Source organism: Thermobia domestica, chromosome 12 (genome assembly GCF_964235325.1).
Source record: "Thermobia domestica chromosome 12, izTheDome1.hap1.1, whole genome shotgun sequence".
NCBI classification, from domain to species: domain Eukaryota; kingdom Metazoa; phylum Arthropoda; class Insecta; order Zygentoma; family Lepismatidae; genus Thermobia; species Thermobia domestica.
The window spans coordinates 101,834,517-101,906,605 of record NC_137465.1 but is presented as its reverse complement, the minus strand read 5'-3'; the positions used below and the strand labels follow the sequence as shown (position 1 = coordinate 101,906,605).

General features: G+C 35.7%; 2 protein-coding genes across 9 annotated transcripts; one reads left to right on the top strand and one right to left on the bottom strand.

Moving 5' to 3' along the window:
- Positions 1 to 8,048: 8,048 nt before the first annotated feature.
- On the top strand, positions 8,049 to 8,831 carry LOC145666057 (uncharacterized). Its single transcript, XM_081733156.1, has one exon. The coding sequence runs from the start codon at positions 8,049 to 8,051 to the stop codon at positions 8,829 to 8,831; it is 783 nt and encodes a 260-aa protein (XP_081589282.1).
- Positions 8,832 to 23,209: 14,378 nt separating this feature from the next.
- Vps33B (vacuolar protein sorting 33B) lies at positions 23,210 to 49,301 on the bottom strand. Of its 8 annotated transcripts, XM_081733885.1 has the most exons (5): positions 45,553 to 45,642; positions 44,794 to 45,011; positions 41,656 to 41,811; positions 37,442 to 37,635; positions 23,210 to 28,330 (listed from the first exon to the last, which is right to left on the bottom strand). In XM_081733885.1, exons 4-5 carry the CDS (start codon positions 37,597 to 37,599, stop codon positions 26,683 to 26,685), a joined length of 1,806 nt encoding a protein of 601 aa, XP_081590011.1. In that variant the 5' UTR covers positions 37,600 to 37,635; positions 41,656 to 41,811; positions 44,794 to 45,011; positions 45,553 to 45,642; the 3' UTR covers positions 23,210 to 26,682. The 8 variants fall into 8 exon arrangements, with proteins under 8 accessions (XP_081590011.1, XP_081590014.1, XP_081590016.1 ...); XM_081733888.1 differs by lacking the exons at positions 44,794 to 45,011; positions 45,553 to 45,642 and adding an exon at positions 49,232 to 49,301; XM_081733890.1 differs by lacking the exon at positions 44,794 to 45,011 and having other exon boundaries at positions 45,553 to 45,573.
- Between the last annotated feature and the right edge of the window lie 22,788 nt (positions 49,302 to 72,089).

Sequence of the window (72,089 nt, the reverse complement as noted above, 5' to 3'; positions counted from 1 at the left end):
TGTTGTTATTTACTAATACAGGATGCTTCTTTTGCCCTGTATCAACAATACAAATTACAGTGTACTTTCCGCGAAGATTTGCTAAATATTTATATAGTAAATGGAAAATAATTTGCAAAATCTGAAATTTAAGGCCCCTTGCGCCCCGGCTAAAAATTATTTTAGAGAATTGAAATTTTCTATGGTAAAGTACTACGATATGATGCAACTTTTGCCCCCTATCCAAATTCGAATTTCGAAAAAAAAATTTTTCGCTCCACCCTAACGTATTGCGCCTTATTTATAACCTAAAACTTGACCATGAAAATATCTTATAACTTTTCTAATACATAATATTTATTGCCGTCTGGCGTCTTTTGTCGTGTAAGTCACAAATGGAATTAGCCATTTATGAAGCTCTGGGAAGATTGTGTGGCTTTCCTTTAATTTAGGCTCTTAAAAATATTTCAGAACAAACGAATGGAAAAGACTGTTTTAAAGCTATAACGTTGTAAACTTGATTCCTGTTTCTTTTTCAGCTGAATGGAAAGAGTGTACTACGTCACACACACTGCTTTAGACAAGGAGAGGTGGAGGACGGGGAGGAGTTGGAATAAATACTAGAAGCACCTAATCGATTGATACATGTATTGCGGGAATGCATAAGAAAACTGGGCAAGAGTTTGTTATTAATTTGGACTTATATTTTTGTAACAAATTTTATACCGCGGACTGTACAATCAGTGTGTGGGTGCTCCAGCAATCTAGAATTGTCTTACGTGCTTCTTAGAACGAACTTATCGACGACATTCACACCAGTTCACACTGTCATATATTTTGTTTCCGGACTTAGGTTATTTCGAACAGACTAAACACCAAGCTGTTCTTTTTTTGTGGCGTGAACAAATATCTATGTCCATCGTCATGTGCCTTTGCTGGATGCTCCTACTTGAAAATTTTAAAGTGTACTCGCCGAAAGCTGTTTCCCCATCCACCCACCCCGAGTTGGACATGCAGTATTTCAGTCGATTTTTATAAGTGGTGTTGCAGTAAGCTCCTTCTTTCTCGTAATTATGAAAAAAATAATAACATGAGATCAGCTACCATTTATGTATGTTTATGCTTTCGCTTTTTACTTTAATTTTGGCTATTATTGTTGTCAATTTCGGTTATTTTTATTGTATGTAACAACTATTGTATTGTACTAAACCAGAAGTAAGTTCGTTTCTTGTGCACCTATTTATATAAAGACAAGCACATGTACATTAAAATAAGTAACTAGATAAGTGGTTAGCGCATTGAACCTCTATTCGGCAGACCCGGGTTCAAATTCGGGCCAGGTTCAACCTTTTTATGTTTCAATTTCAATAGACAGTGTGACAAGCAAGATCTCTCCAGAATGAAAAAATGTTAGAATGAGGATTGGAGAAGTTCTGTCAATGGAGGCAATGATTTACAAACTTATTTCCAGCAGTTGTTCTAGATTTGATGTTTTCACCTACTTTCAAGCATTTTCTGTTTCATGCGTGGTCAGTAGTTTTATTTCTCTAAACATACAGTATATAATGAAATAATACATTACATACACAGCAATATTGAGAATAATATATGGTGTTCTTTGGCAAACACGATCCGAACCACAGATATTCATCTTAGAATGGAGAACTGTTCCGTTAGTCAATTACTTTGCAATATTAACTACATAAACATCTGGATTAGGGTTACCAATTGCTGTCAGTGCAGACAAAACTTTCGTGTAAGTTGGGTTGCATCTGTCCAGACGTTCTCATAACTACAAATTATCTGGACTCCAAGTAATGGAATTAGAACACTTAGGGGGAAGATACTTTTGCTGGTTGCTGTACATGTGTTGGCCTTCCGGTACGTGGTGCGTCTTCGAGGGTTTCGTCACCGTCCTTAAACTTTTTAAACCACCGCTGCACTGTCCGCGTAGTCACGACACCTTCACCAAAGGCCTGGCATGTCTCCCGTCCCGCTGCAGCGGTGTTTGACCCCAGTTTGAACTTGTACAGCATACACACTTTATGATGCTCTGTGAAGGTCCCATGTTCACTCTGACTTTACTCAAGTTCACAGTGTGACTGAACTGCCACAACCAGGTAGTGTATTGGATATACTCACACCAACAACTGACCTTTACCTTATCTCCATTCGCATCCAACTCACGGTGTGAGTGCAAATGGAACACATACCTCTACAAAAAGCGACAGAAATTCCTTGGTTACCTGATGTAAAGGAAATTTAGGTTTTCTCCATGTCTCTTGTAATGATATTAAATCTGGATGAAAACAACTGATGAGGTGTTGAAAAATACGTGTTAATATATACTTTGGCAATTCCATTGGATAATACTCAAAGATTTCTAAACCACAACCATTATACAGGGTTTGTCCGGGAAGTAATAGGACTGATTTTATTCCGCCATGACTGTACTTCGGAGCGTGCGCGCACCGACTGGATCCGGTAGAGGGCGTTCCTAGCTAACGAACGAGCGGCTGGTCAGTTGTCTCCGAGCACACGGAGAGTCAGGGCAGGCTTCTTCGCGCAACGTGTTTCTGTGAGTGGTGCAAGCCGAAAATACAGCGTTCGTTAGAGCAGAGGTACGTGATTAAATTCTGTGTTAAATTTGGTAAATCTGCGACAGAGACGTTTGATATGATCAAGCAGGCTTACCCAGATGATACTTTAGCAAGAAGTGATGTGTTTCGGTGGCACAAGGCCTTTTCGGAGGGCCGGGAAGAGGTCGCCGATGAAGACCGTGCTGGAAGACCTTCGACTTCGACAAACACCGACAATGTGACTCGTGTGCGCGAAGTTTTGAACTCAGACCGTCGACTAAGTATTCATTTAATTGCCCAGATGTTAAATTTACCAAAACTGTGGTTCATGAAATTGTGACGGAGCATTTGAACATGCGCAAGGTGTGCGCGAAGATTGTCCCAAAAGTGCTCACTGACGACCAGAAATTGCGGCGAGTGGAATTGTGCCAAGAAAAATTGAACAAGTGTGAAAGTGACCCCCAATTTCTGAATAACGTAATCACAGGTGACGAATCATGGATCTTTGAGTATGATCCCGAGACAAACAGGCAATCTTCCGAGTGGCACACGCCGGCGTCTGCTCGCCCAAAAAAAGGGAAGAAAGAGCAAATCCAAAGTGAAAACGATGCTTATTGTCTCTTTTGACATCAAAGGCATCGTCCACCATGAATTTGTTCCTCCTGGACAAACCGTCAACGCCAATTTTCTCGGACTTCTTGGCTTCTTCCTTTTTTATTAGTATCGAATCAATTACAGTGCGTGGAAGTGCTCAAGAGACTCAAACGAAGGGTCAATTGGGTCCGACCAGACATCGGAGCCGACTGGAAGCTGCACCACGACAACGCCCCGGCTCACACCACCTTTCTTGTGAACAACTACCTGACCAAGGCCGGCATCCCAACGCTTCCGCAGCCGCCCTACAGCCCAGATGTGGCCCTCCCGGACTTTTTTTTGTTTCCTCGCCTGAAACGCCCGATGAAAGGCAAGCATTTTGAGACGACAGAGGGGATCCAAGCATCTTGCACCGCGGCCCTCAAGGCTATTCCGGAGAATGACTTCCGTGACGCCTTCAATGCTTGGAAATCGCGCTGGCAGCGCTGCATCGACGCAGAAGGAGCCTATTTTGAAAGTTTTAAAGAATTGTAACGATTGACTGAATACATTTTTTTTTAAATCGACTCAGTCCTATTACTTTCCGGACAAACCCTGTAATTTGAAGATCAACTGATTATATATATATATATATATATATATATATATATATATATATATATATATATATATATATAGATAGATAGATAGATAGATAGATAGATAGATAGATAGATAGATAGATATATCGGATGTTGCAAAATAAGTGTTAAAACTCTTGGGAGGTGACTCCTGCCATTCAGACAAGAAAAAAAGTTCTCTGAAACTTTCGGCTATCGGACATAGTTTCGGATCTACAAGGTGCCGAAAGCGTGGGAAAATGACTTTCGGACGCCAATAGTTCGGAAACTATCCAACGTAAAGAGAGCGGGTAAAAAATTCACAGAAGTAGTTATACCTGCTGTATTGAATTTTACATGTTTCACAATCCTAGCATGCACGCGCAAGGGATTCCCCAAAGGAATGTAGGGAGTTTTGGATAATCTGCCAAATGGGAATTGGTCTAAATGGATATGATTTGATGTGATACAGTGATCCTCCTGAAATACTCCTGAAATACACTGATAATACTCCTGAAATATCAGTAGTATTCAAATTAGTAATATCTCAACGAAAAATATTGATTAAAATACTAAAATACTAGGAATGAAGAAATGGCAACAGAAATAATTAAATTACTTCGTGTTGTTGGAAAGTTTACATCATCGACATTGTCCATGAGGTGATATTGAATATCATTATCTGAACCAATTTCAAAATTCTGCCTGCCTATAAAAGCAGAATAAAAGTACAGATCTGGATTGCTCAACCAATTTTATCCAAAATGAGGCGTGAGAAGTTTCCGGACGTTCTCGGCTTCTTCCTTTTTTATTAGTATCGAATCAATTGCAGTGCGACATTTGTGCTGCCCATACTCTTCATAAATATTTTTTCGAGTCATATTAGCATCAGCGTTATAGGGATGTTGATCCCTTACTGCAATGGGTGAAGTTGGTACTGTTGCAAGAACATAAGTTTTCTTTTAACAGTTGTGGAATTTGAAGTGCCATCATTTGGATTCTTCATATTTTCTTACGATACTTACTTCCAGTCGTACAAGGCACTTTCGTCAAACATCTCGATTACTGTTTATGATTACGGAACACTTTAGCATCCTTTAGGCTGTATCATTATATCAGGACCCTTAAGCTCAAGCTCAATCCTATCATAAAACACGATGAGGAGTGAGATAGGAGTGTCTGGGAATGGGAAATATTAAATGAATTTCCTTGAAGTTAGATATAGTGCATTCATTCAGCCAATGGAACAAGATGCAAATCATAGCAGAGTTCTTATTCTGCCCTGCATATCCATCTACAAAGTGTCGAATTTCTGATACGCCTTCACATGACGTGTTTTGCAGACGATGAAACACTACCGATGCAATTTCCGATGATCCTTTGGCTACGTGTGCTTCTGTCCAATAATATACTGTATAAAAAATTTGTTCTTTGTTTGCCTATCGGTTGACGTTCCTTCGTAAATCGTAAAATTAAACAACTAAAATTGTGCTGCTGTAATAGGCGGCTTGATCTGGAACTCGAGGAAGAACATGATTCTTTTGAGAGTCGAATAATAAAGTGATTGCGTCATTTATTCTATTTTTCAATAAGGAATGAAAGGCTTCACCTTCTCTTATGTATTAAAAATTCAGTTTCAAAAGAGATATCCCCTGATTGAAGTCTCAACTCAAACTGCATACATTTCGAACATTTATTTACAGCAGGACTTCCGAAACTTATATTGTATTCAGTTACAAATAAGAATATGGAACCCAAAGATCGTTTTCCACATCATTATTGTACAGTTGGTGAAGTTTTGCTACAGACAAATAATTTGGCAGGTAATGTTTCTTTCCATTTTCTCGTCTGCAATAATGTTTCTGTACAGGAATTAGTCTTTCAGAGGCCGTATTTATAATATTGTGCGTCTATGTGCCCTTTTGCCGCCTCCCCGCACAATTTTGCCGCCCCCTCAAAAACGACCAATATTATTAGAGTTGAATTCAGTTTTTTTTGGGGGGGGGGGTCGCTGAGATGTATAACGACAGCTTTAATACATTTCAACTTCAAGGTCATATTCCACTCCCCAGGAAGGGGGGCGAGATTTTAAAAGTAATCGAAAACGACAGATAATAGTGTTGAATTCATAGTTTTCGACGTCGCTGAGTTCAACGGTATCATTTTTCGTGATGTTTAAGTTCATTCTCACCGCTTGGAATGGGGGTGGGAGAGGATGACTTTTCTAACACTCGCCCTTGCGCGGGACTCTGCAGATTGCTAGTTTTAAATATTACTTTATTGTGAATCTTAGAAAAATTCAAAAATTTTGCCGCCCAATAAATTCTGCCGCCCTGTGCTCGAGCATAGAATAGCACTTACCTATACGCTATCTCAGACTAGTTGATAGGAAAACAAGAAAACTCCCCTACTCTCCTCCTCTTTCTCGCCGCAACAGGGGAAAGCAGGTATACCACCCCTGACAGGGAAGGAAACGTTTGAGACATTCATATCGGTATTGTTTAAAATCTAAATTTTCCACTCCAGTACGCGCGCGCTTTTTGTCAATGTGAGGGAGTTTGCTGTTCCTTTTAGCTACTCTTAACCCACCCATCATTCACAACTTCAATTAATATGGTTATTTTAAGAAAAGGATATAGCAGTGGTGTCCAATTATAATGAGCCTGAGGGCCATAACCGTCTTTGCTAGCAAGGTGGAGGGCCGCAGCTAATAATAATAATAATAATAATAATAATAATAATAATAATAATAATAATAATAATAATAATAATTATTATTATTATTATTATTATTATTATTATTATTATTATTATTATTATTATTAGTATTATTAGTATTAGTATTATACAAAAGAAAAATATAAAAATGTATTTGAAATATTACATTCAATGTGATAAATGAGGGTGACTAGGAGAGTTTACAAGGGCTGGGATATCTACATCCAATCCTGTTGTTGCGAGCCGCAGAAGATGTAAAAGCCCATCTCCAAGGCAGCTTCTGAAGCGATTCTTTACAATTTTCATGATTAATTGGTTTGGTTTGGTTAATTGAAGAAATCGTTCCTTTCAGCAACGATGCCTTGCCTATAGCTACATTACCGACTCCAGTGTTGCCTTGGATGTCTGGGCCTTTTTGTTGTACAGAAGCGCTAAATGGATGCCTTATTTCGAAAGAAGAGTGGAAACATTAAAAGAATGAATATAAATGAAAATATTATCAGTAATAATAATCGTATGTCGTGAGAGCTTTGTGGGCCGCAGAAAATAGTTTGGCGGGCCGCATGCGGCCCGCGGGCCGCCATTTGGACAGCTCTGGGATATAGCATTGTTTATGTATTTTATAGGACTAATAAATATTGATTTGACCATTTAAAAGAAAGCATAACAACAGTTATTTATAAACCAAATTTATGCTGATTCTTTTATTTGATGTTAGAAGGGGGAGGGGAGAGTTGTGAGGAATAGTTGACATATGCTCTTACTGTAAAGAAAGAAACAAAAATAGTTGTATATTCGATTGGACATCGAATACGTGGAATATAGCTGTGAAGATTGTATGAATTTAGCGTGTGTAAACTCTGTAGTGTGTGAAAATACTGTAGTGCTTTATATAGTAGGGAGTGTATTAGTGGATGTATGTGTAATACATACACAAATATATTTATTTATTTATTTGTAACGTGTTCTTAGTGTGTGTGTTAAGCAAGATTCTAGAATGTCTTCCAGTTCCGTGATAAAACATAAACGCGGAAAAGCTTTGAGAAGTGGTGAAAGGCGCTGCGTTTTGAATGTGTTTAATTCTTTGAGAGAACATCATCCTCATTTAAATGTAGAACAATTGGCTGACATGACTGCAAAACAGACAGGGGTGGGACAAGCAACTGTATACAGAATCCGACGGGAGGCCAAATTTAATGAAAATAAACTGAAAAGTCCAAAAAAGACGCGCAAAAGCACTTCCCTACTTGAAAAATACGACGATTTTACGAAATCGGCTATTCGATCGAAGGTACATCAGTTCTTTTTCCGAAATGAGTTGCCAACGTTAGATAAAATTCTGTCAGCAATAAACACCGATGATGACCTTCCATTTTTCTCTCGTGCAACTTTGCACAGACTATTAAAAGTTATGAAATTTAAATACGTGTTGCGCAACAGGAAAGGTTTCATAGTTGATAGGGATGATATTGTGATCTGCGCTTATCCGCTTAATTAAAAAAAGTTTAGAGAGGAGGGTAGACATATTTATTACCTTGACGAGACGTGGGTAAATGCTTGTCACACCGTGACAAAAGTAATGGTAGATGAAACTGTGAAGTCTAAGAAAGATGCCTTTCTCGCTGGACTTTCCACTGGACTTAAGAATCCTTCAGGTAAAGGTAAAAGGCTAATTATTGTGCATATAGGAAGTGATAAAGGCTTTGTTACCCAAGGGAAGTACATATTCGAATCAAAGTCCACAAAAGACTATCACGAAGAAATGGATGGCACAAAATTTGAAAGCTGGTTTCAAAACATACTTCCACATCTGGAACCTAATTCTGTAATAGTAATGGACAATGCGCCTTATCACAGCATGAAGATAGACCGTATTTCCTCTATGTCTTGGACGAAGGAGAGAATAAAAAATTGGTTGCAAAGTAAAAATATCGCGTATGACGATTCTTTTATCAAAATGGAATTAATTAACCTCATACCTTCTGCACTGAAGAATAAATGTAACAAGTACAAAGTGGACGAAATGGCAGCTAATTCAGGAAGGGAAGTTCTAAGATTACCTCCGTACCATTGTACGCTTAATCCAATTGAACTTATTTGGAGCCAAGTGAAGGGACATGTGGCACGCAATAACAAAAGTTTCACATTGAGCGAGGTGAAAAAACTGTTAGAGGAAGGACTAGAGATAACTCCTGAAAAGTGGAGAGATTGCGTCCAACATGTAATAGACAAGGAGGAAACGAAATATTGGGAACTTGACAGGCTCGCTGACGAAACGGTCGAAAAATTCATCATCAACCTTGATGAAAGTGAAGAAAGTGACGATAGTATGGACGTGGAGTCTCTGGATTTGAGCGACTGAAAGGGTAAGTACTCAACATTATTTCTTTTGCGTTGTCTTGTTACATAATCCAATCAATTGTTCTTTCTTGTGTCCTTTTTTCTCTTTTCGATATGCTATTTCAAATCTTGTACTTTTCGTATGGTCCTACTGCATCAATGTCTGTTTCACCGGTCATATAACATGTTTCACTGTAATTACTCATAGCTACATTTCACGGAAAGCGGTACTGTTTCTGAATATTAACTTATGCATTTCCCATTCCTCCTCAGAAAAGCAAGAAAGGAATAAATATTTTTTTAAAGAACATTGTTCTATTCAACTCACTTCGTTACATAATGTTACAGATTGACAATACTTTCACTTAATATAAAAATGATAAGTGATAAAGGACCGTGTAAGTATCGTTTTATATAAAGTTTGCCGTACCCGTTAACATTTTAAGCAGCAAGTAATTGTAATATGAAAAATAACTAGTAAATAGCCAGTTTGACAAGCAAAAATAACTAATAGGAAAATAGTATTAAACATTGTTTTCAGTTGCTTTAACTGGGATCCCTATTAGGTTATTTGTAATTGACTCACATTCTTTTTTTTCTTTTCTTGTATACAGTATGATAACCGTTTTCATGAAAAATTGCAGGCCAGTCCAAAAATGTAAAGGAGATCCGGTAGAATTTAGGGGAGGGGGCGATCCAATCACATTATAGTTCATCAACATATTATTGTTCATTTTCAAGTCTACCGTGAAAAGTTTAGGAAAGCCAGTAAAAATTTAGGGGGGCCCGACCCCTAGACCCCCCTTGGATAAGGGCCTGAAAAGGAGTCGACACACTTTTTAGTTTTCTTGTCATATGTTGTTATATTTTTGTTGCCATATGTTACGGAGGAATGGGTGCTCAGTGGTAAATTACTTACTTCCGGTTCTGTCCTTAGTCATGTAAATTCGTGGCTAATGACATCGTGTCAGTGAGTTTTCTCGGGGTTCTTCCTTTGCTGCCACTTTCCACTTTCATCAATACTTCCTTATCATTCATTTTCAATAATCATAGTCTCCTTTAATCTATATGGCATACGTGCGTGACGTTAACTAAATGTGTCCTTTCATTTTTTTCATGCATATGTTGGTGTATTAACAAAAAAGAAACCTAATTAAATCATGGTGCCGACACAATAAATTGAGTACAAGATCCAACCCTGCCATCAGTTGAAACGCGCACTCGAGTAGCAGACATAGTCCGCTATTCCAACGCTTCTACACACCCCCCGCTTTTTGAATTAATGAGCATACTTAAATTGAGTAGACAGTTACTTGTTAACCCGTTTTGGTTACTCTGTTTAATGTGTTAAGAAGCAAGAATTACGTACACGATTATCTGAGAGTTTCAATTCCGTTGTTTACACTGTTTTTTTTTTTTTAAATATCTACATAGCAGCGAATGGGGGCTTGTATTGCTAAAGAGAACAGCAACACAACCCCCGTCTCAACCAGCTGGCACCTAGCAGGTGGACGCATTTTCTTCCTGCCGTTTCCAGGTGGACTTTGTGTAACAATAACATCCTCCTCTTTCAAATCTTTTAATCCTTCCATCTCCGTGGACGCCGGCAAGCTTCTTTTTAATAGGACAGAGTGATTTCATTACACTCTTCAAGCTACTTTAGCTACTCCAACAATAGCGTCGTAGTAAATAAAACCAACCTTATCGTTAAAAAATTATCAAATTTTCAGTGATAACCGGTGATAACACAATATTCTTTCTTGAAGGAGAAATGAATGTAAATCCAATGAAATTTAATTGTTTATCACTATTATCTTGCTTGCTGTTGCGATGCATAGCATTGGGACAAAAGACAATTTGAACCGAAAATGGCAACTAGCCATTCAATGGTTATAGAAAAAAAAGCCGTTTTGGAATTAAAAAATCCTTTCCTTCTCAGCGCGCCATGATGTTGTGGATAATATCACTTATGAACAAAAACCTACTTTTCAAATTACTTTTTTAAAATGTTTTAGACAGTTTTGGCAAGAAACCAATTCATAAACAGAAAGATACGACCTCAATGATTTCAAAGCTACTAATATCTCAATTTAAAAAAGAAAAAAAATGAACAAGATCCGTTTTGAAAATAAACTCCACAATTAAAACTACTTTTAGCTTTACCCAGGATCAACGACGTGTACGTAGTAGTAATTTGTTCCCTTCGGGGTGCTTTTTTAATGTGAGTCCCCTTGCCTCTCACCATCGGGGTGCTAGTTTCAGGTGAGTCCCCTTGCCAAGCACCATCGGGGAGCTTGTTTTAGGTGAGTCCCCTTGCCTCTCACTATCGAAGAGCTTGTTTCAGGTGAGTCCCTTGCCTCTCACCATCGGGGTGCTTGTCTCAGGTGAGTCCCCTTGCCTCTCACCATCGGGGAGGTTGTTTCAGGTGAGTCCCCTTGCTTCTCACCATCGGGGTGTTTGTTTTAGGTGAGTCCCCTTGTCTCTCACCATCGGGGTGCTTCCTTCAGGTGAGTCCCCTTTAGTGATGGGCAGTGGGAATATACCCGGTGGGAAGGAATTTAAAAATGGGAATATTCCCGGGTTTTTTCCCTGGCCTATAAATTCCCGGGAAGAAATTTATTTCCATTTCTTTACTTTATCTTGCAAATTATAAGAACCATATGACTAATTACTTTATTTTAATATATTATGATTTACTTCTAGGTTTTAAAGAATTCGGAGGTTAAAAAATTTAAAATTATTTGACGGTACTTTATATAACAAATAATATTATTTTTTAAGTTCCATTTCCATTTGCACTTAAAAGTAGGGTAATTGTTTAGTATTGGAGGCCAAAACTAGCAAAAAGTAGGATGATTTACGGAAGAAATGAGTTGATAGTGATGTTGAAGTTGTCAAGAAAATATCGAACATATTTTTTTAAAGGCAGTAGGGGATTTATACAAAACGGAAAGGTAAGTGGAAGGGATTTATGTGAGAAAAGAAAATATATTGTTGGTAACGACGATAGAAAACAACGTGCCATACGGGGCTCTAACCCGCCTCTAATCGCTAACGCTCGCTCTGCAATGCTGTCTGAATTTAATGTTGGTAACGTACTTTAACCTATGAAACCATAAAAGAACCGCATCGGAATAGAATATCGCAAAAAAAAAAAAAAAAAAAAAAAGAGTAGGTGCAAAAGCTAGCCTCCAATGCTAAAGAACAGCCAAAATTAGCAAAGTACTAACTTACAAATAATGAAGAGGAACCATTTTGTAAAGTAATTTAGAATTATGTAGAAACAGAGATGAAGTACTATTAATAAACCCTGAACCATCATTAGTAATAGATGTCGGTCTGTCTCCTCTCTCTGACTCGAATTTCTAAAGAGGTACTCGGACTTCTTCTACATGTGAATTAACGTATTGAATTTCGAGAAATAGGTAGAATGAAAGGTCGTGTATGGCAATGTTACGTGCTAAAATATAAAGATACGTAAGTAAGTATCTTTCAAATTTTGTGAACATAAATACACCCTCCATTCCAAAAGAAACCGAACTTTTAAAAACAAATAGTACCACTAGTGCCATCTGTTGTAATATTTTACCGGTAGATGGCGTAGTCCCTCATTGACAACTGGTATAAATGTCATGACATTTGGATGCACGGCAACAAAGTTATTGCGTTTCAACTGTCAGTGTGTTGTGTACATCGGTCGGAAAATGAGTTTCAAACAACGAGCTGCAATTGAGTTTTGTGTTAAAATGGGTAAAACTTTTAGTGAAACGCACCAAATGCTACAAACTGCATATGGTGATGGGTGTCTATCCCGTACGCAAGTTTACGAGTGGTTCAGGCGATTCAAATCGGGTAGAGAGACGCTGGATGATGACGAAAGATCAGGCCGTCCCAGAACCGGATTATCTGAAGAAAACGTCGAAAAAGTGCGTGAATTCATCAAACATAACAAAAAATCGTCGGTGAAAGTTATTGAAATGGAATTAGGCATTCCTCAAACAACCACATACCGCATTTTGACCGAAGTTTTGGGCCTTAATTCGCGGTTAATTCGCGGTTTGTACCACACAAACTCACCGAAGACCAAAAAGTTGATCGACTTGCGCATTGCAAAGACATCGTTAAAAGTGCTCGGCAGGATAGAAACTTCTTGAAATCGATTGTAACTGGTAACGAGACGTGGTGTTTTGAATATGAGCCCGAAACAAAGCGGCAAAGTGCTGAATGGAGAGCGCCGGATGAAGGAACACCCAAAAAAAGTCGCTTGGTGAAGTCAAAAGTTAAGGTGATGCTGATTTGTTTTTACGATTCAAAAGGAATTATCCACAAAGAATTTGTTCAGCCCGGCCAGACAGTCACTGGAGAGTTTTACTTGGGCGTCATGAAGCGTTTGCTGGCAAGAATTCGTCGTATTCGGCACGAATATCGCGAAATCGGCAGTTGGACTCTTTTGGACGATAATGCACCATCACATCGTTCGCGACTTGTAACTGAATTTTTGGTCAAAAATCACATTATTCGGTTGCATCATCCGCCCTATTCACCAGATCTCGCTCCGTGCGATTTCTATCTGTTCCCGAAACTGCATTTGGCGATGAAAGGAAAGTGGCACGCATCTATTGATGCCATTGAGAAGGCGACGACCGCCGTCCTAAAGACCATTCCAATAAAGGACATGGAGAAGTCGTTTGACAACTTGTTGGAGCGTGCAAATATGTGTATCGATGCAGAAGGGGAATACATTGATTAATAAAAATGATTTGTTCCAAAATGTACATTGCTTTTTTGTTTTTTTTTTTAAACGTTCGGTTTCTTTTGGAATGGAGGGTGTGTGTATGCGCAAATGTTGATAAATTGGTGAGACATGTATCTTCTAGCATTTACCCAATCTAATTGGTTTATAACATTTATAAATTTAATGTGTTTATAATATCAGTAATGGAGTCAAGTTGAGCAAATCCACTTACATATAAATTTAAACTGTTACTATATAATATACTATATATTTTTTCACACATATTTAATTGAGAGAACATATTGTAAATAAATATATATTTATGCGCACTCTCTAAATATAATAAATTGTTAATAAAGTAACATAGTACCGTTCAGAATATATAAATTTTAAACAATTCTCTGTGGACAACAGTAATAATATGCTGTGATATAAAAATTAATTCAACTTTGTAATCATAATATAGTAATAGAATGCAATTTTCTTTCTGATTGTACATAAATTCCCGGATAAATTCACATTTTGGGAATCTTCCCGAAAAATATCTTCACGGGAATTGACCCATCACTAGTCCCCTTGCCTCTCACCATCGAAGTGCTTGTTTCAGGTGAGTCCCCTTGCCTCTCACCACCGGGGAGCTTGTTTTAGGTAAGTCCCCTTACCTCTCACCATCGGGGTGCTTGCTTCAGACAAGTCCCCTTACCTCTCACCATCGGGGTGCTTGTTTCAGGCGAGTCCCCTTACCTCTCACCATCGGGGTGGTTGTTTCAGGCGAGAACATTTACCTCTCACCATCGGGGTCCTTGTTTCAGGTGAGCCCCTTGTCTCTCACTTTCGGGGAGCTTGTTTTAGGTGAGTCCCCTTGCCTCTCACCATCGGGGTGCTTGTTTCAGGTGAGTCCTCTTGCCTCTCACCATCGGGGTGCTTGTTTTAGGTGATTCCCCTTGCCTCTCAACATCGGGGAGCTTGTTTCAGGCGAGTCCCATTACCTCTCACCATCGGGGAGCTTGTTTTAGGTGAGTCTCCTTGCCTCTCACCATCGGGGTGCTTGCTTCAGGCGAGTCCCCTTGCCTCTCACCATCGGGGAGTTTGTTTTAGATGAGCCCATACCTCTCACAAATCTCCATATTTCTCCGAAGCAAATGTTCAAAATGGTGTCCGTTTTCTGCAATACACATTGCAACTCTATTTCTGAAGGACAATTCTACTGCTCGAAGTTTCTCTTCGCTAATGTTTGCACATGCATTGATTATGTGCTGCCGCATATTTTCTGGGGTTGTTGGTACTTCCGTGTAACATGTTGCTTTTAGCGTTCCGCACAGGAAAAATCGGAAGAAGTTAAGTCAGGGGGTCGTGCAAGCCAATTTTGAGGACCACCTCGTCCATCCCATCGGTCAGGATATTTTCTATTCAAAACCTAACGAGATATCCGTAAATAATGTGCTGGACATCCGTCTTGTTGAAAAACCAAATATTTATTCTTGTTTAAAGTGGGACATCTTCAGTAGTGTTGGCAAAATATTATCTAAAAAATCAGCATACATTTGACCATTCAAATTCCCGTCTATGAAGTATGGGCCAATTAGTCGAGTACCTAAAACACCGCACCAAACGTTCACACTCCTTGGACGTTGACGCTCGGTTTGCCTTAACCAATGGGGATTATCTACTGACCAATAATGCATATTATGCCGATTCACTTGACCAGTATTCCTGAAAGTTGCCTCATCAGAGAAAAGTATCTGTGAAATAAAATTATCATTAACTATTAGTTGCTGTTGTATCCAATTGCAAAAGTTCAAGCGGTGTTGAAAAGTCGTCCCCATGTAGTTCCTGATGCAACGAAACGTGATATGGATAGAATCTGTGATCATGCAGTATGCGCAGAACACTTCTTTGCAACATTCCTGAACCTCGTGCGATTTGCCGAGAACTAATATGAGGATTTGCAGCAACTGCAGCTAAAACATTCACTGCGGCATTTTCGTTCGTCACAGGCCGTGGTCGGACTTATTTTTATTAAAAAATGGAGGTTCTCGTTTAATATTTCAAAGTTGACCCCCTCCCGCCCCGCGGGGGTTGGGCAGGGGTCGAGTGTGATATCGTTGAATGTTCCCCTTCGAGATCAGCAACTTTTGTTACAAGTTTTTTAAAATCCGATTTTTAGTTTTCCGATATTTTTAAAAAAAGTTTTAAATGCCTCATTTTTTCGATTACAACGCTATCACGCAACGAAAAAAATGCTCAGTATAAAACTTACGTATTATTTCACGTAGAATCAGAATATGCAATAAAAAATGGCGGTTCCTATTTAAGATTTTAAAGTTGACCCCCCTCCCGCCCCAGAGGGGTGTGACAGGGGGTCGAGTTTGGTACCATTGGATGTTCCCCTTCGAGACGAACAACTTTTTCAAAATCCGATTTGTAGTTTTCCAGATATTTCCAAAAACAGTTTTAAATGCCTCATTTTTCGTTTGTGAGCCATTTTGATTTTTGGCGATTACAGCGCCATCTATGACACAACGAAAAAATGTTCAATATAAGAGTTACGTATTCTTCCACGGAGAATCAGAATATGGAATAAAAAATGGGAGTTCCTATTTAAGATTTCAAGTTTACCCCCTCCCGCCCCAGGGGGTGGGGGCAAAGGGTCGAGTGTGATATCACTGGATGTCCCCCTTCGAGACGAACAACTTTTATTACAACTTTTTCAAAATCCGATTTGTAGTTTTCCAAATATTCAGAAAAACAGTTTTAAATGCCTCATTTTTCAAATGTTTGTGAGCCATTTTGATTTTTGTCGATTACAGCACCATCTACCACGCAACGAAAACAAAATGTTCAATACTGCCAACCTGGGTTGCTCTTGACTTAAATTGAATAGAATTTGACCAGGTAGAGCACTCTGAGCTCCCCAGATTGATCTAATTAGCATTAAGCAACTCTGTGTTTACTCGCATTATGTGTGAGGTAATTTGGGGATTATCCACCACTGGTTGCATTGATTGAGGGCCAACCAGAGCCCTATTAAAATGATAACAAAACCGCCTACTTAAAACATGTGTATTTAACAGGCTTAATAAACATTTGTGTTCGAAGTGTTGTTAGTGTAATGAGGACTCAAGAGATTGTGGTTTAGTGTATGAATCATGAATAACGAATTGGATTAGCACAGAGTCTGGTTTTGACACATACCTGTTTTGGTGACGATGTTCGAGCCAAGCACTGAATGTTCGTATCCCAGAGACAACAGTTGGTTGTACTTTGACGTTGATACTCCTTTGACGATTCTCTGAACAATATCGCTAATGATACTTGATCTCGACGAATAACCCAATGACTCAATGATAGAATGATCCAAGAAGAATCCAAGAATGAATGAATGATCCAAGCATGAATGATGCCCAGTGAATAAAATAAAAGGTTTTTATACAACTCAAACTGCTGACGTTCCGGTAATACGGTTTCAGCACTCGGGCCAATTTTCATCCACGTGTGTCCCAGATCTTAAAAGATCTTATTCAACCAAATTCTTATAACCTCAATTCAATCATGATGACACGAAACAATGTCACTTTTCTGATGTTCTCATTGTCCGAAGAAAGTGTGAATGTTAACAAATTTATTACATAGCATTACAAACTCTTGTTGTTAGAATAGAATGCGTATAATCTGAAATATACACATAGTGTTTCATCTGAACATATCTTTTTAAAAACAAACAAGATTAAATTAGGTTTCCTAAAATTCAAGACAATATTTCAAATTAATCCAAACAAATTAATAAATTATCTATGGTCTTGACAATACAAAATTTACGTATTTTTTCACGGAGAATCAGAATATGGAATAAAAAATGGGAGTTCCTATTTAGGATTTCAAAGTTGACCCAATCCCGCCCCAGGGGTGGGTGGGGCAGGGGGGTCGAGTGTGATATCATTGGATGTCCCCCTTCGAGACGAACAACTTTTTCAAAATCCGATTTGTAGTTTTCCAGATATTCCCAAAAACAGTTTTAAATGCCTCATTTTTCAAATGTTCGTGAGCCATTTTGGTTTCTGTCGATTACAGCGCCATCTATCACGCAACGAAAAAATATTCAATACAAAAGTTACGTATTTTTTCATGGAGAATCAGAATATGGAATTAAAAATGGTTGTTCTATTTAAGATTTCAAAGTTAACCCCCCTCTCGCCCCCGAGGGTGGGGTAGTGGGTCGAGTGTGGTATCATTGGGTGTCCCCCTCCGAGATGAACAACTTTTATTAGAACTTTTTCAAAATCCGATTTGTAGTTTTCCAGATATTCAAAAAAAAAAAAAAAAAAAAAAAGCTTTAAATGCCTCACCCGGTATAGTTGGGATTTCATTCCCAATGCAACAGTAATAAAAATGTTTCTGATTTATAGATTACTTATTAACATCATAGAGAGAGGCATTGGAAGTAAATTTTATTTTATTTAATGGTTAAAGAAATTGTAACAATGTGATGATGTGGTGAAAATATCAGGGTTGACAAGGCTTCACTTTGGTTTTAGTTTCGGGAAGATGATTATAGGGGCGCAGACATGTTTTTCGCCTATGTATCCTAAAGTCGCCCCTGTACGTTAAACAAATATTTCATTTCATGTACATTTTCTGTATAGTGTTCCTAATTTCGATGAGTTGTAGAAATCTTGATTAACCAATGCGATTTGTATATGTAATCACATAAGTAATATTTACGAATTGTTTCGGTAAATAATCATATATTCGTCCGCTATATAAAAACAGGTAAATATGCAAGTTTCACATTGTCAAAGGTTTTCATGCTTTCTAATTGTAGATAACTTTATGACTTAATGAATCTTATATATATTTTGTATTGCTTACCAATATACTATTCCTCAATCTACGAGGCCTGTCGGAAAAGTATTTGACCTCCTTTGTTTTTAGAGAAACTAGACGCAGGTTGACCAAATTACGCATCGTGAAAGGGGAGTCCAATGAGGTCCTTAGCCTACGGATCACTTCCGTCTGCTGTTGTGGAGGAGTGGTTATGTTGGACGCTCTGTTATGATCTCGGTGCGAGTCTAAAATGATCAAGACGTGGGTGTACGGGTAGGACCCCAAAACGAAATGGACTCAATGGGTGCATCCAAGTGATGGGCAGTCCCGGTGGGAAGGAATTTAAGAATGGGAATATTACCGGGTTTTTTCCCTGGCCTATAAATTCCCGTGAAGGAATTTATTTCCATTTCTTTACTTTATCTTCCAAATTATAAGAACAATATGATTAATTACTTTATTTTAATATATTATGATCTAATTCTAGGTTTTAAAGAATTTGGAGGTTAAAAAATTTAAAATTCTTTGACTGTACTTTATATAACTAATAATATTATTTTTTTGTTCCATTTTCATTTGCACTAAAAAGTAAGGTAATTGTTTAGAATTGGAGGCCAAAACTAGCAAAAATTAGGATGATTTACGGAAGAAATGAGTTGATAGTGATGTTCAAGTAGTTAAGAAAGTATCGAACACATTTTTTTAGGGCAGTAGGGGATTTATACAAAACATAAAGGTAAGTGGAAGTGATTTATGTGAGAAAAGAAAATAAATTGTTGGTTACGAAGATAGAAAACAACGTGCCATGCGGGGCTCTAACCCCCCTTCTTCGCAAATGCTCGCTCTGCAATGCTGTCTGAATTTAATGTTGCTAACGTAATTTAACGTATGAAACCATAAAACAAACGCATCGGAATAGAATAACGCAAAACAGTAGGTGCAAATCTGGCCCCCAATGCTAAAGAACAGCCAAAATTAGCAAAGTACTAACTTACAAATAATGCAAAGGAACCATTTTGTAAAGTAATTTAGAATTATGTAGAAATAAAGACGAAGTACTATTAATAAACCCTGAACCACCATTAGTAATAGACGTCGGTCTGTCTTCTCTCTCTGACTCGAATTTCTGAAGAAGTACTCGGACTTCTTTTACATGTGAATTAACGTATGGAATTTCGAGAAATAGGTGGAATGAAAGGTCGTGTATGGCAATGTTAGTGCTAAAATATAAAGATAGGTAAGTATCTTGCAAATTTTGTGAACATAAATATGTATGCGCAAATGTTAATAAATTGGTGAGACATGTATCTTCTAGCATTTACCCAATCTAATTAGTTTATAACATTTATAAATTTAATGTGTTTATAATATCGGCAATAGAGTCAAGTTGAGCAAATCCACTTAGATCTACATATAAATTTAAACTGTTACTATATAATTTTTTCACATATTTAATTGATAGAACATATTGTAAATAAATATACATTTATGCGTACTTTCTAAATATAATAAAGTGTTAATAAAGTAACATGGTACCGTTTAGAATATACATTTTAAAGAATCCTCTGTGGACAACAGTAATAATATGCTGTGATATAAAAATTAATTCAAATTTGAAATCATAATATAGAAATAGAATGCAATTTTCTTTCTGATTGAACATAAATTCCCGGATAAATTCCCATTTTGGGAATCTTCCCGAAAAATATCTTCCCGGGAATTTACCCATCACCAGTGCATCCGACCTCACCAAGGCGTGAAAAACCTTATGAAGACCCAGAAATGTTCAACAGGTGTACAGCAAAATCAAAACACATATTAATTGTGTTCTTCGGTTTCCGCGACAATAGATGCATCATGAGTATCCAGGAAGGACGTAATGATACAAAAAAAATATCTTTAGACACTGAGTTCCTCAAGTTTTGTAATTTCCGACAAAGAGGGTCACGTAGACGACGGAAAAAGTCTGGAAGACTGCACCAGGATAATAATTCTATTCATGCGGCTCATATGATTATATTTTCCCGCACAAAACAACACTTCGATGGTTTGTCAAGCTCCCTCGTCTCCGGATATAGGTTCATGAGACTTTTGACTATTCCCAAAAATAAAAAGGTATCAGAAACTCCTTTCCGCACCCGAGAGGAGATATAGTGCAACGCGATGGCTGCTCCCATAGCACTTCCTGATGAGGGGTTCCAGGTTTCTTTCGAACATTGAAAGGACCACCAAACTGTGTGTGGAAGCAGGAAGTAATTAGCTTAAAAGAAACGCGGACGACGAAAACACCAGGAGAATATATTGTTTTTTCCGGAATCATGGTCGGATAACGTTTTCTTGACAGGTCTCGCATTTATAGTTGCGTGTTCATTTTACGATTTTATATTAAGATTATAATCTTTACTAACATTATTATTATTATTTTAAAAAAATACAACTCCAATCACTGATAAAAGCAAAACACGATACCATGAAAAATTCATGCAGTTCAATTCTAAGTTTATATCCCTTTCCTAATTAGGATCACGCTATTATGCTACATTATTCTAAAATGGAGCCTATAGACAACATGAATATTTTTTTAGTAAGTGAAATGTCTTGTGATCGTCAATAACCCTATTATATTTGATACTCTTTATAAGTAAGGTCTCAAGTAATCTTCGATATATATAGATAATATTGTTTGCTATTTTTACTTTTGTATAATATGCGAAGCAATGTAGGCTAATTTATTTAGTACTAATAAAAGTAATAACAACAAAAACAAACATTTACAAAATCCCATATGTTTATCAACTTTATATTTTGAGTTAGTTTGCCTTTCAGTTGTGTTGAAAGATAATAAATAAAGAAAGAAAAATAATTTTGAGTTTGAAAATTTAAAAGACAACAATAGGCATTACAGGGATATTCAAACTGAACGCTGTTCGATTCTTAATGCAGCGATATAGCAATCAGCTGTTGACAGTAACATTATTCATGAAAATAAAATATAAAGTTGAAAATATTTTTTCATTAATGTTTCCAATTATCATTTAGTTAATTCGTATGCATTTTCATTCATATTAGTAACCGAGACTAACAGTTAACGTAATAGCTTTAAAATAAAAAATGCATACACATTTTAATAATTATAATAAAAAATTGTTTTAAACAAGTTTTATTCAATTGTTTAAAAAAAAACAACCCTGGTTTTAGAAGGTTCGGAATGCACGTGTTGAGGATACTTGGGTTAGAATCAGAGATGGCATTAAAATTTCAGCGGAAGAAAAATTGGAGCAAGCGGAAACAGGTAGGAACAAACCATGGTTCGACCAGGGTTGCACTAAACTAGCTGAGAAGAGAAAACACGCAAAGTTGCGTTGGCTACAAAATCGGAACGAAATGACTACACAAAATTTTGTACCCATCAAAACATTTACAACAAAGAAACGCGCTTTTTTGAAAGCTAAAATTAAGAAACTTGAAGATAATAATAAAAACAAAAATTCGGGATATATATAAGGGCATCAAAAGGCTATTAACCTCGTCCTTATATATTAAAGAAATCCGACGGAACAGTTCTCACTGATGCAGATAGCATCTTAAATAGATGGAAAGATTTCTTTGACGATTTGCTTAACACGCAGCCAGAAACTAATGTTCGTGGAGAAAGGGAAACGCACACATCAGAACTGTATATTCCAGAGCATAACTGAATAGGAGTAGAAATCGCTATAAAGAAATTAAAGAAACGCAAATCTCCGGATGTAGACGAAATTACAGCTGAGTTAATTTTAGCTAGAGGGGAAAGTTGTAGAAAATACACAAACTCATTTTCCTTATCTGGAACAAGGAGGAAGAATGGAAAGAATCATTGTTCCAATTCACAAGAAAGACGACAAAACTGATTGTAATAATTATAGAGGCTTTCTCTTCTGTCAAAATCCCATAAAATCCTCTTAAACATTCTATTAGCAAGACTGACTCCATACGCAGATGAAATTATTGGAGATTATCAGTGCGGATTTACGCGAAATCAATCAACTATGGACCAAATATTTACCATTCGAAAAATACTCCAAAAGAAATAGGAATACAATACCCCGGTACATCAATTATTTATTGATTTTAGAAAAGCTTACGACTCGGTTAGGATAGAAACATTGTACAACATTTTTACTGAATTTGGAATACCCATAAAGCTAGTTAGATTAATTAAGATAATTATGTTTAAATGAATCTCAAAGTAAAATCAGAGTAGGAAAACCCTTGTCCACGAGCTTTCACCGTCGAGAATGGCCTGAAACAAGGCGTTATCGCCATTGTTAATAAATTTTGTCCTGGAGTGCGCTATAAGAAAATTCAAAGATAGCAACAAGAACCTAGAGCTGAATGGTATTCACCAGGTTATGGCGTATGCTGATAATGTAAATTTAATATAGGATGATAGGAGAACAATAGAAAGAAATGCAGAGAGCTTATTGAATGTTTACAGGAACATGGATTTAGAAGTAAATGCAGGGAAAACTAAATACATGGAAGTCACTGCGATCGTATTATTGCAAATTATGGAGAAATACTTTTGATAAATTGGATATTTTCAAATACCTAGGATCAATATCAACAGACCAAAATCGTATCCACGAAGAAATGATATGTCGACTGAAAACGTTCCTACAAAATCAACAAAGCTGTTGAAGAGCACCAAATTTTATTGATTTCTTTCTAGTAGGTCACACGAGTGGATACATTTAACATAAGAGTGCATTCGAACTGCTGAATCGCACTGTCAGTTTTGGTTTTTGACAATGTGATCTTAAACTTATTAAAATATATTTCCAATTTATAAACAGTATATATACAAATTTATTACTTTAATATATGTAGCAACAAATGTACAACAAAATAAAAAATAGTTAAATGTCATTTGCAAGAAGCAGAAGGATTCGACATCATACATATAATTACATACAATAACAACATGTTTACGCTTCAGTAAACATATAATTTAACAGCAGAATTTTATCGTAAAACGCTTCAGATTCGTATGAGACAATTGTATCAAATGCTAATAATACATCATGTAATACTGTGAAATGTATTGTACACACTTAGAAAACATACCTAAGTTCATTATGATAATTATCCATAGTTTACTTTCAGCAAAACTTCTTGTCGGAACTTAATTTGTTAAAAATGTTGAAAAATCTGTTAATAGTACACGCATACAGGGTTCACTATGAAAGTAATGAGCAAGATGCTACCCTGACTCAACAATCCATCGCAGCGCGCGCTGCCGGCGCGGAAAAAGTAGTGGGTGGTCTGTCCTTCCAAACGCGCCTGGAGTCAGTCTGCTGCAAGCAGTGACAGCGTGTGGATGTCGATCCGCGTGAAGCACGTTTTTACAAGTTGTAACATGGCGCGATGGAGGGATCGCTCGAACAACGCTACGCCATGAAATTTTGCGTCAAGTTAGTAAGAATGCTACGGAAACTTAACAGATGCTGAAAGAGGCCTACAAGCAGGAGTGTTTGTCAAGATCCCACCTCATCCTCCACCCGCCCCAAAAAGGCGCGCATGACCAAATCCCGAATCAAAACCACGCTCATTGTCTTCTTCGACGTTCGAGGAATCATCCTTTTCGAGTTTGTGCCACAAGGACAATCTGTCAACGCAGGATTTTATCTAGAAGTGCTCAAGAGACTGAAACGCACGGTCGCCCGCATTCGAAGTGACATCAAAGACTCAATGAAACTCCACCACGACAATGCACCAAGTCACACCGCCTTCACCGTCGTCGACTTCCTGGCCCGGAGCAGAACCCCAGTGGTCCCCCACCCCCCTATAGTCCTGACCTGGCTCCTAGTGACTTTTTTTTTGTTTTCCCGTTTGAAGAGACACCTCAAAGGAAAACATTGGGACTCCGTGCAGAACATTCAAGCCCATATTACAAGGTTTTTAAAAGCCATTCCAGTCGAGAAAGATCCTTTAAAGATGCTTTCCAGGCGTGGAAAACACGTCTCCAGCAGTGTATCGATGCAGAAGGAGCGTATTTTGAGGAATTTTAAAGATTTGAAACAATCGGAACAATAAAACAGTTTTTCTAAAGCTATTCTCATTACTTTCATAATGAACCCTGTATATAGTTGTGCAAGCAGTTTTCTCTCTTGTACAACAAGTTTTTTTTTTTTATTTATTTTTTATTTTATTTATCGAACAATAATTCTTTTCTTTCTATCTTTCGCAAGAACAATGAAACCTTCAATCATATGCCACCATGTGGATCACTGGCCATTAATATTTGTATTTTCTAAGCTACAGTATTATTCATGATTTCGTATCTGTCTCGACGAAAGTTGTCCAAATATTAACACTATAACGGCATGTTTCTATATTATCATATCACGTCATACTCTGTTAATTTTCATCTCATGCATTGTAACAAACACATGACAATTTACAAAACTAATACAATAGTATTTGACTTTCAGTTCCGATAATCACGTTAATATACAAGTATGCATGAATGTCTATCCAAATTCTGATTTTATGAACCTATCTAGTGATGAAACGTTAACGAAAGAAAGCGAGAAATGGGTGTTCAGTTTACCAATATCTCGAAAGAGTAATTGTGACATATGTGCTGATACTAATATTTCTATAAAAGTATTTTGTGAATTTTACAACACTAGATTTAACAGAAATCTCATACAATGTTGTTATTTCAGAATATCTGACTTTCAGAGAAGAAGTTTGACTGACAGTCTGTCTTGGTGGCACAAATTCCTTGTGGACGATCCCCGATTCGAAAAATCATCAATTTGATTTGGGATTTGCTCATCCTTACTTTCTTTGGACGAAGAGATTTTGCAGTGTGTCACTCCCTGCTTTGCCGTTTCGTCACGGATTCGTACTCAAAAATCCATGATTCATCGCGACTGAAGAATTCTAGCTCCCTCTCAAAGTGATCCAGATCAAAACACATATCCTTCAAATTAGCCTGCTCAATTCGTGATGTTCTTTGGAACGAGCTTGGCGCACACTTTTCTTATGTCCAAATACTGTGCTAAAATATGATGGATGGTAGGCACGTTCAAATTTAATTCACTGTTGATTACTCGCACCGTCAATAGATTTCGCTCTTTCCACATTGTAATCCATTTTTGAGGTTAAAGCTCTTCCTGCACGAGTTTTGTCTTTCACTTGCTCTCAGCCTTCTGAAAAGGACTTGTGTCATCCGAACACTTGTGCCCAGGATAGGGAATGTTCTTCATAAGCCCTTTGTAGCTTTGTGTAAGTCACAGTAGCGGATTCGCAAGGTTTACACAAAATTTGTTGGCACAACGTTCCTCAAAATATTGCCGATCGATTTTCTTAACGATTCTCATAAACACTTCATTTCAGACGCTCTTAACAATCGTGTAGAACCTGGAGCGAGTTCAAACTCGTACTGAGTCAGCAAAAGGGTTCACTGAACTGTCGTGCTAAGGTGGAGGCAGCACAGGTGCACAGTACTGCCAGTTTCATTACTTTTTTAACACACCACATATATATGGTGAAGACATGTACATCAACTTCAGAAAATTTTCCTAACGGCATTTTCATAGGTTTCACTCTTTACCTTGTTCATGGGTACTAATCTTTATTTACTTATTGTTGCTGTAGTTTTGATGCAGATATTTTTTTTTTTTTTTTTTTTTTAATGTGTATCACACACACTTCATCTAATTAAAGGAAGGTCATATTGAAGGCACTGGACTTATTAACACTCTAATTTAAGGATGTAATTTTCTTGAAACCTGCAGTTCACTAATTGCACGAATTCCCTTGAAAAGAAATTGTTAAGTTCTTTGAAATTATTTTAAAAATACAAAACGAATACGCTATCATACAGGAGTTTCATGTTATTATTGAAGGAGCGTCCATTGTTACTTTTAAGCAAAGTCAATGTTACTTGCTCGTATTTACTACGAAGGCAAGCACAATACGACTCTTCGAATATTGTAGAAGAATGAAAACATTACTCTTATATTATACTATCCTGAGACACTGTTGTAAGTGTATCTGATATTGATGATAATACTAATAAACAATCATAACCATTATAGATTAGCATGAGTCTTGACAAGGAACTTTAGTACAAAATATGGTTACATATTTCTATTAAGCATGTCAATAGGAATAAATAACTGAGTAATACCAAGTAATGGGTATTCTGACGCTTTACTCCTTTTGCTGTCTTATTCGTTCACAATGTGTTTTTGTCCATTAAGTTATCAATTTAGCTTGAAGAAAGTACCCTAAAAGCTTCCTCTTCTAATGTTCATTGTGACTAAAGTGCACTTCTCACTACAGAATTGCCACTAATAATTGAAGTCCCAGCAACAATAATTTGACAACCCGTGAGTTTTTCAAGCAGTTGGAAAGCAGCAATTTCTGCATACGTTACACCACCTACCATGAACACAAGAATTACTCGAGGTTTGATATCTACGGTTGTTTCTGTTTTGTTGACAGACTCCCAAATAGTAGAACCAGGAAGAAGTTTAAGAGCATCAATAATATTGATACGAGGTTCCTTTTTAATTAGCATATGAACGAACTGGCATACAAGCGGTATATATGAACCACTAAACACATACCCCATATCCTTTGGATTTTTCACGTCATAATCATCTTGAATGTCAGGAAAAAGTTTCAATTTCTGAGCTACTGTTCTAAAATTGCTCTGCCGTGGCAACGAAACGACCTGAGCCATGCGATTGGCAAGTTTACCAGCGTTGTAGCTCATGTTAATGCTAGACGGTAATGAAATAAGGGCTCCTTGTTGTGTGAATAATCCTAATTTCTCCAAATTATGGAACGTTACTAAGTGTTCATAACCGAAAGTATGAAGATAATGAGTCTTAAGAGAAATTGCTTCGTCTTGGGACAAACCATTAGAGGTTATGGACAACAAACTCGTCAGTCTCAAAGGTTTCAATTTAGAAGTCTGAGTTGCTATGGAATCTTCTATATACGAACACGTTTCTCTTTTACTTCGTCCTTCCAACATATTCTGTTCAACTCTTTGGAGGTCCTCAAATTCCTGACCTATTTTTCTGATAATATGTTCGCATGCACCAATATGATATGCTAATGACTGCTTCAAAGCTGTTGTTTTACGAAGTTCAGTGGCAACGTATTGCTTCATTTCTTGTAAAGCCATGTTCTGACTAAGGCCATATTCCGTTTGCAATTGTTTTGCTTTCTTACTCAGGAACGAAAATACATCGGAAAAATGTCTATTTTTAATCTCGTTGAACACTGTGTCGTTGCTGCTAAGCTGATAACTAATTGTACCGTTCTTTCCTGTAATAGACTTATCAAATTCTACAGTATTACTTTTAATCTCGAAAATTTCATCTAATAGGCTTGTATACGTCACTGGAGTTAATAACGGAGAAACATAATCTACATCGCGATCTAATAAAACTAAACACCCGATTTCATTATTCTTTTTACTGGAGTCGCCTAGCTTATCCAGAAAAGTGTTCGTCATATCATAGATGATTTTCGAGTACCTACCCTGGCCCACTACGAACGGAATTCGTCCGAAAACTAACTGCAACGTCCACAAGGACATCGCAACAGGCGGTAAGAAAGATTGATCTCCATTCAGGAAGAGCATTCTGAAGAACGAATGAAGTTCTAAAGACAAAACGTTGGTATCTAGTGCAATGAGCTCCCACGTTAATGTAAACATTTTCACATTTCCATAAATGCCCTCCTCTTCCAAAAGCTTGTCCACGGAGGCCAACTTCCAAGGAACCATAATAAGATAGTAATTATGTTTTAGATCTCGCTGTATTTCTGCATTAATTTGATCACACACATATTTAGCAGTGATCAGATCTGAGTATACTAAATAAACCCTGTGTGGATTAACAGATGGCACGCCAGATTTCTCCAATTTGAACATCTTATCAACACCATGTTTCCTGAAACAAGCAAACAATAGAATAAGTAAGTAAGTTTCGTTTTGCATCTCGAAACTACAGTAAACTTCCAAACTATGCAAATTCAATACTGAAACCAGAAGTAGTAAATGTTCGGTTGCAATGGAAAGAGAACCTGAGAGACTGAACCTGTTAATCGGAAGCTGAACCCACATGAAAAACAGTTTCTCGCTGTCTCTTATAATCAGAAAGGTAAGTCATAATTCTGGCAATAGTGTCACAACCCAAACAGCAGGCGCGTGTATACGCCCTGATCGACCGTAAGTACAAGCAAACTGGCCCAAGAGGTAGTGTGGCAATTGAACAACTCTTCGGATTGTAACACAGGCCGCCACTCCGTATCTTCAATCAGTTTCTAGTAGCAGTGGCGATGAGTGCTTAACGTCGATATGTGAAATCTTACTATATGAGTTCGAACTCAGGCATAACGCTCTATCACAACACAGCAACTCGTTGATTCCAGAAATTTCATGCAGGTTGTAGAAATGTCAAAGATCACCCAAAGTCCGGCCATCACAGGGTAAACAACTCAGGGGAAGATTCATACGACACACTATTGAGGAAGATCCATACACCAACACACGACGATTGTCAAATCAACTCGACATGTCACAGTCATTGTGATTCGTCACTTTCACGAGTTCGGAAAAACCATCAGGAGCTGCGGCATTGTGCCATATGAGTTGACCACAGCTCAGGGCCGGAAGATAATGGATGTATGCCTACAACTGCTGCAAAAATCCGCGTGATGTGGTTTTCTGAAACACGCAACAAAAAGTGGATTTTTTCCGAAAGTGCAAAAACAGTGGTTGAGCAGAGGCTGACTTCCACAACCGGTCGTCAAAAAGGGCCGTTTTGAGCATGAAGTCATGCTCTGTGTGTGATGGAACTACGAGGAGGCAATTCACTTCGGGTTTGTTCCTAACGCTCATGTCACCAATGCCGACGTTTATTTCGAACAGTTAGTGCGAATTTATGCTTCAATACGTCAAAAATACCCTGCATTCGTTAACTAACGTAAACCATACTTGGCTCGAAATACGTAACAAAAATTCAAGAATTTGATGGTATCAAACTGTGATAGTAGGCATATAATCCTGACTTTGCCCTTTCGGATTACTTACTATTTCGGCCCATATGTTCACGAACCCAGACGAACAAGCAGATGGAGACAGCAGTGACTGACTTCTTTTTTGCTTCTTAAGGACAAGACGTGGTGTCGATGTGGAATGAGGAACAGGTAGGTAGGTGGCTGCAGACAGTCCAACATAGGCTATTCTTAGAATGTTAAGCTGTTTTCATTGCCCTGTGATAAATACAGGTATGTTGTATACCAGAATAGAATATTGCAAGACTTATGTCTCACCTTGTATTAGTATGTATCGTCATCTGCAATAAAAAGTTCGCATATACTGTAACTTAATTCAGCTTTCTTACTATATTATCGCTTCTTTGTGCTTTCCTTAACAAAACGGTGTAATAATGAATAATTATTTATTATTTTGGAGAAAAAATAAAGCAAAATAAGAAAATTATAAGCAAAAATCCTTTATTGTTATGAAATCTTAGTCTGTCAAATAATTACGCGAAGAACATACCGAGGGAAATTACAGGGAAAAATGACTCGACACAGTGCACAGGTATTAGGAACACTCACTAACATATGAAGCTATTGAACAGAAACATGAACTGCGCAGTCAACTACGTATTTCTGCCTTGAATATGCAATTCACACTTCATGCACAGTTCCAATATGCAAAATCAGTCAATATCTTTAGGTTGAAATTACGGATATAGGGAGGAAATGACTATTTAAAACTTCAAGTGTGAACCTGCGTTTGGAGCGATATATTAGCAATATTACAACATATTCTTTCATAAGTTGTCTCGGTGGTCAAGCGTGTTTAGTAGTGCTCTTGAAATTGTGGCATCGGAGGGCGGCAGTTCGAATCGGCCTCCGGGAAGTTTTTATTTTTTTCAATATATGGAAACATTTCTTTAAATATAAAGTTCTGTTTTGAAGTACTTGAAAAAAAAAAAAAAAAAAAAAAAAATCAGATGTACTATCACCTTTCAAAGCCCAGTTACATTTATTCACCCTGTCATCATTTATATACGAAGATGCTAAAATGAGGAACGTTAACATTGCTATAATGGGAACAGATTTCTGATTTGAATACCAACCTTAAATGACACGTGCAAATCAAAATTATTCATGTTCCTGATACCTATTGTAATATACAAGTGTATATGTAGAGAAAGAAAGAAAGAGAGAGAGAGTATGTGAGAGAGATAGAAAACAATATAGGCTTGTATTTTTAATTACAACGTAAAAAGCTACTGTCATTCATAATCTGGATTTTTAGAAAGCGATTTGGACGCTTGAAGCGACTTAATGTTCATAAACCTTTTTCTTGAAGCTTTTGTAATTAATGTCGCAAATAGTCCCATGCTTTGTAATATGTGCCAAAGAAATAAATGTATGTTTTTAGCAGGATAGTATCGTCTACCTTTTGCTTCTATTGATGGTATAAAAATAATGTTGATTTTAATATCCCTTTCAGCATCAAGGCTATATGAGACGTTTACCTTGCGTGGAATCCGAACCACATGAACTCACACCGGGAATCGAACCGGCTCTCTTTTGTCAAAGGTGCGTACGCTAACAGCTTAGCTACAAAGGAACACGGTATGAAACTAGAATACCATACATTACCCCATACTACTTCACCGAAAGATTTCTGTTTTATGATCAGTTTAAATAGTATTTCTGGACACGGTAGCGAAAAATGTATTTGCTTTCACATGCACTGTACGAAAAATACAAAGAATAAACACAGTAAAAACGAAACAAGGAAAAGGATTCAAAGCAAAGTGCTTTGCCTCTCTCGAATAAATCACTCAATGTATTACAAGTGCATATCTCGAGCATTTCCAGTAGAACAATTAAAACGCGCTGGCTTTATAACTTGCCTGTGTGGTCTAGTGGCTAGTATGTGCGTCTGTGGTGTACAGGATCCTGGGCTCGATTCTCGGTGGGACAACTTTTGGAAGTTAAATGTTCTCGATGTGTCTGTGTTCGTGTCCCTATCATTCAAGGTTACTGGAAAGAACTGTAAAACGTGTATAACCGAGTAGAAAATATACACAAGTTATTGACAAGGGGAAAGCAGATTTTGGTAAGTGAACTTCAGGGCCGTCTTTCGCGACGTAACTTAAACAAGAAAACAAGTGGGATTAGCGAGGCGTTTGAAATTACAGTAATGATGATTGACGGTTCGGTTCCTAGTCCGGTTTTCTTTCAATATAAGGATATTTGATTTTTTCTAAATATAACGTTATATTTTGAACATTTGAACTGGTTATAAAAACAAAATCAGATAAACTGTCAACTTTCGAACCTCTGTCACTTGTATTCCCCATCTGTATCTATACGAAGATGACGCTATGGAAATGCTAGCACTACCAAAGTTCAAATAGATTTCTAAGTTAATATCAAATTGAAACCACACGCCCAAAATGAGAATACATGTTTCTGCTTTATATGTATAGTTTAATGATATCAAACACAACCCCCTATCTCCACCCCTTTGGCGGTAGGGGTAACTTTAAAATTTTAAAATGGGACCCCCACTTCTTATTACACATTTGGATTCTCCAAAAAAAAGTGACTGATTTCACCCAGAATTGAAAACAATTCCTTCACGGATGGCACTTTAATCGATACGGGAAAGGGAGGGGTACCAAATCGTTATGAAAATGTGGTTTGCCAGACCCATGCTCTGTGGTTATACGGTTAGCATACTGGACTGCGGAGTCAGAGATCCTGATTTCAATTCCTAATAACCGTAGGGGGAACACCAAATGGGTACGCTACAAGTAGTGACTGACTATTTTCATGAATGTATGCATCATATAAAAATTCCTTAAAGTCTGATACTTAATTATTATTATTAATTTTAATAATAATAATAATTATCATTATTATTATTATGAATGCCAATGAAAATGTATCTACGTCACTTTCACCGTTAAACAATGAAAATGAAAAAAACATAATAGCAGTGGACAAGACTCGATCGTGAAAACTTCTGTATTGTAAGCTCTAACTCATCCCCTGAGCCACGGAGTAACACATGGAAATCTTTCTTGCATAAGATATTAGTAGTTCAAAACAACACACTCTCTTTTAATAATTCCTATGCCCCTTGCTGTCATCGATGACATGAAAACAAAATGTTACACATTACCCCATATCATTTCACCAGTAGATTGCTGTTTACTGATCTGTTTAAACAGTATTCCTGGATACCTAAGCGAAAAACGTATTTCTTTTTCATGTATTCTACGAAAAGCCTAAAGAGTAAACAAAAACGAAACAAGCAAAAGGATTCAATGTAAAGAGCTTTGCCTTTCTCGAACAAACCACTCAATGTATCAGTGTCATTGCAAACAATGTCCCCCTGATGTAATGAATAACAATATGTAGTAAAGATCATGGAGTCTTTAGATCGAATCCAGCTTGTCATATGGTTTTGTTTTCTTCACCACAATAAAAGTTTTTTTTTTTTAATTATCCAGTCATGTGAGAAAAGCAAATTTTGCCGAAATATAACATTTCGTTTTGACAGGCATATTAGCACGATGAGTTTTATTTCTTGCAATCCAAACCTGAAGAATGACCTAATGAATAACGTTTATGGGTCTTTCGATAAGCACCATCTAGTGTTTTCTCGTCGGCAACGTTACCTTTTTTTTTTTTTTCTCGTTTGTGCGCATCACATTCTGTTTTTCAATGACTTCTAATGCTACATTTTAATCCGCTTTTACTTCTTTCGTCGTGTTTACTTCCATCTGCAATGTTAGATTTAGGCATAGTTGACTATTCTCTAAATTATATAGAAGTTTGTCAAGTTTCCAGTGGACGTCAGCTAATCATTTTCTTCCAAGTACTAAATGTATTCAAATATTTATTTCAAACGGTTAATTTGATTTCCTGTGATGTTCGGACAGACAATCACGATGTCACTTTTACATATTGACCGCCTTATTTGGAACTTGCCCCATTTTCCCCTCAAAAGTCTTACTTAAAAATTTTACTTTAATCATCTTCTCCCTTAGGCTAAAGTGGAAGGGTTCTAGAACACTGGTCCGTATATCAATTGAGTCGTGATAAAAGAAAGAAATCAACCTGGTTACTAACCTGCCTTCACTCACTCTCGCTAGCTCGAGAACCAAACTGGTTACTAACCCAAATTCACCTCTATGTGCGGACCAGCATTCTAGAACCTTCCCGCCTAAAGGGCGTAGTAGTTAAATATTTCATTTCATTTTCTTATTTAATTTATCTCTTCCAAATAACATTTTATCTAATATAATAAAATATTATTAAGTGCTCGCAAATATGGGAGCGAGCTCGGAATCTACCGTAATGTGCGGTAATCTTATTAAATAGGTTTTACTACCAGATCAGTTGTTGAATGTTTCATAATGCTATTACTAAATTCCATGAACATTAAAGCGAAATAAGTAAAATGATGAGATTGACAATTTTAACTGCACAGCATTGCAAAGCTGACGGTGTAGATATTTACTCCATTACGCAAATGCTGTTTCGAATACAACCATTACATACTTCATTTTCATAAATTTGTTCTCATAGAAATTATATCAATTTCCTAATTAAATTCAATTTATAGACAATTTTGTCTTATATATCAGCTGATACTCATGATAAAAACTATACAATAAGTTAACATTCGATGTAAACAAATAAGAAATGTATGATGTTACAGATTCTGGAATTGCAATTTAATTCAATTTTAAACAGTATAAATTTTCTATGTTTGTTTAAATTGCTTTATAAAAATCCAGATTATGATTTACACTAACTGTTTTAATTAAAAATACAAGCATATATACAGTATTTTATCTCTCTCTCGCACTCTCACTACATATACACCTGTGTGTTTCAATAGGTATCAAGAACATGAATAATTTTCATTTTTGATGTATGGTTTAAGGTTGGTATTCAAAATGAAATGAAATGAAATCTTTGAGTTTTACGTCCCACGGTTATGCCGGTTAGGCTAAAGGAGACGGTGGTGATGAGTAATGAATGAAATGGTGGAATGAAGAAAGTGGGAGGAAACGGGAGAACCCCGAGAAAACCCACGCACACGGTGTTTGTCCACCACAAAGTTCACTTGGCGGGGGCTGGGATCGAACCCGGGACCCCAAGCACCAGAGATGAACGCTCTACCACTGAGCCACCGCGGCCCTAGGGTTGGTATTCAGATCACAAATTTGTTTTCATTATAACGGATGCGGTATTGACGTCAATAAGGATTGTTAACGTTCCCCATTTTAGTGTCTTCCTATATAGCCTAAATCAGGGATGCAAGGGGCGAGTGGTTCATCTGTGAATGGCGAGTTTTTCATATCACTATTAAAATGCCGAAGGTAAGTAAATGATTTATATTGTGGGATGTGGTCTAGTAGCTTTTTTTCTTGGGATAGTAAAATTTTGTTACTTATTTGTATCCCTGGCCTAAATGATGATCATAGTGAATAAATGTGACTGTGTTCATCTGGTCTTGTTTTTTTCAAGCACTTCAAAGTAGACATTTATATTTTAAAAAGGATTTCACTATATTGAAGAAAGAAAGAAAAAAAAAACCTTTCCGCACTCAGGCTCAAACTGCCACCCTTTGATTCTAGAATTTCCACAGCATTGCTAAACCCGCTTGGCCATGGAGGCATGTTACGCATTAACGCGCTGTAATATTACAAATAGAATCGCTCCAAGCGCAGGTTTACACTTGGAGTTTTAAATAGCCATTTTCTCTTTTTCAGTACTTTCAACTGAAGATGTTAATTGATTTCCCATATTGGAACTTCGCGTGAAGTGTGAATTGTATGTTTATCTCAAAAATACATTATTTTCTGTTCCTTCAATTTTACGTATTTGTGAGTGCTCCTAATACGTGTGCACTGTGTGAAGTAAATTTCTCTGTAATTTTTCTCGGGATATTCTTCGCGTAATTATTTGACAGACTAAGGTTTCATAAGAATAAAGGTATTTGGCTTGTAATTTTTTCATTTTATTTTTTCTCAAAAATCATATAATTATTCATTACTACACTGCTTTGTTAAGAAAAGCATAAAGAAGCGACAACATATTAAGAAAACTGAATTATTAATGAAAATGTGGAAGTTACAGTATATGCGAACTTTTTATTGCGGATGACGATACAAATTAATATTGAAATCGAAAGCTGTTCTTAATACTCCTGGCTTTAGTAAAATAATAAGGCTAAGAAGAAATTTATTCTTGGGAGTCGGAATCCACACCTACAACCGTTTTCGCTCTACGGAAATCGACATTAGAACAGTTAAGTGTTAGTTGATTTTTACTCTTCTACTTGCAATAGAGCACGCTCCTTCAGACTTCTGCTCGCCCGAGAAAACCTCATTGAGTCGATTTGCTAGTGCACGCAGCCAGAAGTTACTATGAGCAAACCTGCCACCTACCTGTCAGTGTTTCCATTTCGATATTTGTGATATCATATAGAGTAGATTGAGTGGAGCGGAGTGCTTACGGGAAACGCAAGTCACCAATCCTAAATTCATTCACCCCTTTTTGAGAGGATTTTTTTTTTCTCGTACAAGGAAGAAATTTTATTACATGTTTAATATGTCGACAAACATTAACGGGTTGCTCAAAGAAGTTTAATGTTAAGCGACATTTTTAACTTACCGTGATAAGCTAGCGTCTCTTATAATGGGCATGGTAAGTCTGAAGGAGAGAAAAAGTCCAGGCTGGTGCAGAAATAATAATATTCGTTTTTTTTTTTTTTTTTTTTTTTTTTTAAATTTATTCTTCTAATAGTTGAAGGCTAGGCAGTAACATCTAATACGTTACACAATTTTCAAGTTTACTTTCAACGTAAAGAATTTCATTCCTCAAACAGTCGTATGTGAACCACCCGTGATCCACAGCGTGGTTTCGAGTGCATGATAATTTTGACACTGCATGATAATTTTACGATTACATCCAGAAGATGTATAAAATAAATGTACTAGTAATTTAATTTTGTTTAGTTCGAAATAGTGTTTGAATTATTCTTTGTAAAGTTAGTAACGATTTTTTTTTTTTTTGAATGAATATTTTATATGAAATAATAAAATAGTACTACGTAAAATTTGATTACTTTAGGTTTGGAAAACAACATCTGAAAAATTATTTATTTTTGTATTTACATACTCTCAAAAATTACTGATAAAATACCTATTGAAAAACTACATAAATATATAATGCGAAATCTTCAAGTTGCAGTATTGGGTATTAAATTGAAATATAAGTAGATATTCTTTCTTTTCGCTTTTTAGGTAGGCTATTGTAAAGTGAAGAGCCGCTTAGCGTAGTCGGTAAGGGTATCTGATTCGATCTGCGGTACGGAAGGGAATTTTACAGTAGTACCTACCAGAAAGAACAAAGAAAACATTTTTTTTCGTAATGGCATATAAAACAATTTCTATGTTTATATTTTGAAGAAAAAGTACTCAGTGCTTATATTTACGTAGTTGTTCGACGAAGACTAATAATGCGGAACATATAACATACATTTTTGCTTTCACAGGAACTCTGGTCATTTCTATTTCCTTTTCATAATCACAAACATTGTAATATCTTATGGCTTAATATATGCAAATGCAGCAGATTATTAAAATAGCCGCAGATGCCCGAACTCATGAGATCTGCACTCAAGAGTTCAGAATTTGTCTTGGTTTCAATACCTAGGCACATTACGATGTCACTCCTTTCAATTATATTTATGCCCTTTCCTGGTATTCAATACAGGAACGTACAAACTACGTACTTAAAATGAAACTATAACACGAAATCATGCAGTGGATAAATCAAATCAATGATTCTCAAAGCAGGTCAAAATTAAATAGGCAGATTTTCAAATAGTCAACTAGGGACTACTTAATGTTAAAACTCAACCTTGTAATTTATAAATACATATCTTTCAAACCCTAACCTTTCAATGTATTTACAATATAAAAACCAACCTTAGCAATACAAACCTTAAAACAGTAGCTCCTGTTATACATTCCAAAGGTTTCATCAAAACAGGATCAATAATCAAATCTTTCTTACTAGGAATCTGATCCAATATCTCAACGATTTTTCGTTGTGATATCTGTCGTAATGCACTTATATGCGATTCTACATTACTCTGCATCTCGAAGCTGCTTTGTAAGTAGAATTACAAATCACCCTACAACAAGAGCGAAAGTTTAGCTATCTTATTAATTCAAAACAACTGACAGCGCAATTGGAATACAGTGTTGTATATCGATTTATACATCTTAAGTTTTATCATAAATATAATGCATAATTACATAACATGCACATGAAATGGATAATTATTTCCCCAACTGTTTGACTTTGATCCATGTATTATACTTCGTATTATGTTACTACATGGACAGATATATTTTAAGGTACACTTTTATTTAAATATTTGCTCCAGTACTTGCCTTAGGTAATATGTAATCAAAACTTCCGGCCCAACAGTGAAGGAATATAGATAGGTGAATGGTAATACTAGGTAATTCGACATATTTCCTCTTCTCATCGGTCAATGGGAGTGCACTTCTTACAATAATTCTGTAACAAATTTAACCTTTAAAAGAATTCCTTTAAGTTCCTCCTGAAATCAGCTTTTCTCAGTGTCAACCACTACATTATTTTCCTGAAAACTCTTACCCTTCAAGTCTATCTTCAATTTTGGGAACAAATAATGGTTTCATGGTGGTAATGCAGGATCCCAGAAGACCAACACCATCACTTCATTAGCGGACTTCTACCGTCCAAATCTGAGTACAAGTAAACTCTGGAACCGCGAATGCAACTGCTGTTTCGCGCTTCTAGATCATAGCAGTGGATCTCGGTTTTATCCACCATTACAAGAAAACAGACGTTCGAAGAATCGGTTTTATTTTGAAGAAATATTTTGAAAATGCTTATTCACGGAATTACAAACTTAACATTATCATCTTTCCAATGTCAAAACATAAACTTAGTATTTTAGGTAACAAATTTTATATATATTTAACTAATGCAAAAACTCTAGCTTACAAAAGTTCTTAATATACTATGGAACATTTATCAAAGTCATTTAATTTTACGACACATAGAAATTTTATAAATTTACAGTAATTTCCTGAGTACTTGCAGTAATTAAATTTTAAAATATCGTACTTATTAACAATTAAATTCATAATTATCATAAACTACACGTTGTTTAATTCACTTGAATTTTCTACACTAATTTTAAAACTCTTCTTCGTGATATTACACTTTTACATGTTGTCGCCCCGCTGTATTAACAGTGAAAAAATATTAAAAAAAAAAAAAAAAAACCGTTAAGTGTACACTTCAGTACCATTTAATATTTGCGCATTTCATTATATCAATACAAAATAAAACCAATTTGATGAATGAACAAGTACTTGCTTGCACTAAACTTTTCCTTCAGTCTGGCTATACTATCATGAGATCCTGGATTCCTAGATAATGCCGCCTACCTGGACGCTCATCAGCTGGTTTTATGCTATTTACTCTTTGTCTTTTCTTTGTAACTTTGCCCCTCCCTTTTTGATGAAGTATTTAGCGAAAGTAATATTGTGTAATTCTTTAGTGATGGTTTGCTGAAAGAGGATTTTTGCTCCATACCATAGATGGGCATATGCGTGTCTGGCGAAAACTCCGTGAGGTACTGCACTTTTCGTACATATCATTAGTGCAGACCGTTGGCGATGGGTGCAAGGTGTTGAGCACGTTTATGTAACAAAAACTAGATTTTCAGATGGTTATAGACGAACTCAAGACTGATATCTGGTATCGGATTTTCTTGTAGATTAGATACATATTCCAAGATTTGGTTGGAGTATAGCGTTCCTTTTCAAACTGAAGCTATATGAGATGTGGACTTACAGTTTAACGTGGAATCCAAAACACCGTAATGTGTTTAAATTCCTAGGCTCTACCACCGGAATCGAACCCGAAACCCTATGCAACAAAGCTGCGCGTACTAATTACTAGACTAGTGGGGAGGATTGCACTTGGCTACGATTCTTCATAGAATAGCCATCATGAATGTTCTGTGTAGGAATGATTCGGAAATGAAACAAAATGAAATTTTTGAAGCGAGTGTTAGTGAAGCTTCTACTATTTGACTCGACTGACGTCTGACCCACGATAATTCCCCTTTAAAATTTATACGATTTTGATTTAATTTGGTATGTGTCTTCCTTGCACTTGCAGAAATAGCTCTACTGTTTGAGGTTGCTATCCGTCAAGTATGACGAAGGGAGGGAAGGGTGTAAAATCAACCCCATGTTGCAAGTTTACACATGTACGTAGTAGTGCACGACAATTTTTCAATATGAACCACGTAAATATTTTCAATTATGACAAAACTAATTGCATATTTTCTTTATGACTTTGTAAATATACCCACAGCTTAGGGTTAAAATCTGCAAAGAAAGAAAGTGTTACCCCCCCCCCAAAAAAAAAATTCAAACCTTGTGTTCAATTATAATTTTCCTTAAAAAATGTTCGGTTTTGGCGTACTATGTCGTACCCCCCTCCCGCAAAATTTCTTTTAAGAGTTCCAAGATACATTTTCTAAAATTCAATCGGTTTTTATACACTATAATGTGCATTTTCTTTCAATATTTTCATTATCTGTAGTGCTTGAGATTAAACCCAATCAACAATGAGCGGTGAACTCAGGCCCCTCATGTAGTATGGATTTCTGGAATTTTAGCTTGCAGTCATATCAAAATGTACCCAATTTTTCAAGCATCCCCCAGAAACATAAGTCTAGAGTGCATTAGGGTATTATTAAAAGCTAAAGTAACGATGAAAAATTTAAAAATGGTGCCCATATTATTATTCTACACGTTAAGCTGGGCATGAATAATAATAATAAATTCTTGTATATGAACAAGTAGCGACTGATTAGGTGGAACATCCGAAGTGAAGAAGGAAGATTCTAATGATGTATGAAATGTACGCGATTTCAGGAACGTCAGGAGAGAAGGCTCTTTTCACATTTTCGCGAAGGGAGCGGATATACATCTCTAAGTATGATAGTAATAGACTTATCTACAGTGGATCTAGCTTACCGTTTGATTTAAGGTTCTTTTTTATCATAATTTTTCCTTAATCGATCCTAATAATCATGACCTCTTCTATTCCACAGAACATATCTTTGTTGTAATCGACCAACGCAAGCGCAAGAGTTAATGTTACACGTGCGGAAAGCGTCGAGACTAGAATATGCCGTAACCCGTAACATTCCTCTGATGCAACGGTGAAAGACCGACTCCAGTTAGAACACAGAGCCGCACAGAGCATTGTAACATGTTTTGTTACGCTCTCACATGTACGGTGGGCCATTAAACTGCCCGCACATGTATCACTAACATGTGCTGTGTGATATTAGATTACAAATCTGGACGCACCTGGACGGTAACGTGTCAATGCAAAACTACCCATCACAGTATGGCTCTAACGTATGTTAGTACGAATTTTTTACTGAGTTATTATTGATTTTAAGATTTTAGCTTACCTCCTACGATCCTTTTTCAGAAATGTGTGTGTTTTACATATTTCTAAAAAAGGAATACAAAAGACAAAAATAAGAATATATTCTTTAAGATTGCTAACTAATTACACTGTTAATAAAGTTGAATTGAAGGTTGATCATAAGAAGTTCTGAATATTACGAACAGTAATTTTGAGACAATGGTTCTTTGCATCGGTTGTAAAATTTAAAATCAATATTAACATATAATGGGATTAATACGGAATTCACTGAGCCTATGTGGAGAAACATTCGTAATTACATGATGGCACAGGACATGACTGTGATATATATGTAACGAAACCACATTATTTAACTCCTCTAAACATATAGTTATGATTAATTAAAAAGCAGCGAGTTGGAAACAACTAACACTTCTAATGTACTACTTTTTACGCAGTAATACGTATTTAATGACAATGAGACAGAATAATAATAATAATAATAATAATAATAATAATAATAATAATAATAATAATAATAATAATAATAATAAAAAGAATCAGAAGTAAAATTGAAAGCTGAAAACCAAAAATCAAGTAGAGGTAAATCTCGGTATTATATATTAACACAACTCATCTTATACAGGAATGTAAAATTGGACGCCAGTGATTTTTTTTTCTGCAATTTGCGGAACCTTACCTATATCTCCTTCTGATATGTTTCGCTGGCAATTTTTGCAAACATCGATAAACCAGTTCTCAATCGATACCGTTACAAGACTTCAAATAACTCCACCCAGAGTACCCATGGACAAACAGATGTAAACGTATATATATGTTAAATTTAATATACCTACTGGGAGAGAAAGACAAAACTAGTAGTATAGATAGATATTTATATAGCTATTTATATACTTTTTGTTATGTACAGTTGAAATACAAAAAGAATGTGAAGACTACATAACTAACGACTTAGGCATTGTGGCTCTGACGAAAAGTGCCCGAACAGTAGATTTGAAATATTGGAGAAATAAAATACATACGGAAAGGAATGTTATAGACGTTAGAAGATAATTAATGCTATAGCATGGTTAATTAAGATAATTAAAGCGTACTATTATACCGAAATACTTTTTTTCTTTTTTGCATGGATTGGTTTCTTTTTTTGCACACATATTATCGATCTGCACATGCGTTAAAAAAGAAAAAAAACTCTAGAACGTATTACGGTATTATTTAAAGTAAGGGTCCTGGTCGAATATATGTTCACCGCATTTTGCAAACTTTAAAGGTAAAATTCAACACTCTACATGGAAATATGTTTATGAGGAAGGCTAATGTTTAGCAGAAGGAGTCCAGCAGTTGTTTCTAAAAAAGCCATAATTTCGGTAATTTCTGTTTACATTAGGTTAGCTTAGGTTACGTTAGTATAGGGGTCTAGCATAACTTTCCAAAAAATGATAGAATTTCGCTTATTTCAACTAATATTAGTTTAGATTAGTTTACGTTAGCTTAGGTTAGTTTAGATTAGATATGGTTAAGTTATGTTAAATCTAAGTACTTGATTCATTCATTTCTCCTGTAAATTTCATGTTTTTTACAGGATTCTGGACCTCTTTTGATAAACAATTTCTGCAGACGACAGAATTAAATAAGATATACAGCCACATTTTATGTTTAGAAGTATAGGGTTCTAGCGTGAAACCACCACAAGCGTTATTGGATCTCGTATAATAGCGGAAACCCAGGCGATTTCCCACCGTCGCTGACGTGCCTGCTCCCTTCGAAAACTCCTCCTGTGAGTTCACCAACTTGACACTACACTCATTTGGTTACATATCATAGTGCTTTCTAGTGGTTATCTAGCACTGTAGTTTTCGGTTAAGTGCCGTATCGCCGGACTAATTTTAGGAAATTTACCGGGACAATTGGAGAATTCATTTAAGTTTGTGAGGAGGAATGAGTGAAAGTGAGATAAGTGAAATAGTAAAAGTGAAGAAAGCAGTTCTTTTTGATGTTGCAAGCGGCACTGTATGTGGAAGCGGAAGGACTATCTCGCGGAGAGATAAATGTTTTATGATATAGTAGCGCGAAAGGCATGGCGTTGGGGAAGAAGGAAGAGCATTTCGTGGGCTAATTAGCGGAGCATTTATTTAAGGAGACTGTTGTACACGATTTTCTTCTTGAAATTTACCAGCCTCAGTTTTGAACCTGACTTCTAACTGGTCGCGAATGTATTTCAACACACGTATAGAAGCTGTATTGTATGTTAACAAATTAAGCGTTGCAAGTATGAAACCATGTCAAGCGCTATTGAAATTTTTATGACTGCCAAAACCCACATGTTGTCAGTACCCTCGCTTACGCGTAAACTCACCGTCGGTGACGCGCCTGCTCCCTTCGCACGCACCCCCTCGCTCGGCTTGGGCCCCCTCGCTGCGCTCCTGTCCTGACTACGTTGGTTTGTGTTTTTGCACTGTAGTTTATATGTAACGTAAAGTAACGTCATCTAACGTAACTTAATAACCAAATGCAGTGCATTTTGGTGCTTTTTTTCCGTTTTGAAAGTGGTCCGGCGATACGGCACTAATACCGTAGCTTTTATGGACATACCTTTGCGCTCAACTCATATGCAAATCGTGGAATAACTGTAATTTTAGAACAATTACCTCTTGTTGCCACCTTGAACAACATCTATGCTAAGGCCGGTATTGTCATTTCGCCCAGCGAAAACTTTTCGGAGAACAATATGACGGAAGTTAGTGAAAAAAAAAAATATAACTTTTCGTGGATATAGTATACATGAAGCTGCATCAGTTCCCGAAGGAGCAGGACGCTCATACTTTTAGGGATTATTCATTGAGTATATACGAACTTACAAAGGGGGTAACAAAGCGACCTTTATTTACTTATCGACTGATACGAAAATAAAAAAGAACGTACCTGTACTATATATCTGCATGTGTAGTGCCCTTGTACTTTATCTATGACTATGTGTATGGGGGGGGGGGGGTTAACGCATATCGCATGTCTTGTGCACATGGATATTTCTTACTTTTGCACTACGTAGAAAATTTATGGTACTTTATGTAGAAGTGGTAATAGAACACAGATCACGGGGTTCAAATGTACCGGTATACTATTACTTTTTTTTTTTTTTTTTTTTTAAGAAAAGAGCTGGACCCCTTCTGTTAAACATAGGCAACATTTTTGAATAATTAGGATTGAGTATAGCCCGCTCCCCCCAGTGATTTTTAACGAATCATAGTGATTCTAACGATTCATACTAGTTCATAATGAATCGGAATCGCATGTTATAAAGATTTAAGATGTAAATCTTGCGGTAAGGAAGCTTTAGTATAAGTAGTAGTAGTAGTAGTAGTAGTAGCAATAGTAGTAGTAGTAGTGGTAGTTAGTAGCAATAGTACTAGTAGTAGTAGTAGTAGGAACGGGTTAGGAGCCCCGCAGGGGTTGGTTGGATTCTGTTCTCGATATAAGTAGGGTTATAGTTAAGGAGCCGTACTTCCCATTTAGGGAAGGACGAGAAACGCCATACTTTCAGGAATTATTTATTGACTATCTAGGATGTTAAAAAGTAGGTAATAGACTGAGTTCTTGCCCTTGTACTTAGGGTGTTTAGGTAGTGCAACAGTAAGATGTATCCTCGTGCACGGGAGATGAGAAGTAGCTGTTCTTAACTATTACCATAAGTAGTAGTAGTAGTAATAGTGACTATTCTAATTCCGGTGACAAAGAACTGGGGGGAGCGAGCTATACACAAGCCAAGAATTATTCATACAAATACCCTTAAACTCAATCTATACAAAATATTCTATACCTGTTACACTAATATATAAAAATCCATACATAAGTCAATTGAATGTTTCTTTACACAAATGTGTACCACTACTTCATGTTTATACTATGACGTTGAATGGTAATCCATTTAAATGTTAATATTCAGCATAAAGCTTCATAAAACAAAATTTTTCCTGTCTTGTCTTGAGACCACTATCGGTCAAGTAGGTAGGTGCACCAGCATTAAAGGCATATGTGCTACAATTACAAATTTTCTTATGTATACCTCACACGGTGGATTTGTGATTCAGGAACAAAATTGAATAAAATACAGGACACAATTGGGAAGAAAGGACACAATAGGGAAAGGTCCATGTTCCGTTAAGGGGGTCCAAAACTACACTGGACTCCCTTAAGCTAAGCTAAGCTAACCTAACCTGACCTAAGCTAACCTAACCTCACCTACCCTGACATAACCTAACCTAATATAACGTTATATTATGTAATCAAACGAAAATCAATAGAAAGAAATGGTGTCAAAGACACTGGACCCCCTTAACGGAACATTGACCTAGGGAAAAAGGTCAAAGTCAGAAAAAGGTCATAATCGGGAAAGAACGTCAGACAGTGAAAGAGGGCTGAAAGCCAAGTTGAACAGGGCAAAAAGTTAGAGGAAAGTGGATAGTGTATAATGAAAAAAGAAGAAAAGAGTATAAAAAACAAGGAGATGTATGTACGTGTAAATGTAAAACAAAATGTAAGTGTAGTGTAGGTGTATAGGAAATCCCACTCCACTCACTTCCTCACAAAGCACCCCAACACACGACGCACTCGCCTTAACTGCCACTGTCGAAATCATTTACTTTGCAATTTCTTCTTCTTCTTCTTCTCCATAAAAAAATTACAATGCGGAAATGTTGCTACATTATTTAATAAGACCTATTGGCATTTTACTGAGGTATAGGCTGTTCACTTTCGTCGTATACAGTTGCTGTCCTATGCCGACACATCGCGGGTGATGGGGGATGTCACCAAATTCAGTATGGGGGCTTATTTATGGCTGGTCGAAAGAAAGTGGGTGAGGGTGAAAGATCTGTACTTGCCATTTTCCCTTTTTGTGTTATTACTAGAGCTCTTAAAAACAGCACAACAATAAAACATAATACATAAGAAGTTTGTATTATATACGAAGAAACGCTTGCGAAACTGCTAATAAATATAAAAGGGGTTAGCAGGGGATAATAATTATTAATAATATTATTTTAAATATTGCCTTTGTCTTACAGATTGCCTAAGTAGGTTTTAAATGAGCACATACGATTTTTTTTTTAAATAACTACTGAATCCGAAATAACCTTAAGAAACTAGGAATTGGAATTGTGCAGATCAGGATATAAACTTTTATAATTATAACAAAAACGCAATAACATGAATAGACGCAAATGTTTATTTCTAATTTATATTTCAGCCAAATGATACTGGAATTTTATTATTTTATATTTTTCTCACTAGTCCCTAGTGTTTTTCCTAGTGTTGCTTTAATTCTACGTCTTTTCTACACGGCTAATTAAGCGTAATTTATTGTTAAGATATATAGTATTAGACTAGTGTTGCTCCGAGATGATAAGTATCTTGTAAATTCGAGATAAGATTAGAAAAATAACAATTCTCATCTCATTTTCGAGACTAGAATTGAGACGAGAAGATGAATTTCACGAGTCTGGCAGGCAACTCTATACTCGCCACGACCTTATCCTGATAGCCGAGATACGCAACTTCAATTCGGGCGCCTCCGCGCATGTTACATAGTTCTTCACGTTACACACGTAAAACATTACTTAGGAGATCAATTCAAAGAGCTAATTGAGTTCAAGTATATAAAAATGTTAATACAGAAACAATATTTAAAATAAAAAGTACTAGGTTTATTAGTAACGGGTTATGAAAATGACGTCACGACTCAGAATCGGAAAGAGAGAAGGAAAGAAAAGAGTGAAAAGCTGGTAGCTAAGATGCGAGTCTCTTGCAAGTGTTGCAAGATTATAAACTTGAAAAATCTTATATCAAAAACAGAAGACCAGTAAAATTAGTTAATTGATCAATGTTAGAAATCGTCCACAATGGATAGGAAATGGCTTAATATTTTTATATGATATATAAATTAAATAGAGTTGCTACCCGTAAGAAACTTCTATGCCTGCTGATAAATGAAACAAAAGAAAGAACGGGACTCACATGTAACTTCTGCAATTTTTGTGCAGAGAGTAACACTGCTCTGCCAAATATCGTCTTCGCGCGTGTGTTAGTTTGGGTACGTGGGTGTAGTGAAACTGAAGCCATGGAGAGTGTTAAGCGCGAAATTGAAATCATGAATGAATCCGAATTATCTTCTCAGTATTATTGCAAACGCGAGGAAGGGAAACCTCTTTAAAGTCAAGCAAAGCAAATTGTCAACAATGTGTAGTCTCGACAAAGAGAAAAAATGCAGACAAAACTGTTGAAGAAATTGTTGATATGATTGTTGCCGGTTCGCAGCTAGTTTACTCATTGCTAACGTAGAGTTGCTGTGCTTTGAGAAAAAAAAAATCGTACTTTTAATTTATTATGTGGAAGGGTGGCTGCTTGTGTGTTTCTGTTTATGATTGACCTTTTCCAGGTAGATATATGAGAGTAACTTCATTTCTTATCCTTTCTTACCTTAATCAATTCAAATGAATAATCAAAATAGTTTTCATGCTCTGGAGTTTTAATTGTGAGGATTGCAAATACATCACGTGCGAATTTCCAATACATTTATTACTATTGTCGTGCCTTCATGAATTATTAAAAACAAATAAACCAAGAAACATTTTTCGTAGCGCCAGGAAAAGAACGAGAAATCACCGCTCAGCGCGTATCAGCTGAGACCCAGAGCAGCGCCAGTTGAAACCCTGGCGAATGAGAAACCAACCAAAACACACACACACACACATACAAAGGCTTCCCTGCGAAAAGGTTCGCGTGCCAACATGTACTAATGCGCTTGTGATTCGGCTCTCAAGTTAACATTGCGTTTAGTATAGTTGTAACACCTCACTTTCATGGGTTACGTTTGTTTATCAGTATGAATATGAAAAATGTATTATTATTATTTGTTTGGGTCGCCATGTTGCTTCACAACAACAATTCTTTTAATAGTTTGTTTTCAAAATAATCCTTCAACTACATAATATAGGACCAGAACGCTTCTAACGCATCTCACACATATCAGGTATCCAGATTCTTGTACAGTTGGTGCAGATAAAGTAAACAGATTATAATAATATGATAAAAATATCGGCCTATGTTTAACAGAAGGGGTCCAGCTCTTTTCTCTAAAAAATGATACAATTTTGGTAATTTCTGTTCACATTCGGTTAGTTTAGGGTAGGGTTGGTTAGTTTAAGTTAGGTTAGGTTAGTTTAGGTTACGTTAGGTTAGTTTAGTTTATGTTATATAAGTATAGGAGTCCCGCATAATTTTCCAAAAAAATGATAGAATTTCGCTTATTTCTATTAATATTACGTTAGTTTAGGTTAGTTCAGGTTAGCTTAAGTTAGTTTATGGTAGGTTAGGCTAGATTGATTACGTTATGTTACGTCTAAGTACTTGCATCACTCATTTCTCCTGTAAATATTGTGTTTTTTACGTGCTTCTGGACCCCTTGTACTAAACATACCCCAAAATATCAAGCAAAATAATTATTAATTAAAGAAATAGATAAGGATTTTAATATTTCAGAAGAGCAAATTTTATAACAACTTGTATATCTTCTATTTTAGGCGAGATGATACCATCAGTAGTTTCAGCGGCGAATCTACAGCAATATATCTAAAACATTCATATCTTCATATGTACATTTAGCTCATTGTAGGAACAAATTACTTAATTGTAACAGAATACAACAGAGTGCAATTGTCAACAAATCGGGTACTTTTTCATTCTTCATAATTTTCATAAAACAATTATCGTAGACAATACATATATTTATTTTATACATTATCTTTTATCATTTATTTATTGTCGTACTAATTAAAATTTTCCCCTGTTGATGACAACTCTGATACACGATACTCTGTTGAAACTTCCACTATTCTGACATTTGCTTTACAAATATTTAATTATCAGATTGCTGCTACAAATAAGCCTAACTAGAGAAACAAGTTTTCAGTTTTGGCACTTTAATGCTTCTCATATTTTATTTTATTTAAATAATAGAGGTATCGAACTAAATTTGCTTGATATAGTCTTATAAATTGTGGACATAATTTTGGTAACTTAAATTTTAGGCATAAAGCTTAGCGACATATAGTGATTAGGGACAAGAGCTACTTAGAACGACATTCCTACTATATTAATCGTAGCTACTCAATAATTTATATTAAAACATTAATTATTTGATAACGAGATTCACAAAATTAGGTGTAGTTCTTTCCTATGTCTAATTGTAGATTACCTACTTTGGTATAACAAGTACATTTTAAGATTAATAGTGTCACAATTTACTTTTCATTCCGAACTAACAATTTTTCGTTCTTTTTCTTCAAAACTTCAGTACTTAGAAAACCAGAGAAATGGCACTCATGGAGATGACAAAGCTTCTGTACAAAGCACCTAAATAATGAACAATGTAATAGTAATAATAGAATGGAACATTATAACACACAATACATAGACTTGCATAATTGGTTGCTCAAATTCAACAATAACAATATTTCATAACATTTTAAATAAGTTAATATAAAGAATAAGGGCACACATAGACAAGACCACATAATTCCTGTAATGGATCAAAGTGGTCCATTACATAGTTTATTTTTTTTAAAGATACGCAAGTCAGTACGCTATATACTCCAATGATAAATATGGTTTGAATGTTACATCGTTACATCATTCCCTTCATGAACCTCTCATTACGCCGAAAAACTGATAACTTCTAGATAAAATTAAGACAAGTGAATTTTGAAACTACGGAAGTCTTCCCAAGCATCTGAATACAATACTCAAACTTCGAAGTAGTCGATTACATCTAGAATTACTAGATGTAATAGAGGAATAATATCAAAGAAAGAACCTGTTTCTGAGTCCAAACAACACATAGACGAATATCCACATCAAATTTTTATTTATTAGGATATTATGAAATATCAATTTTTAGGTGATACAAAAGGACCGTTATAAAGCATAGCAACAATATCTGATATTATATACGGTACGGAAAAGTTCTAACAATTACCTTTGAAGATATTCACTATATGCCACTTGCAAAATTTTGTTTTAACACAATGGAAATAGTTTTAAAAGATCACACAGGGTGAAATTCACCATTTCCTTCTGGGACACTGACCGTAACCACTAGCGGATCCAGAAGGATCGTTTGAGGGGGGGATTCACTTCCTGGAAGATGAGCGTAGTCTCAAGGTGACCAGAATTTTACTTTGAAAAAATCGGACGCATATGAATGCGGTACTGGAGGAGGGTAGCTGAATCTGATTAGCTAAACCTGATTCTTATATTCCATTTTTGAGACCGGAATTTGTGTTGTTGTTTTTTTTTTAATAAAAATCTTCTGAAGATTAAAATTAAATACGCACTTTCATTTCGGAGACATGGCGGTGTCATGATTCACTAGTCACCGCAATATATCAGATGCGCTGTCTTGCACAGTACTTGCACAAAAGAAAATACTGTGTTGACTGTGGCATTCATTTTAGCGAAAAAGTGTGCAATTTGCTCTAATCATTTATATTTTGAATAACAATTGCGGAACAGCAGTGGAAAAACAAAACGACAGATTCGGTGTACGCAAAAATAAATAACAAAAGTATACATGCATTAAAAAAAATGCGAAATGTCAACAAATAACAAAATACATTATGATATTTCTGTACACGTTTCTTGGTAACTTAAAAAAAAATACAATTATTAAGTATAAAGTGATGTTTAATAGTATATGGCACACAGTCTTCAAATGGGCCAAAATATAGGGGAGCAATCTTTACATATTGCTTTCATTTCTGTTTATATCAGATATAATTCAGCAAATTGAAAATTGAAAAGAAAAAATATACTATTCAAACTGAACTCCAAGGGTGTTTAGTGACTCCGTGAATATTCCTCGTATTAGTGTTTGCCCGAACTTGAATTTCGTGGGGGCCCCGGTGGCTCAGTGGTAGAGCGTTCAACTCTGGTGCTTGGGGTCCCGGGTTCGATGACAGCCCCCGCTAAATGAACTTTGTGGTGGACAAACACCGTGTGCGTGGGTTTCCTCGGCTTGTCCCGTTTCCTCCCACTTTCTTCATTCCGCCATTTTCATTCATTACTCATCATCACCGTCTCCTTTAGCCCAACCGGCATAACCGTGGGACGTAAAAGTCAAAGATTTCATTTAATTTTTTTTTAATTTCGTGGCTTTCCCCCGAAATAAGGATGTTATGGTTTTTGCGTTAAAAGAACTATGACCGGCGCATTCAACGGCACAGATCAACTACAGGAGAATGAAATGGATACACTTTCTAATACATAATACTAATCATAGCTGCATTTAAGCATTGTACTACACTACTAATAGGAATCCAGAGCGACGATTTGAAGTTAACCTACAGCATTAACATACAAAGAAATGAATTGTGAAGATAAATCCTACATAAATATAATATATCGCAGTACTCCGTAACAATATAAATAACTACTAAGGTAAATGCACAATTTATTCAGTAAAATACTGCAAATAATGTAATAGCAAAAATATCAATACTAAGCTTTCTCTACACAAACTCAACAGAAATTTTATCGGATCTAGCACGAAATGTGTATAAATTTTACATGAATTAAATTATACAGAATTACAATATAAGCTACTATAATGTATAACTAGTAAAAAAACTCTGAAATATTAGCAAAGTCTACAACAAAATGAACGAAAGAAGATCAGAAATGTAAAACCAAAGTGATGTTTCCGTTCATTACAGCACACAAACTATATTTCCTAAAACATACCGTCTGCCGATATTATTTGACAATATCAGATATTTAAAGAAATATACAAATTAAAATTTAATTTTGAAAAATTATCACCTTTAAACGAAATTACCAATAGAGAACAAAGTATTAGAGTAGTATAGAGAACAACGTGGGACATTAAACAAACAAATATCATATGTATAATATATAACTGTTTATTAAAAATATAATATAGCCTATATACCGGTACACATCTTTTACGATTGTGGTTGTGCCCTTTTGTTTGTTAAAAATTTTAAAAAAGCAATTTCAGAAACTTTTCCGAGTTCGTTCATCTTTCTTGATTTTGTTTGCGATTCAGATACATCCAAGGAGTTCAACTTATATTCAGGCTCATGACTTTTGTGGAGTACCCACGAGTTGAAAATAATTACGAGCAAACACCACGGCGGGCGAAAACCAAACAGCGGCCTTAGTCACCTTGCATTCGATCTCTGTGAAAGTTACAGCACAAACTCAAATCTACGCCCTATCTTGTTCCTGGCAGATCTGTCGATGACACGATCGTAATCTACGTTTGTCTTGCTGCGTATATAGTAGTGCCAGGTCCATAAGTCGATCTGCACCCATCCAGGACCGTAGCCATCTTCAACCTCTTTAGTGTTGAAATGTTCTTTCGGCTGATGCTTTGTATAGGGTATTTTGTATGTTAACACCTCTTTTGCAGTGGTATAATTGAGTATGAAAGGAAAAAAAAAAACATTAGACCAGACTGGGTATACGGGGTTGGAAATTGGGTCTATTAGGTAATTTGTTAAATGCATTTGTTGGAAACATAATATAATTATAGCTATGCTTAAAACGATAAAATTATATTATACTAGCCTTCGCCCCCAGACCCCCAATTTGCTCTGCACACGGCCTCACACAGTATAGCAAATACTCCTACGTTTTACCGTGGCACACTTTTCGCGTTCTTCCTTCTACGTATCTCTTTCATATAACATTGGATTTCGCTAAAGCTCTGTCACGAAATTCAAACACCTCCTAAGGCATTTTAGTGAACCACCCCCACATCTTTTCCATCCCTTCTACGTTAAGTGGCAGAAACGCTTAGATATATGTTTAATTATTTTAAATGAAAAATTAAACCACCAACTTTCATGTCTCTAACCGTAAAGGATCCCGAGATATGAGCATCTTATAATAATAATAATAATAATAATAATAATAATAATAATAATAATAATAATAATAATAATAATAATAATAATAATAATAATAATAATAACCGTCCCTTTTCTTTCCTTCTATATAAAATATCAAGAACGCTGAAATACATATTGCATTATTTTGTGTGAGAAGTCCATACACCAAATTTTATGTTTCTACCCTTCGAAGATTCTTAGATATTGATATCTTATTTTTATAATTGCAATTCCCGTTCTTTTTCTTCTATCAAAAATCGTTGAAACGCGTGTCAAATTTTTTAAATGAGAAATCCAAATACTAAATTTCAAGTCTTCATCCTTAAGGGATTCGGAGAGATGGGCACCCCTTCCCTTCGAATTTACAAGAAATCCTTCCTTAGTTATACCCTACGCCAGAAATCTTATCTACAGTCCGAATTCCAAGTTTCTAGCTTGAGGGGTTTGGCCTGTGCGATCAGTTACTCATTCAGAACTTCGTCTTTTATATAACGTCATTTCCCAAGAAAAGATGAAATGCCATTAAATGTCACAATAAATCCATGGTCCCTTCCTAATGTTTCCGTGTTTGAACCCCAAAAGTCACGGCTCTCTTCGTTGATCTAGTATCTAGCGAACGTATCTTTGATGCATGAGGTACTGTGATTTGATTCCCGGTGAATGAGCATAGAACGTACTATAGTGGTTCAGATCCAACTTTAAACTCTAGTTCTCGTTCTGTAAAGCATCGCTTTTGACAAACGACGTAAATACATATCAATCAATCAACCAACCGAAGAGTCTCAGATTCAGAGAGCTTTTAGGTAAGGAGCGCTAAAAATTTTATATTTCTCTTTGTTCAAGATACAGGTACTTGAAGTTTCGGGATACGAATTCCATTTCCATATCCTTTTTTGTAGGACACAATTTTAAAATATATCTTTTTAGTTAAAAGAGTGAGACGTCTTACCCTCCTTCCTACAGCTGTTCGTCGAGAGAGTGAATCATATTCTCATTCCTTTTGGGCTTATGGTGACCGCCTCAAAGAACTAGGGACGGAAGTATTCACACTTCAAATATATCTGTATTAAGTACTACTAAGTACCACACATTTTGATTAGACTCTGCTAGGCTTGTCACACAGATTGAATCGGTCGGGAAAATACCATATTTGTATTTTCCAACGACAAATGCTGAAAGTAAAAACCAGACCATTGGAGGTTGCCCCCTCCGCCCCCCCTTGGTTCCGCCAGTGATCGTAAAGACTCTCCTGCATCTGCTAAATAATAATAATAATAATAATAATAATAATAATAATAATAATAATAATAATAATAATAATAATAATAATAATAAACATGTGTTCAAGACGTGTATCTTATTTCTATGAACGTGGAATACCATATTTTTCATAACCTGTATATCAAAGAGGACACGGTATAGGAAGTTTCTTTAAAGGATTATTTTGTTTTACTTTACCATTTCTTAAACAAGGTGCAAAAACTGTAAGGCCTCAGGAATTACAAGCGGGTATTCAAGTTGCGGGTAATGTATTAGGAAATCGTCCATTTAAAGAATCTGTTAGCGCTCGTGCAAAAGAAGCTGGTGATAATTTAAAGACAAAAGCCATTAATAAAGTCGAACAGTTTCTAACTGGTAACGGTAAGGGATGATCACGCAAAAGGATGGTTCCTGCAGTTGTAAAGTTTGGACCACAAACAAAACATAAACATATAAACATCTTTTCATAATAGCACTCCTAAATTTAAATAGTTCTCAATGTTGTACCAATGAATTTGATTTCTTTTCTATACCAATGACACAAACAGCAATTGAAGGAACTACAAATGCTGAATATCGTCCTATTTCTACATTAACCTCAGAAGGATCTATTCCTGGAGAAACAGTGAAATTTATACATCCTGCATATCTGTATCTTTGTGTACGTTCTAAAATTACAAAAGCTGATAGTACAAATTTAAGTGAATATGATACTGTTGCACCAGTAAATAATTTCTAAATTCATTATTTGGTCAAACTGATATTTAGTTAAATGATAAATTAATTAGTTCTTCATCAGAATCTAATCCTTATCTTGCATACGTTGAAACATTATTAAATTGTTCTTATGATGCTTCTGAAACGCATTTAGAATGTGCCATGTGACATAAAGATATTGCAAAGCAGTTTAATAAATTGGATAATACAAATGCTGGTTTTCAAAAACGTACTAATAAGGTGAAAAATAGTAAATATTTTCAAATGTACGCACATCTTTATACCGATATTGTAAGTTTAGATCCTTATGCTTCCCAGTAAAGTAAGTTTACGTGTAAAATTACACCGTAGTAAAGAAAATTTTTGCTTAATGTCTCCTGAAAATACAAGTTATAAAGTTGCACTTGACAAAGTTATTCTCCATGTATATCGCATGGATGTAGCTGCAGATTTAGCTATGCAATTAAATACTCTAATGGTTTCGGAAACGGCTGTTACCTCTGAAAATTGTAGAAACAAGATCTTATAGTATACATGCACAAGTAGTCTTACAACCTTGATAGTCTCTTCTTGGCTGATGTTAGTAAATGCTTTGGGGAATGTTATTGGTTTCATCTCCAAGACAGCCTTCAATGGAAAATCACATCTTAATCCATATGAATTTCGAAACTTTAACGTTAACAAACTCCAATTACAAGTCGGCTCAAAATTATTTCCTCCCAACCTCCTTATTCGTGATTTTAATAATGATTTATACCTTCTAAGTTACTATACTTTGATATCAGATACTGCTATATATTATCAAAATTATTCACATAATGTTATTCTTGATGAATGTCCAAACGGGTATACTCTGTATTTTTTTATTCCAACAGGAACTCCAACAGGAACTTTAGACGATAATACTTGTGATGTAGTACGTGATTCCCCTGTAAATTTAAAAGTATCATTTTCATAAACAGTAACTGAACCTGTTCCATGCATTGTGTATGCACATTTGATTCCTTAGCACAAGTAGACAAAGATTGAAATATTTATCCTGATAAGACCTTCTAATTTATTCAGTTGAGTATGATGAGGGTTGTTGTACAGCGGGGGACACTTCTAAATGGTACAGCCATATGGAGATTTACGGCTAAGGTGTACCATTTAGAAGTGTCCCCCGCTGTACATTTGGTTCATTTCACGATAATGAATTTATTGTAAACGAGCTAGCAATTGTAAATTCTGACGATCCCTTTTTCCAAAATTGGATTCTTAAACCACCATATCTTCTAAATAAGTCATCTGAGCCGATCATAACTACAAACAATTACCTAAGTGAGAATATATATATGGCATTACCTGGCACGAGTATTCACATCTTAAGGAAATACTTCAAACATATTGTTCAAATACTACAAGCATATACACTTACGGAATAACTAAAAAGTGTCTTCTTCAAGAAATTCTTCAAAGAAATGTTACAAATTTAGAAGAAATAGACTGTCCAAAGTATACTTCATTAAGTTTTCACGTTCACAAGTGTGCGAATGATAAACATCACTTTGGACAATATAGGCAGTGTTCATGAACCATTACTGGATAGTGAATATGTCAATGTGTATGACTATTTTTACATGTGAATAACAGTGATAATTACATACCTACTACGATTAAAAATAATCTTCCTGATGTATAATGACGAGTTGTTAAAAGTATTACTAGCTGATAAATGACTGGTGCAAGGGTTACTGGAATTTACCCTATTGACAAACTTCCTGTAACGGTAGAACCTGCTGCTGCACTTGTGATTAATCTCGATAAATCTGATTCAAGTGGATCACATTGGGTTCCAGTATATATCAATGAGAAAAAAATATGCATATTCTTTTGGTAGTCTTGCTATGGACATACCCAGGGAAAGAAAAAACTTTTTGTCAAAAAATGCTAAAATATATTTTACAAATAGTCAAGCATATCAGCACGATGATTCCGTGTTTAGCGGATATTTTGTTTTATTCTTTTTACATTATTCGCACTCAATCATCTGAAAAGTGTTTAAAAATGGTTAACAAGAAAAATTTGAAAAATAATAATGATATAGTTTATAAACATGTAAACAAATGTTTGAAAAGAAAACATTTTTAGTTTTTTAGTTTTTATTATATATATACATTTTTTTATTTTTTTATATATTTACAATTTTTATTATATGTACAGTTTTTCAGTTCAATATTTTTTAAAATTACATTTCTGCATTTTGTTTGCAATTCCTAAGAAAACCATTACAATCTTGATAATGCATTAGTTAATGCTATTGATCTTTTATATTTCCAACAACAATTCAACTGTTGTGCATTACGATATGCACATCCTGATTTCTTTACAATATTTGTGTGAAAAGAACGGTATTCATTAAACGCGTTTGCACATGTCATTTAATGAACAATGTTTTGCTTCTGAATCAATAACATTATGTAATGCAAATATTCTCCTAATCCAAGGAGATTTCTCTAAGCCTTTACAATAAAAGGTTGAATTCTTTACACACAATTAATATACAAAGTTTCGTATGAAAGATACAGTATATCCAGTTTTGCTATCCCACTTCTATCAGTGTAAGTTTAATGTTAACTATGAATTTGTTTTTAACAACCTAACGATAATAAATTATATTCTGTTGGTAATTTTACCGAGCAATGGAAATTTACTGTATCATCGCATGCGGTTAGACAAAAGATATCTGGCAACTCTGGATTGTAGATAGAAGTCTTCTTCAGATCGAATGCTTAAAAATATGTAATTGTGTAATTTCTGTGGTGTTGGCTGTAATATCTTCATACTGGAACAGTGCCGTAAGTAACAGTGAGCATATTCAACAAATAACTATTAATATATATGAAGAATATTTACTTTTATATTAAAATATTTGAGTGTGACTGAATGTAAACAACTAAGCAAGGCCTTGTAAGCGTTGCCAACCCACTCTATTCTTATAAGCACTTTCGATATATCGAAGAACTGGAATCGAAATGAGTTGTGGTGAGTGTCAGAAACCTGTCCCACGGCAGGAAGCTTTAAGCAAAGTACAGTGCGGAGCTTGTTTAAATTATTGGCATGCTAAATGTGTTCGATTAAAAGAATCTGATGTTGACTATTTAAAAAATGAAAAACAATTGTGGTTTTGTAATGTATGCCAAAAGTCAAGACGTTCCAGTATGCATGGTGATACAGAATCAGCAGAGTATCCAACTCTCGCGGAAATATACGTGTTATTACAAAGTTTAAAGAAAGAAGTAGGTGATTTGAAAAAGAGTAATACTGAAAGAGAACAGGAACTAGGTAAATCGTTAGACCTTGCGCATGAAAAACTTGACGAAACTATGAACATAATTAAAAATCAATCCGAAACCATAGGTGAATGTATGAAAACAATAGAACAGTTAAAGGAAGAAAATATTTCACTAAAAAAACAGCTAAAGGATGCTCAGCTAGAAAGGGATGAAATTGAACAGTACGGAAGAAGAAATACTATCGAAATATATGGTATTCCGGAAAAACAGAACGAAGATACATACGAAATTGTAAAAAATGTAGGTAGGGTGTTAGATATTGATATTACACGGGAATCTATTGATGTTTGTCACAGACTAAAGAAACTTCCGCATCAAACAGATAGTGGCATTATTGTCAAATTTGTAAGAAGAGAAGATAAAGATAAATTTTTAGCTAGAAGGAAAGTAAAAAGAAATCTAAGTATAAATCAACTGGGCTATATGAATGAAGGTATTGTCTATATCAACCAGAGTTTAACTGCATACCGGAGAAAAATCTTTGGAAACGCGAGAAAATTGAAACGCGAGAAAAGTTATGCTTTCTTATGGGTAGATAATGTAGGACAAATATTTTTGAGAAAAAGTCAAGGTGATTCTGTGATACAGTTAAAAACATTAGAAGATGTAATCGCATTGTCGTAAAATATTTTTTGTGAACTACATAGAAACTGATAGTTAGTCCTAACAGAAGTACCTTAAATATCTACTATCAAAATGTTAGAGGATTAAGGACAAAAACAAACGATCTATATCTAAATACTGCACACTGTGATTATGATATAATTATATTAACAGAAACTTGGCTTAAACCTGATATTGTCGACTCAGAAATGTTTGATTATAATTATAAGGTGTATAGGAAAGACAGACTATATAAAAAAGGTGGTGGAGTACTCATAGCAATTAAAAACAAGTTTGCAGCCACTAATATTGAGATACGTAATGAGCTTGAGAATTTGTGTTAAGGTAGTTGCATATTGTAAAACATTTTATTTTGTAACTGTATACTTCCCCCTGTTTCATGTTTAAATCATTATCTAAATTTCTTTCAAATATTTGAAGAAAATGACTTGTTTCAGGAAAATAACGTGTTAATGGCTGGAGACTTTAATCTACCACTAGTTACAGGTACAGACTATAATTTCTTGAACGGTGGTGAATGCTATCGCTCATTAGCTAATTTTTTGAGCCTACAAAATCTTCATTCTTTAAATAATATAAAAAACTATTTTTGTAGAACTTTAGACTTAGTGTTTAGTAATATTTCGAATGGTATTGTTGTACAAAGAAGTGAATTGCCGATTATAAATGAAGATAACCATCATCCTGCACTAGATATCACTATTCCGTTTAAAGGGCAAAATTATCCACTAAAAAATGAAACAAAAATTGTATTAAACTTCCAGAAAGCTAATTTTTTAAAACTATATCAATTAATTCGAGAAGTTGACTGGTCGGTTTTAAAACAATTTAGTAATGTTGATGATGCAACTAACGCATTTTATGATATAATAAATAAGATAATGATTGATACAGTACCTAAAACGCGAAAATGTAGTATGAGAAAATATCCGTGTTGGTTTACAAAAGATATAATAAACAAGTTAAAATTAAAAGAATATCATAGGAAGCACATGAAAGACTCAGAATATAATAAACGTATGTATACGGAGATAAGAAAGGATACAAAGAAAATTATTCGTAAGGCGTATGAACATTATATTAGGGAAAGCGAAATTGAGGTTAAAAAGGATGTAAAATCTTTCTGGTCATATATAAAATGTAAACAGAAGAATAATAATAGTGAAAGCGGTAGTATGACGTTAAACGGTAATACATTGAACACAAACAAACTAATTGTTGATGGTTTTGCAAATTACTTTAAATCAGTATATGATAAAAATATATCATCATACAACCCTCCTGAGGAAGAATATATGGAGGTAAGCAACTGTTTAGAAATTGATAGAATGTCGAATGAAGAGTATAGGAAAGCTATTAAGAAGTTAAAACCTAAAAAAGCATGTGGACCAGATGGTATTCCTCCATATGTGATAAAAGCATGCTCGGAAATACTACTAGAACCACTGTCTATACTTTTCAATTTAATACTTAAAACCCAAACGTTTCCTGAAATCTGGAAAATTACTAAAGTATTACCAATCTTTAAAAATGGGGATAAAAGTAAAATAGAACATTATAGACCGATAGCCATAATTTGTGCACCAGTAAAAGTTTTCGAACAAATATTATATGATCGTGCTTTTAACCATGTAAAGAATTATATTTGTGAAAACCAGCATGGATTTTACCCTGGACGATCGACGGTAACAAATTTGCTTAATTTCACTCAATTCGTTCATGAAGCTATTCATGATCGCAAACGAGTAGACAGAATATATATTGATTTTGCAAAGGCATTTGACACAATTAATCATGACATACTACTTAGAAAACTCTCAAGGTTTGGATTCTCATCAAATTTACTAAAATTGTTTAAATGTTACCTGTATAAGAGAAAACAGTATGTATACTTCAATCACACAAAATCATTCAGTTATAATATTAATTCCGGTGTCCCGCAGGGCTCAAACTTAGGACCCTTATTGTTTTTACTTTTTATAAATGACCTCCCAAAATACGTTAAATATTCCAAATGTTTATTATATGCTGACGACTTAAAATTATACAAAGATATACAAGAAAATCAGGATGTATTAAAACTGAATGAGGATCTAAATAACATATATCAGTGGAGTATAGAAAATAAATTATATTTTAATACTACCAAGTGTAAATTCATGATATTTTCAAAGCAAAGAAGGTTAACTAAAATTAATCCCTATAAGATAGATAACAAAGTATTAGAACGTGTATATACATATAAAGATTTGGGTATTACTTTCAGTTGTGATATGTCTTTTAATAAACATACATTGTTGCTAACACATAACGCTTTTAAGCAATTAGGATTTATAATAAGAAACACGAAAATGTTTACAAACATTGATGTTATAGGAACTATTTTTAAAAGTATTGTAAGATCAAAGATGGAGTACGCCTTGGTGATCTGGACTACGAAATACGTAACTCAAAACAATCAATTAGAAGCAATTCAGAAAAGGTTTTCAAGGTATCTATACTACAAGAAAACTGGACAATCTGCAATTACTAATAAAATTTCGTATTCCAGACTACTAGGTGAATTTAATTACTCAACTTTTTCCGATAGATGTGTTATTCTGCAAGAAATGTGTTTATTTAAAATAGTAAATGGTAAATTCGATAACAGTGAGTTTTTTGCAGTATATCAAATCTATATATATAAAAGAGAACGTACAAATCCTTTGTTAGCTCATCACGCTAATACGGCTGAACCAATTTCTTTCATTTTTGGGGGGTTATTAAGATTTGGACCCTAGATGGTTTTTATCATATCACTTTAATTTTCAATTACCAGTGTCTTGAGATAATTGACCATTCAAGTGTCCATAACATACAAATCCTTTGTTAGCTCATCATAGCTAAATCTAACCGTATTTATATGCAACCCACATGACCGTGTCACTCGGCGGGTTAACATAAATGACAGGCGATATAATGTTAACATTTACTGCAATCTTCTATGGTTTTTATCATATCACTTGAAAGCGAAAAAGTAAAAATTATCTAAGTAACAAAGTTTATTGCGTTCCGGGGTGACCCCAGCGAAGCGGGGTGAACGCTGCTAGTTCAATATAAAATCAAGAACTTTAAGAACGAGGAAATTATTATGGTATGTAACTGCGAAAACAAACACATACAACAACTCACCTTTAATAAGATTATGTTCATTATATAATAATATAGCTAAGAGTATCGATGACATTGACTTAAGTCTGAAAGAAAAAATATTTAAAAAATTATTGAACAGATATTTGTGTGAAATTAAGTTAAATGGAAGACGTAATTAATATTGGATATTACTATATTAACTACGATAATGACATTTGATTATTTTCTTTTTTCGTGTTATTGTAATGTACAATATCGATGGTGAGCACATGGATGTGTGCATGTGAAATGTGCGAGATATGTATGTGTGTTCGTCCATATATATTTGCATGTATAAATATTGGTGTATGTATATGTTTATATATGTATATGTAAGTGTATATATGTATTATGTATGTATGCCTATTTCTAGAAAGAGAGCATGAGTTCGTGCTTCATAAAATGTATGCATTGATCTGTGGAATGTCCGTATACAAAGTTATATACTGTATTTGCTTATTGCTAGCTTAATATTCTTAATATTTTCATTTTTAATATTTTCATTTATAAATTTCTGTTTTACTTATTATTATTATTATTATATAATAATGTAATCAATTGTGTACACCTCCTATAATTGGAGAGATCTCTCTGTTGGAGGTAATAAATAAATAAATAAATAAATAAAACTCACAAACAATAAATTCATAATCAGACATTTTAAAATCTTGAATATCAATAATATACTGATTTATACATGTTGAAATTTCATTTGTACACTAAATGAAAAAAAGGTATAATTTGTTCAACAAATTCAATATTTTGAAAAGATCGCAAGTTTTACACATATAGCATATAAATGAGATTTCATTATGTTCTTGTTCAAACATTTCAAAGAGTTCACTAACAGTTTTATTAAGAGATAAGTACTGCGTTGCAAATGTTCCAGTATTATGAAGATGACCACAATCATGATGAATATTTAATTTGCAATCCACACATTTAATTTGATTAGTATTACGTAAGTATACTTTTATAGTTTTAATACACAACTCTCATTAATGTTTTCAGCACTACGTAACACACATGAAATGAAAAAATGAAATGAAATCTTTGAGTTTTACGTCCCACGGTTATGCCGGTTAGGCTAAAGAAGACGGTGATGGTTAGCAATGAATGAAATGGTGAAATGAAGAAAGTGGGAGGAAACGGGAGAACCCCTAGAAAACTCACGTACATAGTGTTTGTCCACCACAAAGTTCACTTGGCTTGGGCTGGGATAGAACCCGGGACCCCAAGCACCAGAGGTGAACGCTCCACCACTGAGCCACCGCGGCCTCCGTAACATATGAATCACTAGCACTATTCGAATACATTTTTTCAATCCGGAATGTCAGATTTCCGTCTATCTTTTTTTATTAAAACGTCCAGTAATTCCGGGAGGATGTTTCATAATTTTTTTCTCTTGTTGATATTCCGATAATATGTGTCTTTGCATACAGGTAAAACACATCTTCTTCAACACTAGGGCTTGCTACAATACTCCAGGTACGCGTTTCCAATGACTTTGGGGGTACATTCATACAATTATGAGCATGAATAATCATGATAAGATCCTTCTCTACAACCATCGCATATTAATATATCATTAACATTTCATTTTTCAATAGCCTTCTTTATACATTCACGATCCACTTTTGAATGTTACAACAGTCTAAACACCAAAATCTCGTTGATCTTGATAATACAGGTGATTCTATTGCATCAATATTGAATTCTTTATCTGACGATGATTCGTATATTTCTGATTCAGCATCAGATGATGATGGTTCAGTATTAACATCTCAAAGTTTCTCTTTCTCAAAGCACTGCATGATATATATATATTTCCCCCTATAACCTGTATTTAAAGTATGTTCATACAAGGTAATCACTTGATGACCCTTCGTGGCACCAAACTTCTTTTCTATTGGCCGTCGGCGTTCTGTTATGTTCACTCACCGCAGTGCTGATCTTCTTTTCTATTGGCAGTCGGCATCGTTACCTACCTGTAAGATCATTACCCTACAACCAACTTTCACTTCCACCCATCCGAGTTGCAAAATCGCGCAAAAAGCTGAGTTAGTCTCCTGAGTTAGGCAGAGAAAGACGTATCTCGAAAGTGCTCCGTACCAGCATAAAGAGTTTCAACAAGTCCAGCATGAATAAAGTTTATTCCCTCCAATCTTTAATTTTAATATTTTTACAACATAGCTGTTCTACGGACTATGCTAAGCATATTTTAACAACGAATATTATTATTATAAATTATCTTTTGGAATTTTAATATCATCACAGCATAGCTGTGCTATTTGTGTACTATGCATACGATCTAATTAAGAAATAAATAATCTGGATTCGAGACTAAAATGTTCTTAATACGTTTGCACTTTTTTTAGTATTTTTGGAACAATTTTAACAACGAGTATGCTTGCCATACGATCTAATACATAAGTGGAGCTTCCTGTGGAAGCGATCCATAAAAAATGTTGCAAAATATTAAAAAGATACGATCACTGAAAGTAATACAAGACAATAATAAATAACAATAAGTTTCCAAAGGAATGTTAATATGATCACAGCTAAACTGTTCTATTTGAGTAATTTATTACGAGAAAATAAAAGAGAGGAAAGAAATGAAACTTCTGCAGTGACCATTCTTTACAGGGGCTACAGGGACTATTCTCTTTTTCTGGGGGCCATTCTCTTTTTCTAGGGTCCATTCTTTACAGGAAACAGAAAAAAATTAAAGTTCTTGTACAGGAACCACTGTTTACAGGGGACTGGGGCTACAGGTACACCATAGGAACAAAAATCTTCTCGGGGCCAGGGGCTACAGGGACCTTGTTTTAACAACGAGTTTTTAATATAATCACAATCAAAGATTGTGCAGAGTATGCTATGTATGCGATCAAGTTAAAAAGGACCCTGTGAAGTTCTCGTCAAAAATAAAAGTTCTATTTGCCTCGCTTTTTTGCTGTATTTCTATAGATATAAAGGCAACCCCTCAGGAAAAAAATATTTCGACGACACTGCTAACGATTTCAAGAAAGTAGGGCCAAAATACCGCAAATGTTTATAATGGAGTATATGGGAAACTACGTTTTATATTCGGATTTTTGTAGGTACCGTCCACAACTCTGTGATCAATGATTTGCACATATAATGTGCATCAGAGTACGGGACAAATAATAGGTAGAAACGAAAGTGGTGTTGTTTCCTTTGGCTGATACAGGGTGTTGAAATTGGGCACCATCTGGTAGTTTAATAGACTGTATGGTAGAGTATTTGGTGGACGGGAATTGTATTACGTACCATCAGCGCCTCCGAAATGCAGATCAAGATGATGTGGTGTTCCTCCCGAAGGCAGGCCTGTGACCCGAAGGTCCCTGGGCAAGCTAAACCCACGATGGTTTGCCATTGCCTGCCATGAGATGATGACGTCCGAAGAATGGAACCTACAGTTGTATAAGGGATCCGGACTTTCTCTGTCCCCACCAGGAATCGAACCTGAGATCCCTTGATTACAAGGCGAAGACCTTATCCATTCATCCACCGGTAACACAATCTTACAAATAATACCATTGTCATATTATGATATTTAATATTACGAAATAGGCAGAAAAGAAAGTGTTTCGGTCTGTTTCACACACGCACATACACAGACACAAATAAGGCATCGGAAACATAAAGATCACAAAGTGTTAAATTCTATGGGAATGGACAATATTGTCCGTAGATATGAATGACTACACCACGTTTAGTGGTTAAAATGTGCAGCATATCTCCTTATAACCAAAGTTAAGTCATGCCTGGATCTTCATTACCGTGTATGTCCTTAGTTTCGAGAAAAATACCATTTAGGTGCGAAGCTGGAAAATGAAAGTTTCATAACGAGCGACACCAAGATACCAAAGAACGGAAGCTACATGCGAGCAACATCCGAGAACACGAGCTTCACTATTGCATTACAGTACCATCCAAGAATAGCGTCGGCTCCTGATTTTTCTGGATCATATTCAATGAAAAGTGTGTACTGCAAACTCTGTACATGTCGAGATTGAATTTTAAACCTCAGGATGTGTGGAGGGATATGCAAATGGAACAGTGAAAAACTACCATCAGATTTCATGTGTTCTGCTGCATATGCGTGAGTATTTTGGATTTGATAAATTCCAAGCGTGATTTTGAATAAATCTTCTACTGTCGATCGAGGGAAGTCAGTAATTGACGATCCGTCACACGGTTCGCAAATCTTTGCTGAGCGTTTGTCAATATCACCGGATGTCTGTAGTTTCTTTTGTAGTTCGTTTGTTAAACGAGAACGTGATAAGATTTCAATACTTTGTCAGACTTTTCTGGTGCATCGTTGGTCAATGGAATCGCAAACTGATTCTCTAAGGCACCTGCAATGATAAATACTCGCGTAAGTAGGGAAGAGCCGCAAGGGGAACCGTATCCCTAAACATCTTGTACTACATTTTGAGATGGCCATTTTTCGCTTCTACACACCACCTGCCCTTTGTGACAATAAGGGATTGGTTTGCAGCCAGGCAGTCATGCTGCTTCTTTCACTTTTCTAAAAGACATGGCATTATTGCAATGATCCCCGTCTCCTCCAACACCGTCATGAAATCTCGGAATCCCCTATCAACCAAAACGCGGTGTCCTGGTTGTAAGAGCTGGTTTAAATCATCTGCTGTGTCGGCGAACATAGAGTTTGTAATACTAGCATCATTATTTACACCAACAAATGGACCAACAATGTCGACAATGTACCCGCTGGATGTAACGATTAGCATGGGTTTCACTAACGGACATCCTTTTTGCACACTATACACAGTGTAGTTCGTCGATTTTCCAGTGTAAATGTAGGTTCCGTCAAAGACTAAAACCAGCTTTCATCCCCTACCCCATAAAGTTTGCGGGCCCAAGCTAGAACCTTGCTCAGAAGAAACGAACGAGATAAATGCTTTGAACCCAATACGGACTGTACAAACTGCCTCATCATAGCCTGTCTGACTGATTTCAATAAATTTGACACACTTGCCATTTGTCACTCACGTCACCAAATTGTTTTGTAATGATTAATATGGCTTTTGCATTGCATTTTCCACACTGGTGAAACCTACCAGAAAATAACACCAAATAGTACACAACAACAAAGTTCGCATAAATGCGAGAAAAACAGAACAACAAAAGTCACTAGACAAAAGCATGCAAGAATTGCAACATTTTGCAGGCACAATGAAGTAGGAACAACACACGAATCGATCACCACCTACTTGCAGTCACTACAGACGAGTAAGCTACTACAGAAATCAACACCTCCACAATGACGCTTCTACTGTAATTCCCTAGATAGAGGCAGCTTCGCAACAGACAGATAGCGAATATGAAGCGAATGTTTGCATATACACAACCTCAAATGTCCGGATCGGTCAAACAGAACATAATACTACTGATGTTTTCAACTATTATTTGCACCTTACCCTGCTGTACACCATAATATGACAATGGTCTTATTTGTCAGAATATGTCCCCGGTGGATGAATGGATAAGGTCTTCGCCTTGTACTCAAGGGATCTCAGGTTCGATTCCTGGTGGGGACAGAGAAAGTCCGGATCCCTTGTTCAACTGTAGGTTCCATTCTTCGGACATCATCATCTCATGGCAGGCAATGGCAAACCATCGTGGATTTAGCTTGCCCAGGGACCTTCGAGTCACAGCCCTGCCTTCCGGAGGAACACCACATGATCTTGATCTGCATTTCGGAGGCGCTGATGGTACGTAATACAATTCCCACCCACCAAATACTCTACCATACAGTCTATTAAACTACCAGATGGTGCCCAATTTCAACACCCTGTATCAGCCAAAGGAAACATAACACCACTTTCGTTTCTACCTATTATTTGTCCCGTACTCTGATGCACATCATTTATGCAAATCATTGATCTCACAAGTAAACCTTACGTTTGGGTGAATCGAGTTGCTGACTGAGACACATATGAGAAAGTAGTACTAAATATGGTCAGTATTTCAGTGAAGTTGTAGGTGCGAAGCTCCAGGGGTTTAGGAGATACAGCTACCAGAACATCACATGGAAGTACAGAATAGTCTTCATACAGTTGGAGGTAAAAGCTCTGTAAGACCTCTTGTAACGACAAAAGATGAATAATAAATATATGGGTACATATTAGGACTAGGGGGAAGTCATATAGTAAGGGTATACCTGACGGCGGCCATCTTGAAATCCGCCATTTTGAATTAAGGTTAAGTTTTTTAAAATAGGAATAGGGTCATGTGATACATGATTTAAGGCGCAAATTTAATCAGAACATCAATGGTGACATTAATTTTGATTTACGCGCAATTGGTAAAAAGTTACAGGGAAATTAAATATTGTTGCAGCATATGTATTAGTCCTTTAGCCCACCTTGTAAATTTTATGTTAATGATAATAATTAAATAAAAAGCAGGTGGATAAATATTAGGTTTATGGTAAGAGTTGCCTTGATGGCGGCCATGTTCAAATCCGCCATTTTGAATCAGACAAAAGTTTTAAACAAAACGCATAACAGTGACACCTTATTAATAGGAAATTTTACCATAACTCCAACGGTATAACCATTTTTGCTTTATCATTAACCAGCACAAAATTAAATGGATCACTCCTTACGACTACTGCTTTGACGGAATTGTTAACGACAAATGTGTCAAGTGTAACTCGATTGCCTTTGTCAGGTGTGCTCACTGTGAGCAGAGCATTTGTGCAAGTCATGCACTCTTTTCAGAACTACATATTGATTGTACTAATTCAGGACTTTTCTGGAAGAAAGACCCAAGTTCAATTATGACTCAATTCCACTTTGGTCCTTTTTCCTTAAATTAGCAACTTGTTTATGCGATAACAAATGCTGGTTAATGATAAAGCAAAAATGGTTATACCGTTGGATTTATGGTAAAATTTCCTATTAATAAGGTGTCACTGTTATGCGTTTTGTTTAAAACTTTTGTCTGATTCAAAATGGCGGATTTGAACATGGCCGCCATCAAGGCAACTCTTACTATAGACCTAATATTTACCCACCTGCTTCTTATTTAATTTTTATCATTAACACAAAATTTACAAGGTGGGCTAAAGGTCTAATACATATACTGCAACAATATTTAATTTCCCTGTAACTTTTTACCAATTGCGCGTAAATCAAAATTAATGTCACCATTGATGTTCTGATTAAATTTGCGCCTTAAATCATGTATCACATGACCCTATTCCTATTTTAAAAACTTAACCTTAATTCAAAATGGCGGATTTCAAGATGGCCGCCATCAGGTATACCCTTACTATATGACTTCCCTCTAGACCTAATATGTACCCATATATTTGTTATTCACCTTTTGTCGTTACAAGAGGTCTTACAGAGCTTTTACCTCCAACTGTATGAAGACTATTCTGTACTTCCATGTGATGTTCTGGTAGCTGTATCTCCTAAACCCCTGGAGCTTCGCACCTACAACTTCACTGAAATACTGACCACATTTAGTACTACTTTCTCATATGTGTCTCAGTCAGCAACTCGATTCACTCAAACGTAAGGTTTACTTGTCAGAGTTGTGGAGGGTACCTACAAAAATCCGAATATAAAACGTAGTTTCCCATATACTCCATTATAAACATTTGCGGTGTTTTGGCCCTACTTTCTTGAAATCGTTATCAGTGTCGTCGAAATATTTTTTCCTGAGACGTTGCCTTTATATCTATAGGAATACAGCAAAAAAAAAAAAAAAAAAAAAAGCGAGGCAAATAGAACTTTTATTTTTGACGAGCACTTAAACATGGTCCTTTAAAAAATGACAGATCAAATTAAATATTTCAATATGATCACAGCACAGCTGCTCTACGGAGTATGCTAAGCATACGATCCAATTAAGAAGTAATACGCAATTAAATAAAGAATGAAATCATTCTGATTTTCCGAAAAGTATACTATGCACATTTTAACAACGAGTTTCCTATACAAACGATCCCGTTAAAAAATCATTGGATACAAGACAAGTCATTCACCTTACAGGTAAATCCTCATCTACTTTCACCTATGTTCCAATAGACGGTACATGGGTTTCTCTTCCATCTAATTACATTAAGATCATTAAAAACCAATTAATCTACCGCAATGTCGGCGTATTTGATGTAGAAAAACCTAGACATTTCTAATAATATAACTTAATAACTCTTGAAACACACAACCGATCTCGATTAAATTCTCAACATATATGATGTTCGGGTCTGGGATGATTTTTGTCATTTTACTCTGACGGTGCAACTTAGGGGAGCGGAGGAGGAGATATATGTAAAAGAAATAAAAATGAAAGTGACTGTTTTGGTGACTTCATTACCCTTGAACCACTCGACAGATCTTGATCAAATTTTCCCCATAATGAGGTTCGGTCTTGAAATGATTCTTATCATATCACGTTGACGGTCAACTTAGGGGAGAGGAGACGTATAAAAATAAATAAAACTAAACTCTTGAACCACCCGACCAATTTTGATTAAATTTTCAGCGTAGATGAAGTTTGGGTCTGTGCCAATATTTATTATTTCACTTTGACAGTGCAACTTAGGTGTAGGGGAAGGAGGGATATATAAATTACTGTCTTTCTGACTTCATCAATCTTCAACCATCCCACCGATCTAGATGAAATTTTCATCATTGATTAGGTTCAGACCTGAGATGGTTTTGTCATATCATTTTGAAGGTGCAACTTAGGAGAGGAAGGAGGTGGAGAAACATTTATAAATGATCGAAAATTAAGTGATGATCGAAAATTTATAAATTAGTGTCGAATCTATAGTTTTCGGGGTCGGTGAGATGCACATTGACACTTCTGATGCTTATTAAATTCAAATTCAGCACAGCAACTTGGGGGAGGAAGGATATATATATATATATATATATATATATATATATATATATATATATATATATATATATATATATATAAAGAAAATGACCAATGTCAGTATCGAATCCATGGTTTTTGAGGTCGCGAGATGAACAGTGAAACTTCCGATCCCGTTTACATCCTAATTTAGCCCCGCAACTTGTAGGAGGATGAAGAGAAATACATAAAACTGATAAAAATGACCGATATTAGTGTCAAATCAATAGTTTTCGGGGTCACTGAGATGAACGGTGACATTTTCGACGCCGTGCCCCGAAACATGGAGCAGGGGAGTGATAGATATATAAAAATGATCTAAAATGACCGATATTAGTGTCTAATCCATAGTTTTTGGGGTTACTGAGATGAACAGTGACACTTTCGATCCCTTTTAAAACCAAATTCAGCAACACAACTTAGGGAAGGGAGAGAGATATAAAAATGATCGAAAATGACCGATATTAGTGTTGAATCCACAGTTTTCGCGCTCGCTGAGATAATCACTGATCTTTCCGATGCCGTTTAAATCGATGCCACTAGAAACGAAAACAGCATATTTCACGGGAACCAAACACATGAGAATGGAGTTGGGCATTTAAATTTTCATTTTAATCCAGCGAAGCGGGTAATCGATGATATTACTGTATTTGATAAAACCTGTTATTTAGTTTTAGTTTTGTAGGAGTGTTTAACTTTTGTACAAATTCATGAGATACGTTTTCTCAATGTTATGGACTTCAACAACTAGGACGAGAGGTGGCTTTAGGATATTTTACACCCTAGGCGAAAAACTTGTCTGCGCCCCCATAATCTTCTTTTCCCCCTAACCCAAAGTGAAGCTTTGTCACCTCTGATATTTTCACCACATCATCACATTGTTACCATTTGTTTAAGCACTAAATAAAAGAAAACCACTCCCCATTGCCTCTCTCTATGTTATTAATAAATAATCGATAAGCCAATTATTTTAAAAAAATATTTTTATTCCTGTGGCATTTGGAATGGAATTTTACTAAGAATCACAGAACAACCGGAAATTAAATTTTCATTGTAATGTAAACCCAAGGTGACCAGACGTCCCGTTTTAGCAGGGACAGTCCCTTATTTTC

Excerpts from the sequence above, each read along its gene's own strand:
- LOC145666057 (XM_081733156.1), top strand. The coding sequence starts at position 8,049 with ATGGTAGATGAAACTGTGAAGTCTAAGAAAGATGCCTTTCTCGCTGGA.
- Vps33B (XM_081733888.1), bottom strand. The coding sequence starts at position 37,599 with ATGCAGAGTAATGTAGAATCGCATATAAGTGCATTACGACAGATATCA. Across the intron at positions 28,331-37,441 it reads ACAGGAGCTACTGTTTTAAG|GAAACATGGTGTTGATAAGA; the intron begins GTTTGTATTGCT and ends TGCTTGTTTCAG.